Source organism: Diadema antillarum, unplaced genomic scaffold, assembly GCF_040938485.1.
Source record: "Diadema antillarum isolate AM-2024a unplaced genomic scaffold, OU_Dant_1.0 scf00000025, whole genome shotgun sequence".
NCBI lineage: Eukaryota > Metazoa > Echinodermata > Echinoidea > Diadematoida > Diadematidae > Diadema > Diadema antillarum.
Genome location: NW_027270914.1, coordinates 385065 through 457153, shown reverse-complemented (window position 1 = coordinate 457153; position 72089 = coordinate 385065). Strand labels below are relative to the sequence as shown.

The following is a 72089-nucleotide window of genomic DNA, read 5'->3' as shown; positions in this document are numbered from 1 at the left end:
AAAATAAGGAAAAAACCCTCACAACAGTATTTCATGGATTTGGAAGTTTTACTTTTTTTAATAAAGTAAGAATATAACTCATGAACAACAACAAAATAAAAATAACAAAAATAAGCTTAGAGCAGAATTTCTTAAGAGATGAATTATTGTCTGTCGGGAGACAATGGGAGAAAGGTGAATAAGGAAGAAATGAGGGAAGGAGGGAGAGAGAGAGAGAGACGAAAATAAAAACAAAGAAAACAGCAATGAAGGTAGAGAAAAATGAGATATAATAGCGAAGAGAAGAGAGAGAGAAAGGAAAAATGGAAAGAGAGAGAGAGAGAGAGGGAGAAAGGGAGAGAGAGGACAGAGGGAGAAGAAGAAAAAGAGATCAAGATCTCAACATCTACGAAGCAGGCCAAGTGTACTGTCATTATGCCCGAGGCCGAGAGAAAATTTGTGATAAATCTAATCATTAATTGCGATAAACGCCTGGAGGTGGAAGACTATCGGCCCTCAACGACGTCACATCGCGCGCTATCAGAGATGAAAACATATCGCTCTTTGAATACATTTTTGTTATTTTCATCCAACCGTCTTTCTCACATTTATCAGGAGAACGGATCAAGGCAGCATAAGAGAGAGTGTAAGAGTGTGTGTGGAAGAGAGAGAGAGAGAGAGAGAGAGAGGGAGAGAGGGGGGGAGGGGGCGGGAACGACTAAAAGAATGCATGCACAATGATGGCTGCTAGGAATAGATATTGTCTCTGATAAAAATCAACAAAAATAGAATGTTGTATTGATTGTGTAGCCGACAGAAAAGCAATTCAAAGAGTTCCACTGTCTGATCCGTGTTCAGTATCATGAGAAACTATGGGAGCAGTGTCTGATAGACTAGCGACCTGAGATTTATGACAGATAAAGGCAGAATTAAAGGTTCCTGTTCACCTTTGGAAGCAGTGATTTTAAAAATGTTCAAGATATCACATTTTATGCATAATCATGTGTAGGTCAGTTGTATCACAAAACATCCTACCATGTAAACATTTTGGGATAAAGCCTAAGATATAAGGAGATGTCACTATCTTTCTCAATAAACAAAAACTGTAGACGGTTTAATCTGGAAACATTTTTATTATAACTATTGTTCATTTTGTATATTTGATAATATTCAATATCAATTATACTTATTCAATTATTACATTGGTTTTTTCTATCAATAATTCATATTCTAGAATAATTTTGGAGCACTAATTCTTGGTTTTTGTTTCATCTGCAAATGGTAAATTATGTCTTTAATGGCAACCGAAGAGTATCATTTTATACCTAAGTGTCTCAAGCAAACTGATACAGCAGATGTCTTCTGATAATGTATTCATTTCGTCCGTGCATTGATCAGGCTTTATGTTGTATGTCAAAGTTTTGCCACTTTGTATTTCACCTTGTCTCGTCTTCTCTCCCTCTATGTCCAGTTTCTTTATATCTCCTCACTTTTCGCTCTTTCAATCATAATTACATAATGACTTAAATTCATTTTGGGGACATGCGCAGTACAAGCACAGTTTGGTTGATTATCATTGTCATTTAAATCATTGTTGTTGTTATCAACAACAATTTTCTTAACTCCCTCTTTTTATCCGAAATGCTGACAGTGTTGATAAGTTTAAATCGTTGCTGAAAACTTATCTATTTACTAAATCCTAATTTTGTTGTTGTTATTATATTATATGCACATAATGCCGTATTATAATTCAATATTTTTTCCGTGTTATTGCCCTTAGAAACGTCAGTATGTAGCGCTATATAAGTGTTATTTGTTATTATTATTATTATTATTATTATTATTATTATTATTATTATTATTATCATCATCATCATCATGATTGTCATTGTTGTAAAAAATCAACATTTTCTACACAAAACTAACGAAAATGATAATCATCAAGAAAGGAAACTTGTATAAAGAATTCGAAATCTGTGACTTGGCAGCGCCTTGCTACCTTATTGTGTAAGCCAAGCAAGCAGTGAATTTGTATTAACTACTGTACCAGAAACCATTCTTTCCTAACTCTATAAGACTTTGGAACTCTCTGCCAGAAGCCCTCATCAAATGTACCTCTATTGACAGTTTCAGGCAGGAGGTACAGAAACTCCAGCTCCGATAGAAGGGGAATGCTGTTTTTGAGCCGCACTTAGTTTATCATGATAGTTATTATATATGGCACTGTCCATAAACCACATCAGACCCGCCAGAGAGTGCGAAAATACATCAAATGGTGGACTGCACTTACTCGGAAGAAGAAGAAGAAGAAAAAGAAGAAGAAGAAGAAGGAGGAGAAGGAGAAGAAGTTGAAGAAGAACAAGAACAAGAACAAGAACAAGAACAAGAAAAAGAACAAGAAGAAGAACAACAAGAAGAAGAAGAAGAACTAAGTACTTATTTTGTACAGGTGGAATTTTGTGACCTGTATTTTATCTACAGGTGTTAAACCTACATCATGACATTTTTCGCATCTTGAAGGACAGAATTTCCGCGGGTGGGACAGCATTTGAGAAAACATGTCTTGCTGATATCAGAGTTCGATTTAACCATCCTGATCAAATTTTCTGCATTTTTCTTTCTCCTTGTCTTTCAAATCAATGAGATAAACAACGGCTTGTGTAGTTTATTATCAATAACCTGTAATCACTTTTATCTTTGAATTTTACAACAAAGCAAAAAAAAAATATCTCTAACTTGGTTTGATTAAAAGACAAAATTAGGGTGTTGACTGTCATTATAAAGACATGTTCACATGAAAGGATTGAGTGGCGTCTTATTTCACAGACACGGGCATTACCTTTCTCTTTCGTGATATTTCAAGACTATTCTTTCGCCTCCCTCACTCTTTTTAAGAACTTAAACGTAGCCTTTTGAATCCGCCTTTTTTTATAATGAGCTCTTCCATGACGCAGCAAACTGGCTGAGAGCCGGTGCCTTAATACCCACCTCCTACCGCTCGCTGTGCCGTGGCTTCCCGTCTCGCCCCAGACACAACACACGAGCAGCTACAGCCACGGGCAAGCCAGGCGGACGGCCCGGGCGAGCCAGCCCCAGCTCACAGCCGCCTCGCTGACTCGTTCACGCTTCTCTGCATCTACATACACAGAGCGACCATTAGGCCATTCCGCTCCCCGAGCATCACCGCTGGGGAAAAACCGGCCCTCCAGCTACTGACGCCGACATTTTCAGACGAAAACTGTGCTAACGGACAAAGATCAAAGCTAAAAAAGAAGGGAAGACACAAAGAATAGAAAAAGCGAAGGAGAGAATGAAAAAAAGAAGCGTGCTCAGTCATCATCAGGCAGTGCAGATGAAATATATTGAGAGTAGAGGGAAAAAATGCGAAGGATTGTGCTATTTCATAAAAATTTCTAGTCACTGTTAAAAGTTTAGAAATCGACGAGGGAGCCGGCGGCAAAAAGAGGCGAAAAACAGAGCGTTATTTGGACAGCAAACACAACGGTGGCAAATTGAATAGGCTTCACCGGAGGCGTTTGATCCAATGTTGTTAGGCATTGACACGACCGCTTGTAAATTCCTGGATTTTCAAGATTTCTCGCTTTTGTTTTTGTCTGGGTCGTTCTTGTTTTAATCGAGATGATGAGGTGATGTGAACCTTCGATTAATTAACAATGACATGTGATGTGATTCAGACAATGGGACATACACTCATTTCTCTTCGACAAGTTTCAAAGAATTTATCACACAAAATGACTTAAACTGGAAATCCCAACACTTAATTAACACTAAAATATTATCATTGACACTCAATCATCACCACAATTATCATCATCGTTATCAAGTTTTACTTTTGTGTAATTATCACCATTGACATTATTGGCTTAATCATGCTTGCTTTGAATGGTGTAACATCACTATACCAAATGTTTTCACAGCCTTGGAATATCATCATTATCATTAAATTTTGAAGAAAAAAAAGAACACATTTGGCATATATTGATGAGTTTGATTGCAAAACCCGATAGGTCCATATTTGCCAAATGAAGATATTTGCGATTAAAGGTCAAGAAAAATAAAGAGAATAATAAGAAAATGTTTTGGTTCTTTTGACCATAACTTTAAAAATATACCTTTATATGTAGTGACTAATATATCATTTAAAAGGTATTATTTTGTACTTTATGACAGAGACCTTACTTCAAAATCTTCAAAAATGGACTTATCGGTTTTTGCGAACAAACTCTTCATATGAACACATTAAGCATACACGTTAAATACGCCCTTATCAGTGTGGTCATTGTTTCCTTGGAAAAAGCCATTAACCAACTCTGTGCTGGGGTCTTCAAACAGTGTGTACAATGCTGTGGGGTTTTCTGTGTCAATCAGTACTCAGAGCACTCATTGGGTTAATAAGTCTCCGTCATTTAGAAAGCCCGTAAAAGCAGCAAAGAGTGGCTGACATTGTAGGCTTTTTAAAGCCGTTTTTGTCTTCTTTGTCATATTCCATTGTAATTTGAAAAAGTAATAATGTCTCTGTTGTTTTGTGTAAGTACAAAATCATGTTGAATACTACATGTGAACCACAAATTGATTGAGATGAAATAGTTTAGCTGGTAATATCTTTTTTCTGGTATTATGATATCGTCAAGTAGTACTGGGATGTTCGAAATGAATGGACCCTTTACTAATTTGAGAGAAAGCCATTGATGTTAAACTATTTACATACAACAACAATAAACACCGTGGAATATTTCGAACGGATAAGTACGTGACGAATTTACCCGCGGAAGAAAATGTCTTAACAAAAAGCAATAACAGAGCATGAAAAGGAAAATAAAAGAAAAATAGACTAGGAAACTAGATTCTGCATTCTGAGACAACCAAAAATTTGCCCGCACTGAAATACCACTTCAGTCATTATTTTGAGACTCGGCTAATTAAGTTCGACTGTGAAAGGATGTTGATGGTCCCTGCAGCTAATGTCGTCATTTACACGATTATGCAAAGAGATGTCTTCACATAGTAGTTTTTAATTTTCTTTGTGTTGTTTATCATTTTTTTCTAATGGATCTGAATTAAAGGGTGTGTAGGAAAAACCGTATTGGCAAAACAATGCTACCATCAACAACTAATTTGGCACGTTAATAGAACTTTACCATATACACTACAGCCTATCATTTCCTTTGTTGATGTGTTTCTACATTGACAGATCTATCTTTTTTGTAAAAGCAGTGAACTGGAATTAGTCTTATTTAATTAATTTCAAATTAAGAGATTTTTCTAAAAGAGCAATTACATTATCATGGTAAGAGGCTACATGACGGATTATTCTACAGTTCTCGAACACTTCATGGTGGATAAAACATCTATGAGTTTAGACTCGCGACCTACGAACTTGATATGAAGAGTTTAATAAACTATGACACAGTCCTACACTTAGCAAAAATGAAATGGCTACAATTCATATAAATCGATAAATAGCCATATCAACGAGTGAATAAATATTTGATAAATACACATCGTATTGTACTACATGGCATTATATTATGTTATTATATTATTATATCATATCAATTATAATAATATCATAATGTTATTTGATATCATATCAAGTTGTTTCATTTGATTATATTATTTCATAATCATTTCGTATCATACCATGCTTCATTAGTAAATACTATGATAGGGAGAGGGAGAACCGAAAGAGAGAGAGAGAGTGTTCATGATATCATTAAACTTATGAACGCATAGGTACAATCAGAAGAATCATACACACACGAATACTGCGTTCATACGCATGATATTCGTCTGATTAAAGTTTTTGAGAACGGCAAGAGAAAAATTATGATTTTTATTACGTAATGTCGATGACGTTGGCACAACTGTTTTAGTCATGATTATTATCCTTCTTATAAGGAATTACAATATTATGAAATGTAATGTTGTGCTTATAGTTACTCTTATTTACATTATTCAATAGTAAGTGTTGGATATTTTCTTTGATTCTTAAAGGAAATATCCAGTTCAAATATCAGTTAGTCTGATAAAACAGACTACAACCTTAAAAAAATCTTTAAAATTTACCAGGAATCGCATGAAAAATAAGGAAGTTATGGCATTTTGAAGTTTTGCTAATTTTTGCAAAATGCTTCTTGTACAGTGGATATGAATATGCAAAATTTTACCGATCAAATTTTCACCGTTGAACTCTCAATATTTCGCTCTTTCTTATCAGACAAACTTAAATTTGGACTGGATTTCCCCTATAAGGCTTGGTGTGGACGAGAGATAAGATGTGATGACGTCACTTATCATATGTGCGTAGTGCATCTTGTGAGTCTAAGAACAGTTTTCATATTTTTCTCTGTCAGAATAACAGGCGAGTCGAGAAGTTGCAAACATTTCGAGAGAGGACTCATGCTAATAGAATGCAGACTTGTAAACCAGTGTATGGTACTTAATCCTGGCGAAATCCTATACAGTGGAAACCAAGAGTAGTCAGTGGCAGTGGTATAATTCATGCAGTCATGTAATTCCTTTCTTCGAGTTGACCACACTACCACAGAGACTGAATAAGGGCGTAAGATCAACGGAGAAAAACAACTTCTGTTTTGTTGTCTTTTCATTTCTATCCCCCTGATCTATGTGCAGTGACGCTGCTTAACATTCCGATAGCATTTGTCATCCAGCCAAGAAGACAGATTTTGGAGCAAAATGACGATTCACGGGGATTTCCTCGTTTTCTCTTAAAGCAAGTGTCATCGACTTTTGATTCATGACCACACTGTAGAAGGAGGAGGTCTGGAGGTCGGGAGAAGAAATGATGTTGATGAAGATAAAGAAAAAGATGAAGAGGAGGAAGAGAAAGAAATAGTAATAGAAAGAACGAAAAATAAGAAGTTTGTCCTGAAACAAAATACGCAAAAGACTGTGCAGAAGCGCAAAAAGATGAAGAACAAGGAAAGCATCAAGGAAACAGACAAGAAAAATCAGATACAAGGAGATATAAGAAGTAAAGATGAATAAAGCAAAATTTCGTCTTAAAAAACAATGCTGCTTCTTGGGTTTTACAGCGCTGAGTGACGAAAAACGGGTAATCTTCAGGAACCTGAATAACACCCGCTGATAACAATATATACCTTCCTCCTTTTCGTTTTCTTTCGCTCTCTCTATCTCTCCATGTATGCATATGTGTCCAGAAATATAAAGATATAAGTATGTGTATATTCATACATTTGTAGATATATGAAATATATTTCATAAAACCCTTTAACTTAATAAATTGTTATAATGAAAATCGGTTTATTTAACAAATTAGTGATTCATTAGTCTTCGCGCTTTCCTTTTGTTTTCCTTTTCGCTTCTTTCAGGGTTAGCAATATGACGGATTGTGTTTAGGTCTGTTCAGTTTGGTGATCATTCTTGTTTTAGCTGTTAAGTTTTGATATATCAATGGATGTTTTGCATCTGTTTGCACTTGTGTAGTTGCGAAAATCTCGTGAGTGTGGTGCTATAATGAAATCATTTACATCACTTAGCGATTTTCTTGTTTAATTACAAAATCACACTAATGGTGAGCGTGGGCATAACATTTCTGTGTATACTTCTTCCCTCACTTTTATATTTGATCCTTTATCTTTTGCGATGTGCAATGATGCATATGTGTCCCCACTGTTCCAAATTTATTGATTGACGCGGACCAACGGAGTGTGAAAAGTGAAGACAAGTGTGTATCTGTGTTTGTGTTTAGTTGTTGCGAGCACGCCATTGTATGTTGAAGTATCACCAGATGATTATATTACAAAACTACTTTTTTTTAAGGGATTGTACAGTTATGGTTGAGACCTAATTTTAGGTTTCTAACATTTTTTGGTGAGATAATGAGAAACCTCTTATGAAATATGAAAGAGCATGTAATTCTATGAGGAATTCAACTTTTATTTGATGAGAATTTGTTTTGAAATGGCTGAGATATCCAAAAAAGAGCGATTCTAATAAAGTGTGGGACCCACACTTTATTACGATTGCTTTGTTTTACTTTGTTTTTTGATGTTTCAGTCATTCCAAACCCGATTTTCATCAAATAAACTTTGAATTCCTCTTAAAATGGTATGCTCTGTATTATATCATAAGTGTTTTCTTGGTATCTCGCAAAAAGTTTAAAGCCCAATTCTCATATCCACCAATACTGTACTATCCCTTTAAAACACATAATTATGTTCACATAATTCAAGTGAAATATGAGTGACGTCTATATATTTGGTTTTGTGTGTGGTGTGTTTTCACACAAGTCAGTGAATGATATCCCATACGTGGAGGACGTAGTGGGATAAGTAAAGATTACACTAAGGTGTGTGAGTGGGTATGTGCGTGCGTGTGTGTGTGTGTGTGTGTGTGTGTGTGTGTGTGTGTGTGTTTGTATTTGTGTCATGGGTTGATCCTCTGATGTTCGTAAAACGATTATGAGGGGTTGTAATTGCCCCCTTATGACGAGAGAGGGTAACACTCACCCCCATCCGGTTACCCTCCCATGGTTCTTAAGCTCCAAACATGGCTCCATTTACCCAACAAAGTTCCTGCATTCAATACATGATGTTCTTACCCGCCAAAACAAGAAGGACGTACCCCCCCCCCCCCACCACCACTACCAACACTATACCACTTCTTCTATTCTTCCCTGAAAAGGTTAAAAGAAAAAGTAGCAAGTTAAGGGGAGATGAACTCATCCTAAGTCGGACGGAAAATGACAAAACAAATTTCTTGGGTTAACCTCCGTCTTTCTTCCAATCACTCCCCTGGCTTCCATTTCGGGATTAGCTGGATTAGGAACGTCGGAGCTTGGCCGGAACAAAAGGCGGACGAAACCGCGAGAACAATGACGACGAAAATGGGCGAAACGATGAACGCCTAACCTAACATGAAATACCTTGTACAACGTAATCAAGGGAAACACGAATTCTATGCCCTTCAACTCTAGAGAAGGGTCTTCTTTCTCACTCTTTCTACCCCCCCCCCCCCCCCTCTCTCTCTCTCTCTCTTAAAGAAAGTGCTAAATTACTCTTTGTTGCAGGGGTGAAATCGCTTATTTCGTTCCCAAGAAAGTTTTATAGAGAGACTTACAAGGCAGATTAAGGGATTACTCTTCAAGAGGACAAGGGTCCGATCACCGTGGAAGAAACCCTTACCTGGTCCCTTGTTGATCCACCTGTCCGCCATTATTGGCCCCTACCCAATTACAGAGTCTTGAAAGTAACTTTTCTTCTATTTACATTTTACTACCTAATCTACAACGCTCAGTGGGTGAGATACAATATCCAGATCATCCATCCGCAGTTCTTTCTCAAGTTTTCAGAGTTTGATACTTCGCAACCCCCCCCCCCCCCCAAAAAAAAAAATGTATTTGGATGTCATTTGGCCTATAATAGTGTCTTGTTGTCATTACATTCTTTGAGAGTAGTCCTGTTCTGTCCACAGACATAGAATATCTTCGAGGATTTTTATAATGTCGGCTTTCTTTAATTGTTAATGTATAACGCCTTCGTAAAACTTGACAGCTTTGTGTTGTTGTTTCATGTAAGTGGGACTCTTAATCTTTTTTTTTCATCTCACTTTCAAATAAAATCGAAACATTTGTAATCATCTTCAAATAACAAAATGAGGTAAAATTTCTCCCTCGTAAATTCTCCTTAATTCTCACATAGATTTTAATATAAAAAAACCCGGAAGCGGTGAATCATGATTGAAAGCTTGTGTTACTTATTTCCTAAAATCTTTTTGATAGTGATCAAGCAAAAATGTATACATCATAACTTAGAAGGAGAAATGTTTGGACATAATTATCAGACATGCTATCAGTGTTTCCATGGTTTTAAGCTCAACAAAATGGAACCAATCCCTCTTTTGTTTTTGTGAGTTACATAATTCATTAATTCTACTCTCCCATATAGTTGCTGTCAAGTGAAAAGAGTAATAAAATAGTTTTCATGCTATTTCAATTCATTTGTTGTTGTTGTTGTTTGTTGTGACTGTGTTCATCAGACTTTTACTTGTCAACCGATCTGCCAGCAATTGTAGCCAGTTCTACAGGACATGCACCGATTGATTTCAACGCTGGAGAACTTTAAGTTTTACCCAAAAAGATGAAAATGAAAATCCAAGTGAGGCAATGAGTGCCCTTTTTTTGAAGACGTTGCCGAAAGAGCAGGTGACCCATAAAGAGGAGTTATAGGACCCGGGGTGTTTCATAAAACTGTTCTTAAAGTTACGAACGATTTAAGAATAACTGGTGATCAGTTCTGATGTGCTATACTAATCAGGATTTCAATAATTCAACACACGAACTGATCACCAGTTATTCTTACAATGTCTTAAGTCGTCCGTAACTTTAAGAACAGCTTTATGAAACACCCCCAGATCTTGTAGCAGCAACGTGCTTTCTAAATATATTCTGGGGGCGTGGCTGATGAATAGTCAGTGTTCCTCATAATCACGTTAATATGACTGCATTGCCTTGACATTGTTAATGTTTTAACGTGCATAGAGCATCTGACAATATTGAATTTCAGCAGATCGATGATTGTCCATCAATACATACCGGTTCACCGTTATGGATTGATCTCCAATACTGCTACTCCAATACTGCATCCAACAGAAGCCGAAATACAAAATCCAAACATTATCAGAAGGCTCATTATGTTTCAACTTTAAATCAACTCTCGACTCCCGATTTTCTGTGAATTTGTTTTGAAATTAAGAAGGTTTTTGCCGACACCATTTCTGACAAGGCAAAGAAAGGCCTGGTTGTGTATATATATGCATGTGAACGGAAATGTAGGCTTAAGTGTGTAAAACAGATCGAAGCTTAAGTCACCTAATCCAAAACAAGTTTGGAAGCCTAGCAGGTATCGATCGCATTGCCCAGTTACATCGATTTTCAGGGGGCTCAAAGTCATTACCGATCGAGCGATCGATGCTCGAGTTCGCAAGCTGCTTACCTATCGTCTGTCAATGGTAACATTTGGCCAACACGTATTGTAATCCTCCGGCTGATGGATTTAAAGTGACTGGCTTCGCTTGTTTACCAGTCTGCTAACGCATTTCGCAAAATGGAATTACAAGTAGTTTTTCTCCTTCATATATCCGTGGGAACAAGCCAGCACTCTTCTCCTCCTTGTCCTGGGGAGAGAAAGAGAGAATATACTTTGTTCTTATACTGTACTATAATGTACTTTTTAAGAGAGAAAGAGAGAATAATACTCAGTTCTTGTACTGTACTATAATGTACTTTGTATAATAGAAAAAGGGAATAATGCTTTGTACTTGTTCTAAGCTATAATTTACTTTGTAAAAGAGAAAAAGAGGATATACTTTTGCACTTGTACTGTACTATAATGTACTTTTTAAGAAAGAAAGAGAGAATATATTCTGTACTTGTACTGTACTATGATGTACTTTGAAAGAGAGGAGAGAATACTTTGTACTTGTACATTGTAAAAGAGAAAAGAGGGAATATACTTTGTACTTGTACTGTGAATGTATAATGTACTTTGTAAGAGAGAAAGAGAGAAGATGCTTTGTACTTGTTCTGTACTATGATGTACTTTGTAAGAGAGAAAAGAGGGAATATATTCTGTACTTGTATTGTACTATAATGTACTCTGAAAGAGATGCGTTTCATTTCTACCTATAGATGCTTAATAATCTTCTACAGCAATACAGAAGATAAAGAAATAAGGGTATATAAACTATAACGATCAATGAAACGATATCTTGTTAAAGAGCCGTTCTCATTTCCCGTATTCATAGACACAATAGAATTGTCACTCTCAAACAGAACAAAATAAATATGCGATTCAATCATAGCTATACAGACAGAAAATATTGGACATGCAGACTTCATTGCTTACTTACTTGGCGCATTTACGAAGGCTTTGGCGAGAAGGAGTGCTCGTAAACACCCCCCCCCCCCCCCCAAAAAAAAAAATGAAAAGAATAAAAGTGGGGACAAAAAACCCGAAGCCTGGCCATGATCACGTGACTGCTCGCCATGAACCACTGGCGGAAAACTTCAGGTCCATTACGGACTTCCGAGAGGTACTACTACCACGGGTGAAACATAATAGTGCAGGCTTTACGCAGTCTCTCTTCCTCTCTCTCTCTCTCTCTCTCTCTCTCTCTCTCTCTCCCTCTCTCTCCATCTCTTCCCCTCTCGTCCTCACTCCTCTTTATCTCCCCCTCTCTTTCTATCTCTCTCTCTCTATATATATATATATTTGCTATCCCTTAATTCATTCTCTTCCTCCTTTTCTGCGCATCCATTGTGGATTTGCGGTATGTTGTATCTGATCGACATAGAACATAAAGAGTTTTATTGCAAAATGAGCTAAGCGCCATTTTTAAGCATTTCAAAGTAAGTCCATCATCAGATAAAGCCAAAGTAAACCTTTCCATTAATGCCTCCTTTGTGACATAACAAGGAAAATTCTAGAAGTTATGACTAAAAATATCCTGTATTTTTTCATTATTTTCTTTGTTGCTTTTATCACAAATATCTCAACTTAACGAAGAAAAAACAACATAACGGTAATATTCTCAGAGAAAGAGTTCGAATTACCTTTGACATTACAAAAATGTGCAAGCAGTCTAAATCAAGGTATTTACAATCCTTAATACAAACAAGGTATTTTACTGTAAACATCTCTAAATAAATTCGGGCGAATGTATCCAACTTCCTTTCTGTATAAATGCATATATTGTGCAGTCAAGCAAATGAAATACGATGTAGAATGACAATTACGGTCACACTGACAATAATTTTGTGGGTCACAAGCTGAAATGTTGTTTCCAGATCACGAATATTGACGGCAAAACTTGTTTATCGTTTATCAAAAGAAAAAGTGTGCGTTTGAATGACAACAACGAGATGACATTCAAACTTTCCTACTCTTCCACCTCTTAATACTCTTACTACTACTACTATTAATATTACTACTAGGCCTACTACTGCTACTATTGTATATATGAAGAGCTTGCTTCCAAAAGGCGCTAAATCCATTGAAAAATGATGGATTAAGCGCCTTTTGGAAGCAAACTCTTCATTTCAAGTTCAAGTTTGTATAACATTTATTTTCCATCTTTTTTCATGTAGGAAATCACATGCATGAAATTATTGTACAGGAAGGCAGAACCTCAAAAAAGCAAGGCTTGTGGTGAGCTGCCTTACAAAATACATTACATCACAAACACAAACACAAAAAACAAACAAACAACGAAAACATGATAATAGTTCCCATGACAACATTGAAATGAAATATTCCTCAAAGGGAGTAGTACAGAGAGGCAACAATGAGTATGAAAATACATTGTATGTGACAAGCTACAGGCTATGGCACATAGCTGTATACTACTACTATTACTATACTTCTACTATTACTACTACCATTAATGTTACTATTACTACTTCAACCATTACTATTATGATTTTGTTTTACGTTGAAAATGGCTTATAATACAGTTGTAAAGATGGGTTTTGATTATTAATTGGTGATTGTCGGGGGGGTATAGGGGCAAAGAGTTAAATGAAGATTTAAGTTGTTGAAAATGTGATGGGATGATGATGACGATGATTAGAAGGCTTATATTATGTGTTCGTATCATTTCATCATTTCTTTTTATCATAATCATTGTATTAATATAGTGGAAGATAATTATACCACTGTTGTTATTGTAACGCAGTAATATTATTGATATTTGAAACTGTTTGTGTGTGACATGGTATATATGTTTGTTGCGGTAATGTAACCTTCAATAGTTTTTCTTTTGTACCCCACGTGACTTAACCTGCCATTCGTTTTGAATGAAACGGTGGACCTGTTTTATGTATACATTCTAACACTGCTTTGAACTTGAATAAAGTTATGATTAAAAAAAGAGAACATTACCACTACTACTATACAACACTGTTGTTGAACTATACAAAAAAAAACACTCATTAAAACAGAAATAAACCCTTTGCAACTGATTGACAAATTGCCCTACATCGACGTAAATAAGCACTGAATTGATCAGTGTTTTAGTAGTAGCCATGATAAAAAATCATGGGCGTACATACTCGAGCAGGATTCGAACCTACGACCTCCTGAGCACTGGGTTTCGAAACCCGTTTCGAAAACAAATGACCAGCTAAAACGTTGTCAAGTTAACAAGGTGTGTTATGAAAATCAAATAATACTGCCGTTACATGCAGAAGAAGTGATATTTGGCAAACAGACATAAAGAACTAATTCATAGACGTTAGAGACACACACAAAACACCAGCACACATATATTTTGTCAAAACCTACCATATTCTTTATCTTTACAAACATCACGGCTCGATCGTTACAGTGTATTATGAGATTTCCATATTGATAATGATATCACTGTTGTTGGTGTTTTCGCCATTATTGCTATCATTCTTCTTCATCAGAGTCAATGCAATATATCATAATACACTGTACGATAAATGCAAACAATCAATTAAAAGTAACATTAATTTCCTCGTCTGAACCAATAAAGATACTTTACATTAACCACCCGTTATCAATGATCTTTCTCAGTCGTCAATGCAAGATATGGTAATTATTGACTTTTGACAGTTTAAGGATAAAACGAAGACACAAACTCACATTTTACACACAGACTCACGTGACTGACGGGAAGGCTATGAAAAACACAAAACATTAGCACAACGTACACATCACTCTCGATCTTTTTCTGAATCTTTTTCTGAAAAAGGGACGTGCATATTACTTGCAGAGGAACTAATTGTACAAAACATGACAGTAAACTGAAAATGATAGGGATGATGATTTCAATAATTACTGACATTTATATAACCATGTCATTAACGCTGTCGCTAACCGATTTCTTTTTTTTTCTCTGTAGTTTATCAATGATGACGTCGTTCCTTAGAGTATAAATGAGGTATTGAAATGAATGATGAAGTATGTGACGTTACAAAAACGGTACACTTTGCTTCTCAAATGCAACTCTCTAGGCCCTATTTGAAATTATGATTAAGTACTTGTTTCTGGAAACATGATTTTGTTGAACTATGTGTGCTGATTTGCCCTTTAATGGTAGAGTATAAATATATCACCGATACCTCAACACAAACAGCTTAACTCACATAATATTTTTTTTATTCAAGATACAAATTTACCGATGCTATCTATGTAAGAATGATTCATACCACCTTGCACATCCTATAATGCATACTTGAATTAACAGATAAAATGGGTTAAATTTACTTGCCAATTATGCTTCCATAAATAAGCCAGAGATAACTTAAAAACCATACGCAAAGAGCTAAGTAAGATATTTATAAATTTGTTGTGTATTTTACATTTAAGACAGCTTTTAGTCAATGTTCTTGTTTTTCAGGAAGAATTTGCTTGTGTGAAGCGACTGGCGCGAATTTAATTTTTGCTCGACGTTGCTAACGTTGGTTTCTTTTCTTTTCTCTTTTTGTAACATGAACATCGGTGATAATTAGTGCAAAGAAGCGAGAAACACAATATCCCCCAAGTAATCCCCTGATCCAGTTTGTTCTGTAGAAACAACCAAACGAAACCATGCACCGAAACGACGAAAGAATAATGGTACACCTTTTGTGTGGTTACATGTATATACGCCGAGCATTACAATAGAGAGTGTAGTACGAACAGGTAGGGGGGTGATAACTGCGCATGCGTGATGAGCACAATTAGTGCTTCCCTGTACGGCCGAGTGCACAACGGGTGTATGGGATTTTTGCGCGTCGCGCTACTATGGGCTTTCATGCGGTTTGTTTGTTAATGCTATTGAAAGAAAGGGATGATGAAAAACAGTGAAAGAAGAGAGAGAGAGAAGAAGAGGAAGAGATAGACAGAGAATGAGCTGGGGTAGGTTATTATGCGAAACTCCGGGTTCCGTGTTCAACTGATCGGTCTCGCCTGAGTACGGTCTCGTTATTGTTTTTTTTCTTCAATTCGTCAGTGCAGGTTTGAGCGGAGGACGGGTTAGGACCGAGTCTTTTCTACGGCTTTTCGCGAGGCTTTCCACAGCTGTATAAATAACACAGGAGAGCTCCGGCGAGGCAAGCCCGCTCCGATCGCCTCGCTTTTAGCTTACGCCTCGTTAATTCACTGTCTCCAGATTCTCATCACCATTCTCCCCCACTCTCCACGGCGAGGCAATATTCACATCTCTGTTTTAGCCGCCTTTTTTTCTCCACTTCTTGTCATCATTTCGAAGTTCTCTCTGAGTCATCTTGAGAAAAATTACGTCAACGAACAAGGAGAGGATTTGGCATACAATAGCGTGGAGGAGTATCTACACGCACCATTTGTTTTCTACTGTACATCTTTCTTATTGTTGACGAGTTGGGAAGTTGGCTCATCTTTTTTGGCTAGTCTTCGTTTGGGCCTACACTGAATCAACGTCGCGCCAGCAGGCGAGGGGAATTCTCGTTTCGTCGACCTGCTAGTCGCTAGGAATAGATTTGCCGCGAAGACGTATTCACCGCTATCGTCTGCTAAGTGGATTGGGTGCTACACACTCACTGTACACACAACTCATCCACACATACGCACACACTTTCGCTTTCTTGGGCGCGTACGTGCGTGCGTGGAGAAAGGCCATGAACTTGGCGTGAGACGCCGCATTATCATTTTCTCATCAAAGATTATTATCATTTTTCTTCGGGTTGTGTCGTAGCGGCTCGCGCGCACGCGATCGCTACAGCCTGCCAGGGCGATCTTTCCCCAAATGCTTTCCAGCGAGTTAGTCGGACTGGAGACCAGCGGTGTGCTTGGAGACAGCGCTACTGCTGCGACCCTCCATACTCTTCCCGAGTCATCGTCTTCTGCGTCCATCGTGCCGGGGCTCAACCCCGGCGACTTTCTATCCACCACGGATTTCGCCGTCAGTCGCCACTCCCGGCCGGGGAGTTTCACCGGCTTCGGGGGTATGCTGGAGCCGGACTTTCGTGGGGCGGCCGCTGCCGACTATAGCATGGGGTCGGCTCTAGGTATGAACAGCTTCCAAGGAGGGTCCAGTATAAATGGTATTAATTCCATGACGTCGGGAAGTTATACCACATTAACGCCCCTTCAGTCGTTACCCCCGATCAACACCGTGGCAGATAAGTTAAGGCATGATACGAACGTTGGAAGTGGGTTTTCATTGATGAATAGTTCAAACTTAGCAATGAATAACCCCTATGACAAGCTAGGCGGTATGAACATGGGTGTCGGTGGATCGATGGCGGCGAACTCCATGCTGAACGGCTACGGACATCACCAGCCTATGGGGGGATACGGCAGCCCCCACCACGGCACCTGTTCGCCGAGCGAACCCAGGTACGCTGCGTCCATGAATGGTTACGACCAGTTTACACACAGTGCACAACACATGAGAGGACTCCAACACCATCATCCACAAAGAACTGGTCTAGCAAATCCCATGGTCATCAACGGACTCGCGGGTCACGCTCACCACGCACCGTCACCGTCGACGCCGGGAAGCCGAGGCGGCGACAGGGGGTCAGTGTCCGCCAGAGATGCCGGACAACCGGGAGAGGAAATAAACACGAAAGAAATCGCCGCGCGAGTGACCAGCGAACTGAAGAGATATAGTATACCCCAAGCTGTGTTTGCCCAAAGAGTTCTGTGTAGAAGCCAGGGGACACTTTCAGACCTGCTCCGCAACCCGAAACCCTGGAGCAAGCTAAAGAGTGGAAGGGAAACTTTCAGGAGAATGTGGAAATGGCTCCAAGAACCCGAGTTCCAAAGAATGTCCGCCCTCAGACTAGCCGGTAAGTTCTATCAACCGTCCCTACCAATAACACTTAAAAAAAAAAAAAGATCTTGTTGTTGTCTACGAGTAAAAGTGTTGATTACATATTGTGATAATCAAGTCTTCCCTTCGCGCCCATTGTGTCTATATTTCAAACATCTTGAATTTAATGTCATCATTTGTTTCTCATGTTGATGTAATAATCTCAAAAGAAAATACATGTTATACTAATGATACTATTTGTAATGCCTCTATTAATAAAATAATGGGCAGAATGAAGTACTCTTGTAGTCCTTTAGTCCATTATTAGCTAATCAAGTAGAAGCTTAACTTAAGAATAACTACAAAATAATTATGTGATAATTCTATAAACAAGCTAAAGGAAGAAAAGTTTAAAAAGAATATGAAGAAATGAGTGCAATAATGTTCTATTCTGCTGCATTATCAGATGTCTTGGTCTTTTTGAAAGACACTGCATTCTAGGGCAAATGTTTCGAAAGTTCCTATCAAATCAGAGAAAAAAAGAAAACAAAGGCAGTGATCGATGAAATGTTATTCTTTGGTGAGATTGATCGTTCAACATTGCCTCAACTCTCACCGTGACTCGAGAGCTTTGATTTTTCTTCTTTAGATCGAGGGGAGTGCTTCTCGGAGGATATTTCCCCTCCGAATCGATTTGATTTTGACGCGAATCCGAAATCAATGTTACCACTCACAGGCGCTATTTGCTATCACAGCGAGGCGTGTTGGAAAACTTCCGAAACTTCGTACACACATCTCAGCTCAGTCGATCCCCTTACGACAAGTTCCTACAAATCTATATCACCTTGTTTACTTTTTTTTCACCTCCTTAGATCCCGAGTCTTTTGCATTCTCTTATAACTTCTCGTGAAAATAATAGTGCAAGCCTTTACGCTCGCTCTTCATGAATCAAACGCCGCTGAGTGCGATTGAATTTTCTGTCGGTGAAGTGTAATTAGGAACTGTTTTTCTTTAATCGTGTAAATTTTATTATTGCTGGAAGGCAAAATTCGGTTCGCACACGTGCGTGGCTAACTGTCGGCCGACGGAGAGTTTATCGCGGCTTTCACCCTCCCGCGTTTCTATGGGTTCTTCGCCTCGCTTCACGCTTCGGATTATTACCACTCCAACCCCCCCCCCCCCCTTTTCCCCTCTCTTTTTCCGAAGTCTTCCCCCGTTTTTCGAGGAACAACTTCAATTATTTATCTTTCGCCGTGCAATATTTGCCTTTCGGTAATTAATGCAAACGCGGAAGAAATTAGTGATGGACATTGTAAATAATCATGGCGGTATTCTTGCATTTTACCTGCGTTGTACTTGATTAAAAAAAGATGTGTTTTATTGCCAGCAATTCAAATCAAGGTTAATGTAGATACTGAGATATTGAGCGCTACGTGTAGGAAAGATGGACAGTTTGTGATAATTGTGCCGTTTCTGCAGAGAAAAGAATCGCAAGTTACGCAAAATGTTATCTCGTATTCTGCTCAAACTCTTAAAACCAATGGAAAACAACGTGATGTTTGAAGAACACAAGGGTATATCTGACGATGGTTTTGTACTTGAATTATTTCCTCTACATTTTGTGCAATTAAAGTAAAGAGACAGGAGTTGTGGAACTATTGAAGCGAGAAAATTGGCAGTCCTTGTCTACACAGCGCCCTCAGTACACCTAGCGGTAAGTCGGCATCGCACCCCGCTAGCTATGGCGTCGCGATTCGCCTCTACTCGCTCAGCGTACACCTCACATCTCCGCCATTCTCCGCTGTTCGCCCGTCGCCTGCCCATAGCGGTCGGTCAGGGACCGTGTGCGTGTAACGCAAGCGATATTGCGCAGCGGACAGCGATGGCCCTAATTTGTCTATTCATACGTTAATTATGTGTGGGACATTGTTGGTATTGTCAATGGAGATTACGCAAGCGAGTCAACAGGGGACACGTCTTTATTACGTCTTCCATCACTTTCTCCCTCGCTCAAACAGGGTTATATGGAGTACCACGTAAATCACCCCTTTGTTGCTTCACACTTCATGGCTATAGCTTCCTGGTGTACCTGTAGTAAAGGCGATTCAGAACCAATTGCTCGTTAATATACAGTCAGAAACTGCAGTTTTTTCTCTTCCACTTAATGTCAGACAATTATGAAAGACTAGAACATAACAATTTTCTTTGTTTTTTGTTGCTATGAATGTTGGATAAGAAGGATGAGTTTGTAAAAATGATGAAATAATTCATGCAATATAATGTTTTAAAAATATAGGCATTATTGATCAAAGTACATTCATTATGTATACAACTTGTCAGCTTGAGCCTTCTTACAAAGATCTAGTAAGCTTTTATCCATATCTGGTTTTGCTTTTCTATAGGTTTCACATTTTCCTATATCAGTTTCCTTCCTTTATGTTGATATTCTAGAAGAGGTAGATAATGAATATAGTTATAGTATCAGGTTAGTGAGATTAGAATGACCATTTGACCATTAGATTACTGACTTAAAAGGGAGATGTTTGTGATATTGTTATCAAGAAGATAACAAGTAGCACTTAAGTTTCTGCTCTGAAGTTGCCAGTGAATCTGCAGGAGTGAATGTTGCATTGATGTTTAGTTGTTATAATATGTGGGATAAAAAGTAGACAATTCATACTCATGAAAGAATGTTGTTTTGAACTTTGGCAAAGGGACTTTTCCAAAATGCTCGAGGGTTATATTTCAATATAAGTTTTTTTCAATTATCATGTTTCAGTGATTTTCACCAATGACATGAGAACAGACATTGTTCATAACATACTCCTTTTATTAGCTTGTAAGAAAAAAGAAAATGAATCTTACTCAAGATTATCCATAGCTAGCGTGAGATTGATTTTAAGGCAATCAAAAAGACTTGCAGGTATATTTGTATAAGTTGATGGATTGTTTTGACTTTGTGCCTGATTGAAATGATTAGAAATCTTGATAATTACCAGCATTGTGCTCTCTTCAACATTTATTTGAAAGATAATTCTATGTTTAAAGAGTGCAAAAAAAGATGTGCTCATTGCACTCCAGATTAAATATTATAATGGCAAGTCATTTCCTTTAATTTCTAACCCGTAGATAAGGTCAAATTGAGAAAATGTCAGAAGCACTTTACTAGGCCCCATATCTTACACCGTGAGAAAGTCTTATTTAGAGGAGTGAATTGTTGTTGTGTTCATTTCATGAACTTTTGTCCCTTGCCATGTATCCCAAGAATGTGATGAGGAGGTTGGACCAAAAACAGGTGCGCCACACCTGGCAAACAACAAAGAGAAAGTGTGTGTGTGTGTGTGGGGGGGGGGGGGGGTGACTTAATCACAGCATGTTTTCTTTAGGTGCTCATTCAAAAAATTAACTTGATAAAAATTTTGGTGACAGTTATTTTTAGCAGGGGTTTTGTTTCAATCTTTTCCTTTATTTTTTGAAAATTCCATCTCTGCTGTATAAGGAGCCTTTGCATAGGTGTAATCTTTGATATTAGTGCTTGTCGGTCCTACTTACATGTATTAGGCTTGGCTTTGTCGACTAAATGAAATCATGAGATATGCAAATCCTGTTACCATGTGCAGCAATTCAACGCAATATGCACTTATATGTAATTTGCATCATCAGAAAACACTAGATTGTTCTTCTTTGAAATATCTGACAGTATAAGGTGTTTTCCATATGTAAATATGAGGAAGAGGTTTAAGTAAATTGTCTCGTAATGAAAGATGAACATATCTATTTTTCCTGACCAATCAATGTTATGGCTTTTGGTGTTATATAAGTGATGTCCACTCTCACTGAAGGATATAATAAAATAAGGCCCCATCCTTTGCATAGCTGTTTGAATGAATTAAATCACAGCAAGTAAATTAAAGCATGATATGACAAAGTTTGAGTATGATGTTGATAAGCTTTATACTTGTGAGACATTGTTCCACGGAAATCTTCAGAAGATATCAACTTAATGCAATCTTTCAGGTGCTGTTTTGACAACAATCTTGTCATTGTTGAAAGGGCTGCAAGATTATCTTTCAGATATCAACTGCTATCAGTGCCAGGGACTTTGGACAGTGTGTAGAACTACTTGGTTCTCATACAAAGCACCCAAAGGGCTAAATAACCCCAGTCCTAATATTTTGGTTAGCCTACATAATGAGTTAATGCTGACTCCCTGCTGATGGATAGAATAGTATGATAAAATTTGCCATGCCAGCTTAATGTGAGAATTAGGTGCAACTTATTGAGCTCTTTCCTCCCAGTATTTGAATTTATGGTACAACTTCCATCCATTTTTTTTTATACAAGGTAGCTTACAGCTAACATCCCACAACTGTCTACCCAGCACTTAACTTGCATTTATACGTGCAGCCATGAATAACATTTTAGCTTTTCAACGTCCATGGCTATTTATGAAGATGAAAAACGATGATTTTGGGAGTGTTGTGGTACAGCTGATGAGGTTCTGGTTTCTTCTACTAGAGATTCTGCATTCTTGTCCCTGTGCATCCCTAGAATAAAGATAATGATAATTATAGTAACATATGAAGAGTTTGCTTGCAAAAACCGATAAGTCCATTATTGAAGATTTTTAAGTACGGTCTCTGTCATAAAGTACAAAATAATACCTTTTAAATGATATATTGGTCACTGCATATAAAGGTACATTTTTAAAGTTATGGTCAAAAGAAGCGAACATTTTCTTATTATTCTCTTTATTTTTCTTGACATTTAATCGCAATTATCTCCATTTGACAAATATGGACTTATCGGTTTTTGCAAACAAACTCTTCATATACAACCTTGGAAGCATAAAACTTAAATGTACATTCGTTTACACTGCCAGAGCTTCTTTTAAGCTGGAACATGCAGCAGTGAGCAGAAGACATGTTTTAGCCATGCCTCTGTTTGCCCTATAGTATGAATGGATGATGGGGGAAGTAACAATGGTAGAGTGCACAGAGAGAATAGTATTACCATTGGAGATGCCACCCTTACTAAATTAGACCATATCATTAATTATAGTAATAGTATATATAATACTATTATACTTACTACCTTACAGCAACTTTTAGACGAGTAGTTATTTACCTGAAGTTAATGACACTTATATCATTATTAGTAGTAGTATTGTATACTTATTTACAGTGATTTACAGAAAAGTAGACCAAATGAAAAAAACTACAATACATTTATATACATATGTATAATGTATGAATATAAGATTATATAAACATACAACAAAGTAATAGAGGTATATGAATACATATAATATATATATATATATATATATATATATATATAGAACAGAGAGAGAGAGAGAGAGAGAAAGAAAGAGAGTGAGAGGGTGAAGAGAGAAAGAGAGAAAATATGAGTGATTTAATACTATTGCCCACTGTTGTACGTACTAAAGGATCCCAGTGTGTTCCTACCAAGATGTAAATCATTTCCCCTATCCCGACTACCATCAGAGCCACAGTCGACAGTCTACATGTGCGTACAATGATTGGCTATACCCCGCCACAGAGAGGGCATCAAATAATTGTGTTTCTAGACTAGCTCGTTATTAAATTCGGCGTGGCGGTGCGACGGACAAGTGCAATATTTGCCTATTTAATTAACGGGCCTGAATACTGCCGTGGTAGTCCCACACATACCGGCACAAGTAAGTGTGCGCCGGCATTGTGCGGCACACATAGATAAGAATGCACTGGTATTAAGGGGCGTGATCAGAAAAATCAGTTCGCTGAGAAATGATGAAGTGGTTATGCTAAAAACTTGCTGTTTTACATCAATCATTGGTTTTGTTGGAGAAACAAACACCATTAGAGCTTAACTTCAGTTATTGCTTATTCTTCTTTCTGGGTATGGCCACTGTCCTAAAGGACACCTTGTTTAAAAATTAGATACATAAGAATAAAACAATTAAAAAAAGTTCAAGACCAAAAGAAAAATCTGATAGAATAACTGAGGCCATAAGAAGATGAATTAAATCCTACAAACTTTTGGTCTTTGAATTGATTTTAGCTCTCTCTAACTCTTCATCAGGTAAAAATATTGGTAGAATTATAATGTGAAATAATGTTTCCAATGGCCGTATTCCCACATCAGTACATTTGTGTGCTGTATTAGTTGTGGTGCCTGCTGTGCCTTCAAATTTTTCCATAGTGGCACACTTGTTCAGCTGTCTATTCTATCAATGCAGCTCATTCTTGAATACCCAAAATCCAGAATTCTTTTTATTCAGAATTGGGCAATGAACTGGATATCACATTTTGCATCACAAATTGTACGTACTCGATTACCTTGTTCTCGCTACTACGCACACAAAGTCAGAGTCTTGCTTGTAAGTTTTCTTTGATCTGGTAGGCAGACTTACCATACCTGGTTTAGCCTTGTTCTGTCGATGGGAGTATAACAGGGCAGTGTGGGTGTAGTGTGTGGAGAGAAAATGTCACGGAAATCTCAGAAATTTCTTTGGTCTTTGAATCTTTCCGAGAAGGAGCGAGAGCAAAAAACAGGCATCCAACCCCCGACTCTTTCACAAAATGTAAAAGGATGCCATTGACGGTGTAGAAAAGTACAGCGGTGTGTGGCATTTGTCTAAATTTAGACTGATATGTACCGAGATGTAGAAAGGTTCTATTCTATCTAAGATCATTCATCTTTTATGCACAGGATTTGAATGGAGACGAATGAGATATATTGCAGGGCAGATATAGCAGGAGATACATGGATATATTGGCTTGGCTGACCATAATGTGTGTAGGCTAAAAACCTTTTAAATTCAACTCAACCTGCTTACCATATTGCTGCGTGTATGAGAATTGGCATTCATACCTAAGTGTACATGTGTGTATTTCTACATCAAATACCCAATAATGGCAATATTCATGCATCAAGTAGCATTTTCTGCTACGTGATGTTGTACTTTCCCCATTGGAAATAGCTGCTACCTCTACACCTACAAAATGTAATGCTACTTCTACTACTACTACTACTACTACTGCTACTATTGCTACTAGTACTACAAGTCTACCACCATCATACCCAATACTACTTATGTTATGGTTGTTAATGAAATAAGAGCTGCCCCCCCCCAAAAAAAAAAATACATCCATATTTAACATTTTTACAAGTAAATATTCAATGAAATTCCTGTGGTACATTATATTAAATTTAATCTAAGCTTTCTGTTGTGTGTAGTATGTGTGTGTGTCAGTGTATTATGTGTGTTTGAAATAATAAACACAATCCTAATATTTACTACCACACACTTTCCAAATCTGTGTTATTATCTTTCAAACTGCTCATATTTAGAAATTCATGTGTGTGCGTGTGTGCATAGGCCCTATACTTTTATTCATTTCATGTAGGTGAATGTGTATAGTAATTTCGCCCTCTCAAAATTTGTTCTGATGATTCATGCAAAAAGTCTAATCAATCAGAACAAATTAAATCATTTTTTGGTTTTGTTTTAAAGAACTCTCTTATTGATGTACATTATTGGTGCATAAACACTTTTAGAAGAGAAGTGATGAACTATCATTTCTGGACAAAAGTTGGTATTGTATCAAAATACAATTATTGTACATTATTGGTGCATAAACACTTTTAGAAGAGAAGTGATGAACTATCATTTCTGGACAAAAGTTGGTAATCTGTATCAAAATACAATTATTTTATGTTGCTTTCTATGAGACGGACAGACAGACGGAGTCCAGTGAACTGTGTACTGTGTTCTAGTCATGGCTTTTGTGCATGCATCTTTAAGATGGGCATGACTGCATTAGAGTGGGAAAAAGTGGGGAGGGAGAAAGACGGGATACACACACACACACACACACACACACACCTTCACTCCTGCGGAAACGTCGCCAACCGGCGGCATGTGTGCGCCGTCGGGCGAGGGAGCCCCGCGGGAAATGCCCAGAGCGTATCTCGGAGCCTTCGCCCTAAAGCATTGGGCTTGTTTAATCACATCAATTAGACCGAATGGTTGCGGTAATTCAATCAACTCAGCGGCGCAAACGCACACCATATTGTTTCCCCTCTTCTGCCACTGTGGTCGTCGCGGAGTTAAACGCCAGCACAAATCTAGTCTTGCAATCCAGTCACTCCATTTACATCCTCTGTACCATATCAGCAATAATGGGCAGAAGTCTAATTGTATATTTGCAATATCATTTTAATTAACAATGTTGTAAGCCTAATATTGATGACTATCAAAAATAACCAATATCAGTTAAGACAAAGGTTTGTAACAAAAATCAAATCCAAAGGTGTAGAACATCAACACCTTTTTTCATTCTCTTGTGGCAGTTTATCCAAAGAATTAGGCCTATCCCCTACTGCTGACTGCTACTGGTACTTCCACTTCTACCAAATGCATGTTCAGAAAATATAAATTACTGATGCTTAGCTTCTTGGCAAATGCATGGTTTTATACTAAGTTGAAGATTATGCTACATTGATATGCCATATATTCTCCTTAGTGGAAATACAAAAAAGGCAGAGATTTTCATCATGTACTGTTGATGTTGTTGTTGTTGTATTGTCAGGTTTGTGCTGCATAGTCAAAAACAAGATGTGCAACCTACATGTATTTGCTGATACTGTTGTGCACTTTTTTTTTTGTCCACCATATATTATTCTATACTGTAACCATGAATGAAGCAGTTAAAGGGTTATAGCATGATAGTCTCTGGTTACCAGCTTACTGTTTAGAATGACAAATGACCAAGTGCCTTCACGATAGGTAGTTGAGGGGAGGGTTTTGACTGGAAGACTATCATCTCGTCATGGTAACGATGCGAGAGAAAGAGACGGAGTGTTCGGACAGCATGGCACTTCTGACTAGTAGTGGACGCATAGATGCCTGCTTATTTATTGGGGGCCTTCTTGAGAGATTGGGATGCAGGGATTTGAAGGAGAAAAAAATTAGGAGGAGGACGGAGAGAGAAACTTGTACCTTTTTTTCGGGAATGTTTCTCCATTTTTAAAACCCTCCATAGATGTCGAGCCAACGTATATTGTGGTAAACCAAAAGGAAAATAAAAAAAGAAAATATACTTCTTAAATTTTGATTTCTGTGTCACAGGACAAAGAAAGTCATGTCTACATCAGTATATCTATCGTCATTTTTTAGCTTAGTTTTTTTAATTCCTAGTTGATGATTTGGCCTCCTTTTGCTACGTGGTATTTGTTTTCTTGTTGCTTGACAACGACATTTATCTGCATTAATGTGTGTGTGCTGTTGTCGTTGTTGACACATGTTGTTAAAATGGACCTGATATTGAATAAAATTCAAATAAAGAATAGCATAAAACCAAAAAAGTGTGTGAACACGACTCCTATTTGATTATTTGGCCCCTCTGTGGTACATCACAATACATGCAGGAGCTTTGCATTTGACCATCTAGAAATAAATTCAAAACTATTTACACCATATGATGTTACAGAGAAATATTTTCTTTATAAATGGGGATCGGTTGCAGAAGATTCCAACTCATTATGGTAGAAAATTTTTATACTTGCAGTGAGTCTATTCATTTTCTTTTTTTTTCCCAAAAAGTTTTTATGTTGATGATAGTTTATGTTTTACGGTTGACCGTAATAACCCCAGGTTATAGGACGATCCTACTCAATAGGGGTTTAATCTGGTAAGATATGCCTTTCTATTAAAACTATTGAAGTGTCAGCTGTTAATGTCTTTATCTTTCATCATTCCCTGCAATAGTTGACACAATTCATTCGTCTTGGAGATATATTCTTTGTCCACCTCTCTGACATTCATCTAAATATTATTCCTTCACACATAAAATGGACGTGGGATTATTGTTATCTAAAGTTTACTTAATATAGGACAAGCCCCGAGGGCATTGATGCCCAATTAGGTCACAAACATTTTTTTTTTTCCAAAGGTGATTCAGACTAAAGGATTCTCTTGCAAGAATTCTCATCTGCTTTAGAATAGCTCAGGTTTGGTGAGATATCCCCTCAGCCACAATACGTCAATTTTTGAGTAAATATCTTTGGTAAGAGGAATCAGTGCCTTTTTGCCATGTTTTGGGACGCCCTGGAAGGACCAGATCCCCAACAATTGACCGCGATCCATTACAGCTTGTTGCATGATTGTCCTGCGCTGTCATTGTGTCGGCGTGTAAACGCTCGCTAAATGATTTATTTGTGTCAGGCGGGTGCCTTCAATGCGGAGAATGGTAACCTATTGATGGTCGCCCTGAAGCTATTTTGATTTTATCACTCTACTGATTTTTTCCCCCCCTGCGCCATGTTCCAGCAATTGCTTCTGATTGATTGTGGATATGTGGGATTAGAGAAATCAACAACTTCTTCAGAGTACTTTTTTTTTTTTTGCTTCTTTGAGAGGGAGAAAAAAGAGCAAAATAAACAGCCAAGAGTTCATGCATTTTTATTTTTGAATTCTAAGTTTTGCTTTCATAATTTTTCCTTTGAATTTGATAAATGTTCAGTGATGTCTAGTAAGACTTTTGCTTCAACCCTTTACCTCTGATGATTGCAATGGCTCCTGGATGTCACCACCATCTCAGAATCTTTGTTGACTTCATCCTAAATGTTTGTATCTCTGTTTTTAGGCTTTGAACTTTTCACTCTTTCAGTTGGAATTCAGAGTCAGCTGATTTTCCAGGTCTGCCATGATGCAACTGCTTGGAAAATAAAAATTAAAGAAACTTCACATGGTGATGACCTTTATAATTATGTATGTTTGTAAAAGCAATGGTGAAATGCCCATCAGAATAACCAAAATGCCCGATCTCTTGAAGAAAAATGGATTCACATTTTCTTTAATAAATGAAATCCATTGAAAAAAATCTTCATTCTGGGCATTTTATCATACACATGGAAAGTTGAATTACAATGAACGAGTGTGTGTGTGTGTGTGTGTGTGTGTGTGTGTGTTTTATTTGTGTGTTTCTGTAGGTGTGTGTGACTTGTTATGTAGTGTAGGCTGGTAGAAGGTACTGTATAATTTGTACGTCTGTTACTGCAAGGCAGTTGTAGGGCAGTTCAATAGGTTACACATTGTATCCCTCATGTGATTTGCATAAAGCATAGCTAATGACAGGTCAGGTGCTAAAAGGTAAAGCGACAATACTTTAGAATGGGAAATTTATGTTACTCTTATCTTTTGAAATGAATGTCTTATATCATCCCCTAGAACAATGTAACATCCTTTTATCTGGTTTGAGAGTGATTGAATGGTGTTACCTTTGAATTGTATGGAATGGAACATTTAGTACCTGTCACTTCTGATTTCCCTCAAAGCCTTTTCCCCTCTTAACAGTCCTTCACTTTGACCTTCTCTATCCTCCACATTGCCTTCTCTGAGCAACACCCCCCACCCCCCCCCCCCCCACGCACAAATCCGAACCTGGAAGTGTGTATTAAGAAAATGCTGCTTATTCTGCCCCCCCCCCCCTTCTACCTCTGCTTTGCCTTCATTCATCAAATTAGCCCAATTTCAAGAAGAGTAGGAGGAGAAGGAGAAGGAGGAGCATAAATTTGATGACGGGGCAATACCAGGAGACGGGATGCGATCCTTAGTGGTATCATGAAGATGGTAGCATCCTCCCAGACACATGACACCAAATTGTCTCTTGTATCATACCACTCTATTTCACTCTCTCTCTCTCTTTATCTCTCTCCCTCTATCTCTCTTCCCCACCCTCTCTCTCTCTCTATCTCTCCTTATCTCTCTCTATCTCTCCCTATCTCTCCCTATCTCTATCTCTCTCTCTCTCTCCCTATCTCTCTATCTCTCTATCTCTATATGCTATTTCTCTCTATATCTTCTTATCTCTCCCTATCTCTTTCTATTTCTCCCTATCTCTCTCTATCTCTATATGCTATTTCTCTATATATCTCCTTATCTCTCCCTATCTCTCCCTATCTCTCTCTATGTATCCCTATCTGTCCGTATCTGTCTCTATTTCTCTCTATTTCTCCCTATCTCTCTCTCTCTCCTGTCTCTTTATGTTTCTCTATCTCCTTTCTCTCTCAATCTCTCATCTCCATCTCTCTCTTTCCACCTCCTTCTCCTTCTCTCTTTCTCTCTCGGCTGACCAAATCTACCTGCTCCCGTCTGCAGTGAATGACATGCTCAAATTAGGCAGATAATTAATTACCTATCCAATGAAATTCTGTGGAATTGATACAGTGATTGCCTCGTTAGGCAGTGGGTGATAGTTCCTGACTGGGGGAGAAGTAAGGGGCATTGTTGGAATCAAAGTGCTGTAAAGTGGAAGGGCCTGGCACTAGGCTTTCATTTCTGCCAAATACTGAAATGAGAAATGTCAAACCTATTTTAATATTGTTATGTGTCAGTATGTGCTGTTGAAAGAACTTCAATCATAGTCTTGCTTCCAGACTTACTTGGATAAGTACATGACGCCTTCATCTGTGCTCTCACACAGATGCAAATTGTATGTGATAGTTTGCATCAAAGTTCTTCTGTTCAAGGTGTCTCAACTTTTCCTCAATTTTCTCTGAAAGTGTACATCATTAGTTTCCTTCAAAAGAAAGTGGTTGGCTTAGAGAGGTGCTAGAGTTTAGGGTTGCTGCCCAGCTAAAGTCACCTTTATGTTGTCAAAATATTAATACACATTTTGTCTCTGAGTTCCTCAAAGGACAGCACTATCTATCTTAAATTCAAGCAAACAAGAATAATAGAGACGGTGTCTTCAGCATTATACTGATTCAGTCCAAACAACTCTTCCTGTCTAGATTAGTGAAAAGTACAGTTGACGAAATGTATCTTATAAATAAAAACCTGATATCTTGTATCTAAGAACTCTAAGCAGTTGAAGTAAATTGTGTAGGTATCTAGACTGGTGCATTGATTAATTTTCAACAGCTTTTCATTTCTAGGTCAGAGCCTAATGAAAATTGCAGTTGAAGCAATGTATGGCTTCGTAGAGTAACATTAGTAATGAACGTATTTCATGTAATGCATAACATTTCTAGAGTCATTAAAATGATGTTGGTTTAACTCACTTCCTTTTATACTAATTGAAATTTATGATTTAACTGTCTAGCAGACTGTGAGTTTACATAGAACAGTCTCACATTTCTTATTAGCTGCTAAAAGATAACAGCATAAAAATAAAAATGATTAAATCTGTGTAGCCAAACAGTTTGGATGTGGTACAAGGACTATTTTCAATGATATTGTGATATGACTGATGTCACTGTAGCCAGTAATATTTCTTCAATTCATTCTCTTGAGTGGGACATATGCATGGTGTGTGCCGTGCTGTGGCCAGCAAAAAAATATTCATCCCATGCCTTTACTGCTGCTACGCAAACACCGGCACACCGCTTGTTTTCATTTCAAATTTAGCGGGTGGAATAACTCGATTAGGCCATATTCCCCCGTCAGATGATTGGGTGGGATTGGGTAATTTTTAATGAGATTTCTGGGAATGAAAGACAGAGGGGAAGAGACAATATTATGGGTCCTATCTGCAGAAACCTGACTTTTAGATGTTCACTGAAAATTGTCAAATATATCTTGCCAAATCATAATTGCATTTTTGAGTTTTCAGCCTTTATATCTAAGTTTTCTCCAGATTGTAGGTTTGTCCTTCTAACATATAAGTTATATTTGGCAAAGTTCACGAAATTATGCGATCTGAGTTGGCAGTTTAGCCAATGGCCAGAACACAATTAGAGGAGCAATAATTGATGGTCCATTTCAGGAATAGCTCTCGAGAATACACTTTTCCTGGAGTGTTCCCACTTCTTATGTCACAATGCTCCTATTCATGAATAATATTCAATAACAAATTCCATCTCTAGAGACATATGAAGCAGTACTGAAGAAAGATGGGTACATGTCAGTATCTCATCAGATATACAGGGTAATGGTAACACCTGGAGTCATGTGACTTTTGTATCACATGACTTTTGAGTCACCTAACTTTTGTATCATCTGACTTCACAGCTTTGTCCCTCTACTGGACACAATCAGTTCAGAATATCTTGTTTGTTTGGGGTCTTTTTTTCATTAGATTTGAAGAAGAGTAATTTGCTTTGGATCATCAGAAAGTGGTGATCCCAAATTTTCATACTCTGCACTGAAGAAATGTTTGCTTGACTATGTATGAATTTTTGTTCTTACACTTGATACCAAGATGATGAAACTTCTTCTCAGTCACTTTACTTCTAAAGGAAGGTTCCTTGAACCAGTTTTTGTTTATAGTCTGAAGGGTCTTGCTGTCTTTGTTTTTTTTTTGCTTATTATTCTTCAGTCTTTATAAATTATATGTAATGTGCTATGCATATTATTTTCAATTAATTTCAGTGTTCTTAGTATTGCTATGTTTCTCTGTATTTCAATGTTATAATTATTATCATCATTATTATTATAATTTTATTACTATGATTATTATTGTTATTATTATTATTATTGTTATCATTGTTATTATTATTATCATTATTATTGTTATTATTATTGTTATCATTATTATTATTGTTATTATTATGATCATTATGATTATATAAAAGACATGAAATAAGAAGAAAGTATTCTTCTGGCCTTTTCTCTATACAGAAGAATAGAAAGGATTTGTGATGTGTAATGTTTTCAGTGGACTCAAGACCCCCCCCCCCCCCCTTTCCACCACTCCACCAACTGATTGGTAGGGCAATTTTGTGGTTTCCACAGAAAATCATCAAAAAGCTGTAAAATCAAGGCTTCCCAATTATTGTGGCAGTAACAAGCATTACATGCATGGTAGACCATGTAATATGCTGCATTTTTAAAAAACAGGACTGCGCAATTAGGGGTACACTTTTTTTTTGTCATGCTCTTCCAGCCTCACAATCAGGCATATACCTCTCTCTCTCTCTCCTTCTTTCTCTCTCTTCTTTTTCTCTTTATTTGTATAGATCTCCATATATCTCTATCTCTCTTTCTCTTGCTCTCTATCTTTGTTTTATCCCTATCTATTTCCCTACTATATCTGTATCTGTATCTCTCTATGTTGCTATGTATATCACTATCATTTTGTATTTCTCCTTCAATCTATCTTTCCCTATCTCTCTCTCTCTTTGTCTCTTTCTGTCTTACTATATATATCCCAATCATATATCTATCTCCTTCCTATCTCTCACTCTCTCTCTGCCTCACTATCTTACTATCAATATCTATATCATCTATCTATCTATCTATCCCTCCATATATATATATATATATATATATATATATATATATATATATACATATATATATATATATATCTGTATTCCTTTAATATGTGAGGAAAGTTTGGAAGATGATGAAGCAGGCCCAAATGATGCGGCGCACATCCATCCAGTCTCACTCCAAACCCACATCCATGTACCCCCACCCCCAACAAAACCCTCGTCACTCTAAGGTATTTGATTTTTACACCTCGGTGCACCTTACATGCGGATGCTACTGGAGAGACGAGCGCTCTTTCATGACCCAGCGCCTTGTGCCATGCTTGGCTGAGGTGAAGCAGGGGGGTGTCCGTCCATCCATTGCCCACAAAACACACACACACAGACACACACACATGGGTTGTCTCAACAAATCCCATTTTTGCATATTTTCTCTTCCTCTCCATTTTATTTCATTCCAGGGGTGATTCCACGAACCATTAATTCACAAGAGAGGAAGACAATTGAGATGTAAAGCATTATCAGATCTAAAGAGTATTGGCAACGAGATAACGTGTGTGAAGATTTCTGAGCCTGGATGCCAGATTTGTGTCTGGATTCTTCCGAAATCTCTCCCTTTAAAGGGCTCGTGGAAATCAATTCATTTACTGGCGGTGGTTTTGGCTTGCTGCCCTTACAGCCAATTTCAGGTGGAAAAAAAAATGTAGGAGAAGACGAAAAAAAGAAAAGACTCCTGTGTAAATTTGCTTTAGTTTTAGAATCATGCCGGATAGTCTGAATTTTCAGACCCATCTCAAGTAAACTTCTATCATCCATGCAGAGCGTACTATCTTCATCACTCATACACATTAGTAGATAATAAAAATCAAAGACCAAAATCATAAAATGTCCAGGAAAATAACATTGATATTTTCACTAAAACATTTTGGATTGAAATTGTTGGAGTTCACTGTTTGATTTTCAGTTTTCTTTTCCCCGAAGCCCAATAAAATAATATATAAAGTCCAATTTTGGGGAATATGAAAGTTATAACAGTCCAAATTGAAGTACTTGATATCCCACCCATGACCTGATAAAATAAACAGTAGCTTAAAGGGTGTGTACAGTTCTGGTTGAGGTGAGGATTTATCTTTTAACATTTTGCGAGATATTCAGAAACCACTCTATGAGATGTCAAAGAGCATGCAATTCTAAGGGGTATCAAAAGTTTATTTGATGAAAATCGGTTTTGAAATGGCTGAGATATCCAAAAACAAGGTGAAACAAAGAGATCCTAATAAAAGACGTGGCCTGTCGCCTTGTATTATTATCACTTTTTTTTATATCTCAGCCATTTGAAAACCAATTTTCATCAAATAAAAGTTGAATCCTTCTTAAAATTACATGCTCTTCCATATTTCATAAGAGGTTTCTCATTATCTCACTTAGGAATGTTCAAAACATGAATCCCCACCTCTACCAGTACTGCACAGTCCCTTTAATGTTGTAAAATTCCTTTTCTGTGTGTCCACTCTCATTAGAGATCTCTGCGGCAAATCTCTGAAAATATCATTACAGTCCTGGTATCATTTTGAAGACTTGTCTTGAGTAAACTCAGGGAAATGTGTGTTATGGTAAAATCTTTTCATTTTCAACGTTTTAGGGTGAGAAATTCCAGTAGAAATATTTTGGATTTTTGTTTGCTTGCTACTAAACATACGTACTATGTAGTAATCTATCCAAATTTCATAGCGAAGAACACAAAATGTGTAATCATGTACTAGCTTGTAATAAAATATCTTAAAGATAATTGTGATTTTAATTATGTTTTGCAGCTTGCAAACAAGCAAGGTCTGTGTTGCTTAGACTATGACCAAATACCTGCGTGTGACTATAGTCAATTCTCCAGCCGTAGTTTGCCCAACGCAAATTCGTCTCGCGTTCGCTCCAGCCGCACGGCCATGTGTGCCAAGCCGAGATGTGTCCCAAAAACATGTCTGTACATCTGTGCAGTGATGTTTTGGAAATATGTATTGTGGACCGTCGTTTATTGTAATGGCACTGCTGATCGAACACTCGGCCAAACAGCAGCTGACTACAACTACAATGAATTTTATCTATATCCTAGTCAGATTGTAGTTCATCGCATACTTCAGAATTTGCTATGTCAGACTAGCCTACACAAAACAGCTATAGTCTCAAGTATTTAGAGTGACAGTGATTTAAATTCACACATTAGTTGAATGATAGTCAGTTTTTATGACTTAAATTCTATAGGTATAAATATTAATGTCTGTCGTGCATTATAAAATTGATTATTTGTCACTCTTTTCTTTCTTATCAAAAAAAAAAATTGTTATCTTCTCACTATGATATTCAACATAATATCTTCCACAGTGATGTGCAATGAATTATGTGTGTTAATATATGTCAGATTTCACTGCTGCATGAAATTATCTGGTTTGAGGAATTTTTTTATTACAGGCTTTGGGAAGAATAAGGAAAATGTGCACTGTTGAGAGTTCATTTCAACTGTGGAGCTCGGAAAGAGAATTTCAGTCTTTTCACGCAACCTACCTCGCTTACTGTTGATCTCGATTTGCTGAGCCTCAGAAAGCCCCCGACGGTGTCGGTAAATGCGATGGAACCCGTCCGGCGGTTTGGCTTGATCGCCAGGCGACGAGTGAGCCGCCATATTTAAACTGTCCGCAGGTCGCGAGGTTATATAGCGATGAGTAGAAGACAAGAGTTTGGGCGCAGGAAAAAGGGGACACTCACACACCGTCCGGCCCTTGGTTAGATGGGAAGGACTTCTGGACTAGTTTGTGTGCCACTTTGTCACAATTACATTATTCATCGAGTAAAATTTCATATGATATCTATTAGTAATACTGATTATATTTCATACATGTATTCTAGCTGTAGGTATATATATTGGTATTTATGTGTGTGTGTGTGTGTGTGTGTGTGTGTGTGTGTGTGTGTGTGTGTGATGTTAGTTAATGTATAATATGCGATATGATTGTGTAATTTGTTACATACTATGCAATGTGAAGAGACTAATGGTTATACAATGCATTATTGTGATGGATTCTTCAATCAATATTTTTACTCTAAAGTGTTGAACAACTTGCTGTTCACTCAAAGTATCCAAGTAGTAGAGATGTTGAAAAGCCACTTGGAATAGCCACTAGCTGCCAGAATATATTCCAAGTGGTAGAAGAAAATATGTTGATAGACGCTAGAAGAGGAAGCAGCGTTTCATGGATGAATGGCTACAATGTACTTGTACACAGTCAAGCAAACTGAGCAAATGCACACAGGTGCATGACACGCCCTGAACATAACACGCGGTTTACATTTACAGACATACCCGGACACATTCACAGAAAAGAAAAAAATCAACGACATGTAACAGACAGACTGGTACATGAGTACATCACACAAATATAAGTTATCATGATATGCTTATAGGTTCTGTATAGGCTCGTCTTGCTGAAATCTTCTGCTTTTTACCATTTTTGTGCTCCAATATTTGTGTGTTTGTGTGTATATGTGTGTGTGTGTGTGCGAACGACGTTAAGATAAAGATTGCATCGCATCGAGACAAAGTGATTTAGAATAGTCTGGAGGCAGATGGAATTTGTAGAATAGAATGTCTTGTTTACAGTTTTCTACCCCAAAGATGATCTAGAATGATATTTCTTTCAGCTGGCCTAGCAAATAATTCTAGATGGTTTTTGACTGGCATCAATGGTACGTCATTTGTTATGCAATGTTGCATTCATAGCAATATTATGTTGACCTGCTGTTATGGGTGGATACCGGTGCAATGCCTTTACAGATGATGTACACAGAGATTTAACTGATAAGAGAGAGACTCAACCTTGACAAATGAGTGAACAAATATCGTGAGAATTCATGGTCCATGTGTCTCTTTGCTGATATGAGGAGAGAAATGCCCCCAGGGAAACATTTTTATACAAAACTGCAGAAAAGAATTAAAAGAAAGAAAAAAAGAAAACTCCTCCTGCAATAAGCAAACATTCATACAACACTCACTGGATGATTGCAAGTGAAAGAAGTCAGAGTAAACAGGATCCGAAGAATGAAAGTTCATTCCAGATCACATTTCTTGCTACAGATTTTGCCATTCATGGACAAATAGTAGGATAAATTGTATGAAAGGTGCTGTCCTAGATGTCATGAAAGTGGTTCAAGAATGAGCAGCATAAAGGACAAAACAATATTAAATCACCATTATATATCATTTAATGCTTATGGCAAACAAGTGAATATATTTGATCCATCTCTCTGATAGCCATTTGATGATGTCATGTTTATAGCATGACTGGTATAGAATCAGAAAGAAAAAGGTACTAAACTATTAGAAAATGCATTTTTTTTCTCCATTTTCCCCCTTCTATTCTTGGCTGGACAAACCTCACTTACCACCTTGTTCTCCCACATAGGATCAACCATGCCAGGAACACAGTCCCATCCAATCAAGAGTGAGTAAGACAGACACTGTCGTCAAGTCATTTCTTTTTTTCACAAATACTCTACCATACATTCTCTTTTCTATCTTTCTTCACTCTCTCTCTCTCTCTTTTTACCCCATCTTTTATGAAGCATGCCCTAATTCATTTTGATCTCATTTCATAAACTCCATCAACAAAATATGTATTGTAAGTGTTGTATATCATGCAAGGGAATTTGTGGTTGAATTAACAACAAAGCTAGCTGATGTCATAAATTGTATGAGAAATTTTAAAGAAATGAGGAAAAATAAAATGGAACAACTATTTATGTCAATGATGATGAGGAAGGTTAGATTACAAACTGATTCAAAACACTGTATTATTTTGACTCTCACCAAATGGAAATAATTTGCACCAGTAAAGTCCACTTTTCTAAGATACCTTCATTGCATTCCATCTATCATATGTCTACAAAGTAAAGTATCAAGTGATATGGCAGTTATCTTAAAAAGAATAAAGAATATGTTTGGGCAGTTGGGTTGCCAGGTGAACTAACAAAGAGAATGTCGATGACCATCTTCTGTGCATGGCCTACTAACACCTACAGCTGTATCACCGTCATTTTTGCTGCATTGCCTCATATCATCTTAAATGCAACATTAATTTGTAACTTGCCCATTTAGTCTATCAGGTAAATATCATTTCACAGGGATGATAACTTGTACATCACAGCAGTGCAGACATTTTACAATCTGCAGGATTTATAGCAAGCCCTTTTTTCTTGCTTTTTGCTGAAAGCCTTTGGTGTATCTTCACAATTACCTTTATTTAATCAGACTATGTGGGACATACTGTCTTTATGGTTCTAATCATTTTTGTTTTTGCCTGTACATTAATTATGAAAAAAGATAAGACAAATCTATGAAATTGTATACATTTTTTTTTTTTTGTTCTTGAAAGTACTAGTCTCCTTTGGTGTTTCACACTCAAAACTATTTATGTTAAAGAAAATATCTCATAGCAAGTGTTTGGAATCCTAGATGTAGTCACAGCCCTGAAAATCTAAGAGACAAGCTTGACAATGCTGTCAGTTATAACCATAAATCTATTAAACATATTCTTGTGAAAACATGATTTATCAAAAGTAATAGGTTCAGAGGAGCAAATTTATGCCCAATCTTCAAGTTTCAATGAGGGCTCCAGATATAGTCCCTTCCTGTGCCGTGAATCAGTGCATTCATGAACACATTGCCTACTTGTGCTCTTGGAGAGTAATAGAATAACTATAGGAGGCCAGGTATACATGCACACAAGGCGGTGCACTATTTACGTGGAGTGCATCCGATCGTCACGGCAACCCACGACAGCCTCCTCTTTTCTGTCAGTTGCGCTGGCGGAACTTGAATGACGCGGAAGGAAATCGGAACACTTATTCATCGTGTGCCCATTGCGTCTTGTGATTTTCCCAAATCTTTGTCTGTCATCCGGCAATCTGGGGTTATTAGATGGGTTGCTTGAAGAGATGGGCAAGGTGCATTCTTTTGCCTCTCAGCGGTGTGCATGCAGCGGGAACAAGACATTAGTAGTTATAGGGGAGAGAGGAATGAAGGGATGAAATAAGATACATACATTACAGTAGTAGTGGGTTTACAGAGAGGGGGGGGGGTTGGAAGGGGGTCTCTATTACTAGATGAAAAAGATCTAGGGAAACAAATTGTTTGCCAGCTAAAATATGTTTGAATGCTTAATCAGGTCTATCTAGATTGATGTAGATAGATTGAAACCTGGAGGTACGCTTATATTGAATTACATTCTGAGATGTATGTTTTGTTCAAGAAATTTGGTTACATTTTTATTAAAGAGTCACAACTTGGCAAAAGTTTTGCTCCTGACAGCAAAATCTCATTGATATGGCTTAATTTTCCTCTCTCTTAATGTTTTTGTTTTAAATACACATACCATCTTCACTTGTAGATGTCCCCTTTTCCCTAAAACAAGGCCTCCTCGGTGAGAGCAGGCAAACAGAATGCTGTATAAGATGTTGCAAAAAATACAATACAAAAGAAGACAATTAATAAACCATAAGCACTGACAAAATGGGTTTTTTACCCCTCCCCCTCAAAAAAAATATAATAATAATGCAATGATGTACTGAATCTGAATGTAGGAAATGTCGAAATTGCCAACATTGGAAAAAAATAAAAGAAGTAAATGGATCACAAATTTTAAAAAAATGTGAAAGGAAAGAACATGTGCAGAAATATGCAGACTAGGAGTGGGAAAAGCAGAGTGAACATTAAAAAGTGATGAAGACGTATGTGGCTTTCTATTGTTGAAAACAAAGTGTGACCAAATTCAACCATTTTTCCCCCCCAGATTGTGAAAGAAACACACTCTTCATCTAACCCAGATGAAAAATGCACAGCCAGTACGCATGGAGCAATCTTCTCATCGCTTCAGCGACATGAATTGTGTCAGCGTAGAGGTCAATGCTATTAATAATCAATAAATATTTTCATTTGTCTTGGGAATCAATTAAGCAATCAATCAATGGTAGCATCACGCACCAGAATTTGATTTTTTTTTTTTTGGCCTAAAAAAGAGAAATCTTCCTGCCAGTGTTACTAGAAGCCTCTCCCCCAACCAGCAGCTATTAATGACAAAAATGACACTGAATTGGCAGTGTTGCATATTTGATGACCGTGTAATTGTCTTGCCCTGTCTGCCATCCCCTGACCTCACTCCATTGTTGGCCGCCATTCTCCCAGTTTGGACAAAGAATGGACGGTATCGCCGGGCTGTAATTAGTGGGGGGAAATTCTCCCGTGTTACGCCAAACGCTCCCTCCATAATTGATGGATCATTTCATTCATTCCTCCTGGCTTATGGGCCTGCCACTTTTTTTTTCAATGTTTAACGAGACTTCCTTAACTAAGCATTACCAATCACGGATATTGTTTTTTAATTGTACCCGCCAATCCCTTCTCCCAAGCAGGGTTATTTTTCTCCCCTCCCCCTCCATCAAAATGTCACATCTTTACACAAGTCTTCTTGATACCAATGTAGTGAAGAACTACCAAAGTCAGTTGCATCCTAGCCAAGCCTTCAGAGCTTGAGAGGTTATAGCCAGTTTCTGCTGAAACCCAAACCAGTTTCTTCTAGTAATCTTCCATAGCTATCTAAATGAGTGCCAGATAGGATGACATAGTGCTATAACATGTTCTATAATCCTCAGTTTGTTCAATGCAAAATTCATATAGTGATTACTGTCTGTGTAGAATGTTTGTTTTGATATTACTTAGCAATATTAACAGAGCTGTTTGGCCTTTAGACTTAATCATTCAAACAGTCTTTTTTTTTTCATTCTAACACTGCATAGTATCTTCCCATTGCTATATCTCTGTTCGTCTGTGAATAGTGATATTGATTTTCATTCTGCTCGTTTTGAAAAGCTATTTTTGTCAGTTTGGCTAAAAGTGGTAGATATAGGCCAGATAGCTTGGTGTGCAGATTTGAAGCATTCATGCACTACTCCATGACTGGTTGTATCTTTTCTTTCATATGCATGGTTTGTTGAAACTGGTGCTTGGGTTTGTTGTTGGGGCTATTCGTATCATTCTTAGTCCTAGATAAAATGAGATTGGATTGTTGATTTCAGCTCCCCTCTGTCTAACAATACTCAAAGAATTGTTGACTCTGACCTAAAGTTGTTATCTTGTTGGATCTAGTTAAGCTGAAAAATTGATGATCACCTTTATAATGATAGGAAACAGTAAGTAATGCAGGAGTTTATGTCCCTATATAGTGTACATATTCACTTTCAAAATTTGTTTTGAGCCATCTGTTTGAAGATGTTTTTAATACACTATACAAGAAAAAGCTTCACAACAAAATGCTTTAACTAAGAATTTGCCGATAGCTTCAAGGCTGAAAGGACAACCTGACTGCATATCATACCAAATTGATAATGTTTACACACAATTTCACTTATAAAGACGATGTTTGGGGACTTTCTCTATTTTTTTTCTAACTGATGCATCTTAGAATTATCCTAATGGAATAATGAGAATGTATGCTTGATTAAATGTAGACTTCACAATTCAAGAAACATAACAGATCAATAGTTTTGTGATGTACTTTTAACATGGTAATTTGAAGATAATTGGCCAAAAAAAAGGGGATAGTTTCTTTGAATAAACTTATCCTAGTGGGATATATTTCATGTGGTCACAAAGGAAGTGATAGATGTGACCAGTAAACAAGTGGTTGAATTGATAGATTCGACCATTAGACCAGTGATCCATTGATAGATTTCCCCATAGAACCAATGGCTCTAGATCTCCTTTAAAGAACTAGGGAATGAAGAAAGGTGTGTGGATGATAATGAATATGATGAGAAAGGTATGATCGCCAGATCTCAGAAAACACCATGTTTGTTCACCTTCTGCCATTGATGCGGTCACAACACGTTTACTAGTCATCAGGTTCTTCCTGCTGCCAATTCCACCAAACTCGAAAGATCCATTCTCTCACTGTAATCATAGAAAAGAGATTTCTCCTAAGAGTATATATTCCCCCTAAATGCACATCAATGAAGTTAGACCTGTTTACACCAGTATGTTGACAAATTATAGATGCTGTCATGCACAGACCGTATAGAGTAAAGTGCGGGCATAGTGTTGTTGAACTAAATTCATATCTTCTCCCTTAGACTGGTATAATACCACACACTCTCTTTTCATCTCTGCATTCATTCAACCATCCTTCTATCTGTCTCTCTTTCTGTCTACTGGTTTCTCTGTCTCTTTCTAACTCTCTTTCTATCTCTCTTACATTCCCCTTGTCATCATTATACTCAGTAATATAGAGAACATATTGAGATGAAACATATCATAAGAGTGCACTATAAGCCTGCCTCCATCACTGCTAGTTTGTGGATGCAAATCTTTTCTTGCCTTCTAAATTCCCAGGAAGTTGTCTCTCAGAAGCCTAGCAAAGTCCTAAGCTCCTGACATAAAACCTTCCCCCTTTTCTTGTAGTCTTGACAGGGGAGAAAAAGAAGGAAAAAGAGAGAGAAAGCAGAAGAGATAAAGAGAGAGAGATAGAGAAAGTGAGAAATATATATAGGGAGGAGAGGGAGAGAGTAGGGAGAGATTGTAGTAAGAGAGGGAGAGGAAAAGAGAAGGAGAGATTGAGAAGAGAGAAATAACAAATGTAAGAGAGAGTGGGAGGGAGAGAGATGGGGATGGAACATATAAGGGGGGAAAAGAGAGAGCAGAAGCAATAGAGATAGAGGGAGAAAAAGAGAGAAAAAATTGAGAGAAGTATAGGGAGGGAGAGATATAGAAAGTGAGAGAGAGAGAGGGCGAGGGAGAGATGGAAGCAGACAAGAAAACTCTCCTATTGTTCATAAGATAATACAAATGCACCTGCGAGGCTCGATAAACCCAGCTGAAAAGCCTGTGTGTGGGACTATATACACCCCCGTTTACACAAAGCCAGGGCTTCTTTAATTAAACAGGCCCCGTCTCTGCCATAGACAGACAATTAACATTCACTTAAAGTTCTGATGCTGGCTTGTATGAGGCTGTATATGATCTGTATCATACCAATGGACATGTTAGCATGCTGGGGGTGGGTAGATCGTGGGAGGGGAGGGGGAGGGGGAGGAATATATTACCAATATCTTTTGAAAATATGCTTCAGCGGAGAATCATAATGATTCACTCATGATCTAGATGTTTGTTTGGTATCTGGCTGGGATTATATCAAGCAATGTAGTCATTATTGCTACCACGTACTCCTGGGTGTTAAACATTCAACTATGATGCCTACCCTACTATGCTATGAATGTTACCCAATGCATAATAGTCTTCTAAAATGTAGATTTGTGACTTTTCGACAGTGGGCATTTGAAGTAAGAATCTAAATAGAAATAAAATGTCAACCTCATACATACATACAACAACATGTACATTACATGCATGTAAACATACATACTGTATCTATATATTTTCCCCAGTAAGTGAATATGGCATTTATGCCTGTGAATGACTAATCTAGCATTCATATCAATGTGGGGTGAAAATGTCAGTTCTGGCACTGTCAACAACACTGGTTCAGAATTCATGTCAACAAACTGTTTACTCTTCTGCTTTGCATTTAACTAACACACACATTCAGACACACATATCATTAAGTTTTGGTTTGCATTTCCACAAAACCTTGCTTCACTGTGAAAATCATGTACAATATGGGATAGATATGAAATACCTAATATTTTGTGAGAAATGAATATGAAGTATACTTGAACATTCACTCTCATATAATGGCATTCCGTGGAAATGAACTGGGATTACAGTGTGTTAACATGTTACTTATGAAATCTTTCAGTTGTCCATAGACTTAATTCATACTTGCTTCCAGATAGCAAAAGATATTACAATGCCTATAATGTGTACTCAAAAATGCAATGGAGTGAACATAAAGAAATATGGCCTTTTCTTTTGCATCATACATGCTGATTTCTTGCTTGATTTTCATTACTGTTTATCAGAAAGATATTGTTTTTAAACCTTGTTTGATACATGTTTGCTTTAGTTTCTCTTACAAACATTCTCTATGAGAATAGAGCCATTACCATGTTATATATCATTCCATTCAAGAAAAGAGGTACACTGTAGTGGGCATTGATCGGCTCTACACTGTTCCTATATAAGATGAGAAATAATGAATGTTCAATGGTTGACTGTTGCTCTGACCTGTTTTCACAAACACTGTATGTAGAAATCACATACATACAGAATTTGCATTTGTATCATTGCATGCTGGAATAAATGTGGACTTTTTAGCAATGTAATACAACAGAGTATTTTAAATCCAACCCATTATTCTGTTCAAAATGAGAGGTTCAAATCTGTAGAAGATGTCACTTTTGAATAACAACCAGCTAATTTAAGAGGATCTAAAAATACCCCATAGAGAAGTGGAGCATTATGACTTATGCTTTTTAAAACCATCTTTTAGCAGTTTCAACAATTAACCTGGGATTCTATATATAGCTAATTGATTTCAGAGGTGCAGACATCAGAAAATATTGACCATGCAGTAGAACAAATCAGAGTGTAACCAAACAGGCTACACATACAAACAAATAAGAAGGGATTTGTCCGTAAGTGACTGAGTTATTGACAAATAAAATGGTTTTATATTATCCATTATGGCCCACCCTTTGCAAGATAGAATAGTGTAGATGATGTAAACACAAATGTATAACTTTGGAATCTTGACCACACAGCTGACCACAGTGCACCACCTGTTAGTAGTGTTCACCTTTGAGTAGTGGTCACTCAAGTCAGTCAGTTTCATGAAAGGTTTGTGGTAGGCAGACTGTTTAACAGCTAATGTTATATTGAATGACAATATATTGATATGTACGTGGCTATACTGTTGGTGTATGTGATTGCTTTGTATAAAATGGTGCATTCCAATGGTGTAATTTGATTTCTGAGATAATGTAGGCAAATTCCATACTCAGGCATACACACACAGCCACTGTATATATATGACATGTTGAATTTGATATATGATTTTGTATTAGGATATCAACAAAAAAGTGATCTCTTGTTTTTTTTCCTTGACATTCTTTTTCACAGTGCTTAGAAATGTGTTGTGAAGGGCATTATAACTTACAGTATGGTAACTATAATAGTAATCACATATATAAAAAGACAGAAGTACAACTAAATACACACTTTTGGGGTATTATTTGTCTTTCTGTATATCAATTTTATCGCTTTGTTGTACTCAGCAATAATTTCAATCCTGTGAGGTCCATTGTATACCACAGAGCGGTGCAGGGCATCATTTCCTTAGATCCTTGAAAGTAACAAGCTATGTGAATGGCCTCAGAAGGCCTATATAGACTGTGGATCTCCCGCATGGTTCCTGGGGCATAGCCGAGTCTTAGATGTTCCTGTCTATGGGACACGCAGAGTGAATAGACGTGTACGGGGGAGGGAAGTCTCAGGCAGGGAGAGAAGCCCGTTCTTGATATAATACGGTAGAATGTCTCTAACGCTTGGTCGAGCAAATAGAATTAAACCACTCTCTTGCATATAGTTGCGGAAAACACTGCATGTACTAAGGTGAATACAAGCAAGAGGAAGGGAGAGAGAAAGAGAGAGAGAGAAAGAGAGGGAGGGAGAGGACAAGAAAGTCCCCTGCATTTCAACGTGCTGAATAAACGAGAAACTTGTGAGTCAATATTGAGCGGCCGTCGCTGCGAAAGCCTTCAGTCGTCCCGTGCAAACATATGCCACGTGCCACGAGATTTTTTTCTTCCCCCATTCCCCCCCCCCCTTCTTTCTCACACTCGCAGTTGCCGAGCCTCCGTCTTCTTTCTGTCCGTCGGGCTGTGGCATGGTCGCCGGGGTTTGTTGCCAAGCGGAGGGGAGAAAGGAGGGATTGGAAAAGCCGAGGGGATGATCGGTACGAAGAATTAGCCTGGCTTGGGGTAGTGGCAGCATTTTGGGAGAGGGTCGGTCCGACTGGCAAAGGAAATCTGTGAGAATCCATAGAATCAGTCTTCATCGCTGTTGTATATATCATGCACAAATGCATCTTGTGCTGTTACTTGTGACAGGGACAGTAAGGTCAACTGTGAACAAACTCCTTATGATCAGTGGGGGTATACCCGTCCTAAAGCCCAAGCTTTACATTTTTCCTTGCTGTGTGGTAAATAATGTACAGAATAGCTGCATGTGAATTGATGGTATGACTAGTGCTGCAACTTTATTTCACAATTTGCAGAATATATATTGCTATTGATAATAATCATCAATATTGAACATACTAAAAAAGAAAGTTATCTGTAAGGCAAATGATCTTTATTAATAATTCCTGTAATATGCAGACAAACATATCATTCTCTTTATCTTTGCAAAGAAATCTTAAAATGATGTCATTAGATCCTGTGAGGAATCCAGTATTACAGCAATCCACTATATGGGTAATATTGGTCTGTGCAGTGTTCTAGAGAATGGAACAACGCGTGAAGGACGCTTTGTTATTGTATTTTTTTCTTTGTTCTTCACTCTGAGCTTGAAATATCACCATGTCTGATATTTCCTGACTGATTAGATAAGTACAAAAATGGCTGAGAGATGTGGCTAAACATGACTTTACCGCTGGGAGCTAGGGTTTCTGTGGACACAACATTTGGTATTTGCTTTGTCTTGCCAAACTCATTTACATTCCCAATCAGCCTGTCCTTTTCTCACCCAGCGGGCCGAGTCAATGGTCCTCACGTTTCAGGGCACAGGTGTCTGCCCAGAGCTTCTCTCTCTAGCAACTCTATTTCTTCATTCATTCTTTTCTTGAAAGTAATAGCAAAAGCAGAAGAAAAGGGAAATAATAGCCCTTCAACAACAATGAGAAAAACAAACACATAAAAATGAAGAAGTATGCAATCACATGTATTTTCCCTCATTGGTACTGTACGGCTTTATTATTCCAATTTCCCTCAATAAAATGATAAAACAGCATTAAGGTCAGAAGATATGAAACTATGTTAAAACTGTGGCATTGCTGACCTCAAATACAAAAAGCTTTAAGCTTTTGAGTTGATTGTTGTCGTGTTTTGGTGTGTATGGGATTATGGCTGTTGCTTTTAATAGAAATTTGACATTTCAAATCTCTTTCATTGACAGCATTTTTGTATACAAAAGAAACAAAATTGAGAGTTTTGAATGTAGCCTATACAGAAGGTAAACCAAAAAATAATTTTTTGTAAATTTCTAAATACATGTTAGGATGTATTCTTTAAATAGCTAGTGAAACAATTTGATTTTGTTGACAAGCTTTATGCTTAAAATGTTTGTTTTAAAATCATGTAGTAGCTGTAGCCAATTTCATTTATCCATCGGGCATCTAGTATTATTCAGAAGAAAAGAGGAATATTGTAGGATTTTAGGAGGGAAAAAAGAGAAATCCTTCCCCCAAAAAAAGAAGAGATATAGGAATGAAGAGAGGGGAAAAAAAAAATGTCGGGATGAATTCAGTTTTCTTGTATGACATATGAATGAGATTAAGTGACATGTCTTTGGATGTGGGTGAGATTAAGTACCATCCGGTCGGTATCGGGCAAATAATTACCCCCACGTGTAGCTAATATTCGCATCGCTTCCAGCAGAATCTGGCTCCGCCGTGCCCAAATAGCCGCTCCTCTGAATTTTGAACACCGCGATTATTCCCGCTCGCGAGCAGGTGTTCCCCGCGAGAGCCCGCGGCCCGAATACGAAATGAGTGACAGCTATCTCGATCTAACCCCCCCCCCCCCACATCAAAATCGTCAACGGAATCCCTCTCTCTTTCTTCTATCTCTTCTCTCTCTCTCTATCTCTCTCTCTCTCGCTATCTCTCTCTCTCTCTCTCGTTTAATTTGCCATCACAGATCAGACCTTAATAGATAGTGTAGGATGTCGGGTGTGAGCGACTGTTTTTATTAGATTTTTTACCCCTCTCCTCTGCCCAGCCTAATTTGGCTAATCAAATAACGGAGAGATGATGTCGTGATTGAGAGAGAGGAGAGAGACAGATTGTATGAAAGAGAAGATGTACAGATTGAGTGAAGATCACAAAGTCACTTACATAGATAAATGCAAAGAGCACTTTTGAATACATATATATATAATATATATATATATATATTATAAGTATATACATATTTGTATATATTCACGTTGAGTAATTCGTAGCCCACATATTGGTACAATGATATCAAAAATAGAACAGGACTCAAGAAATGTACCATGCTGTCTATACCAATAGTTTATTTGAAGAACATTCGAAAATTTGTTTGTTCACAAGAGAAAACAAGAACTTACCAGGTGATATTTGTAAATTTGAAGTCATATTATTAAAGCACACATTCATGGTTTTAAAACAATTTACTCCCACCGTCCAAACTGGAGATTCCTCATCCACTAAAAGTAAGAGGTAATGTGTTCCATAGGAACTTTGTTATCTTCCTTCAGTAGGCCCTATGTACATCATTGTGTCCTAAAACACATATGAAGAGTTTGTTTGCAAAAACCAGTAAGTCCGTTTTTGAAGATTTTGAAGTACGGTCTCTGTCATAAAGTACAAAATAATACCTTTTAAATGATATATTGGTCACTACATATAAAGGTACATTTTTTAAAGTTATGGTCAAAAGATTCAAAAAATTTCTTAATATTCTCTTTATTTTTCTTGACCTTTAATCGCAAATATCTCTATTTGGCAAATATGGACTTATCGGTTTTTGCGAACAAACACTTCATATGATTTCATGTTGTCAAGTAGCAAATAGTTTATTATCTGGCATGTAGGAGATATTGGTTGAAATTGATAGTTTGGTGCAGGAAATCATTGGTTCTAGCTGTGGTCAGGATCCATTACAATGAGAGACACTAATGTCGAATGGTTCAGAATGAGGATGCATTTAGGACTCTATACCGTCTGATTGCCTTGTGCTGATTTCTGTTCCTAGAGAATCCTCAGAAAGTCTTTTTCTGTGTCTATATGTGCTTAAAGGGTTCATACAGTTTGGTTGAGACCTAATTTCAGGTTTCTAAAATTTTTTGGTGAGATAATGAGAAACCTCTTATAAGATATGAAAGAGCATGTAATTCTATGAGGAATTCAATGTTTATTTGATGAAAATTGGTTTTGAAATGACTGAGATATTAAAAAAGAGCGATTCTAATAAGTGTGGGACCTACACTTTATTACGATCGCTTTGTTTTACTTTGTTTTTTGATGTTTCAGTCATTCCAAACTCGATTTTCATCAAATAAACTTTGAATTCCTCTTAAAAATGCTCTGTACTATATCATAAGTGTATTCTTGGTATCTCACAAAAAGTTAAAAACCCAATTCTTATCTCCACCAATAATGTACCATCCCTTTAACCCAATGAGGACGAGTTCTGAGTATACTCAGGCAGGTGTCTATGGGTTAAAAAAAACCTCAAACCATCCTCAACGGGCTAAAATAGCAATGAAGAGAATGGCATGGGAAATTGATTAAAAATCTATTAAAGATTTTATCATTAGTAGTAAGAATTTGATGATGAATTATAAACTGTAGTACATTTGAACTTATCTGAGGATCAGTTATAGTTCAAGGGAGCATGTATACCATGTGTATGTGTGTGTGTGTGTGCATCATTTGTGACATACAGGGGAAGTGATTTTAACCCTTTGAGGATGGACTGATTTCGCTATAACACGCATTTCCCATAGACACCTGCCCAAGTATTCTGGGGGGACTCGTCTTCAATGGGGTAAGGCACTATTTCCCTAAGCACAAACTCACTGAGTCATCAGGTGTAAGCACTCCACATTAATGTTTACCCCAGGATATGGGGGGGGGGGGGCAGTCTCGCACCCCTGGGGTGACCCCCTTAGAATACACAAAGTGTCCATCAAGTGTCACTTGTCAAAATCACTTTGGTGGAATTCTGCTGTTATTGCAAAAGACCTGATAGATGCAAATAAAGTTGCACAAATTCAAACCTTTCGACATGTTTCTCTTCTTTACCATAGAACTGTTAATTTTTTTTAACCATAATCAGTTCATCCTGAATACATCATTCCATGGTTTCATACTGACATATATTTAAGTGAAGTTATTTGTTGCCCCCATTAAAGCATCCACACTTGTTGCCAAAGGAAGTCTTGAAAAATATTAGCTAGAGTTGTCCCCCCAATAAAAGACTGAAGGGCTTATTTGTGTCTGCATCACACATTTACAATAAACAGAAAACATTCCTTAAAAATAACTTACTTGGCTATTCCTGTCTACACAATGTTTGTACTAAAGATGGATTTTGCTGACAGTCATCAAAAGAAATAAGGAGAGGTCTGCAAGCTATAGTTGTTATTGTTATCTATCTTAATTTATCAGATTTATTTGGTATATATCTGTCAAAGATTTCAGATAATAAGTTTAAAAGCTCCATGAATAGACATAAGTGGCAGGCACTTTATATTGGAAGTCCTTATTTAATCACAAAACACCATATTTGTTATATCCTACAGGTTAGATTACATTTTCATTGATTTTTTTTCTTTTCAGCATCAAATATAAAATAGATATCTCCAGCCAGCTCTACAGCAGGGGCGTGGGATAAGGGACTATTGATTGTCGTTGAGAGGTTGACAGACGACGTGTCGAACGGGTTGCCGATCTTAGCAGGCTAAACGTACGGGCAGGCGGAGGGGGATTCCCCCACTCTTCATAGATCAATCAATGTTGGTTTACAAACATCGATCCACACACGTCCAACTAGATTAACATTGATTTATCAATGAACCCAAGAAATCTGCCTTACTACAAGACCTCTGCCTCAGAAGAACGACTCATGGAGAGAAAGAGAGAGAGAAAGGGAGAGAGAGAAAGAAAGACAGAGAATTGTAGAGTAGTGATAATAGCCAAGAATAGAATATTTTGCAGGCAGGGCATTCAATAGATGGAATGGTATTCAGAATGTAATGGCCTTTAGAATGTAAAAAACTTGAAAAGAGCTGAAAAATAAGATCCAGTATGAATCAGTTAAAGGGAGCGTATAGTTTTGGTTGAGATCTAACTGCAGGTTTCTAATATTTTTTGGTGAGATAATGAGAGACCTTTCATAAAATATGAAAGAGCATGTAATTCCAAGAGGGATTCAGCATTTATTTGATGAAAATTGGTTTTGAAATGGCTGAGATATCTAAAAAAGAGCATTCCCAATAAAAATGCGGGACCCATCTTTTATTACATCACTTCGTTTTACTTTGTTTTTCGATGTCTTAATGATTCCAAAACCGATTTTTCATCTAATAAACTTTGAATTCGTCTTAAAATGGTATGCTCTGTAATTCTTCAGAAGTGGTTTCTTGGTATCTCACAAAAAGTTAAAAGCCCAATTCTCATCTCCACCAATACTATACAATTAGTAAAGGCTGATGAATTGATTAATGAGAATCAATCAAGAATGTCTGCAAAGAAGTTCCCCAAGTGACTTTTTATTGAAATTTCTTATCCTGTCATTCTCTGTCACACTAAGTGCATCTACTTTAAGCAGATAGAGTAGATTAAAAAAAACACAACCCAATGTTCATGTAGATTGATTAGTTCAAAGTATTAGAATAGGTAGAAAACAGTGTTCATGTAGATTGATTAGTTGAAAGATACATACATGCTTCTACATCTGCAAAGGATTGGAAAGTGAAAATTTGCATTACTAGTGTCTGACAAATTGCAACATTTTTGTTATGGTATTTTGCCTGAGAAATTGATAGGAGAGCTGTACATGATATGCAGTGTGGTTTTTGTCCGTCTGAAAAAAAAGGGTCATGCTATTGAGCGTTACCGTGGCAACAATGGAAATAGTGTCATCCGCTTTAGGGGATTCCCCCAAGAAAGAGCATGTTAAGGGGGCTATCAGTGTGTGTTAGTCGCATTGATTCAGATGCCACTAACGAGATCAGCATTGATTCATCAATACTGCCATCACAGAGGGGGAAAAAAGCAAGACAGGAGAAGAAAGATGATAGTCTCTGATGCCAGGCTTTTCTTTTTGATACTTCGAGAAGTCCATACACACTTCTTGGCATCTGAGGGTAAAAGTGACTGTTCATTAAGTTCATATACTTTGGTCTATTTTTTTCTTATCCAGTCATTGCAACTGCTCTTACTGTTGCTGCTAATACTGCTCCTCCTCCTACTATTACTACTGCTAGAAAGAAATTTCCCTGTATCCCATCTTTTTCTTGTTATATATGCTCTCCCCTACATTTTCATCTTATATTTTTTCTTTGAAATTTAAGTAGTATTTCTTTTTGTCCTCTCAGGATTTTGATGCTTAACCTTCTTTACCCCAGTCTTTCCTATGAGTGGTGATTTGCACATTTCGCTGCTTCCCTTTCTACCAGATATCTATTAACCTGTTGGAGACTAGTCCCAGCACAAGTATGGTGACACTTGAGTTAGGTGTCTAAGGAAATGTGTAAAGGCAAAATCAGGTTTACCTCAACAAGTTATGGTTTATGACAATAAGGTTCAACGAGTTAAGGTTTATGACAATAAGGCTCATCTTGCCTTCAAGGTATTTTCTAATAAAGCCGATGAAGGTATTTAGATAGTTTTGCTGTATTTTTGTTTGTTCAGGAGAGATATTAAATCAGGAACTAACCAAATGTTTTGACTTGAAATGAAATCAGAGCACAGCAAACCTCAGTGGAATCTTTGTATTGGTTGCTCAAAGGCATTTGTTTACTGTGCAATTTAAACAATGCACTTATCTTAAAATGGTCTGTTCTGATGTGACATCCTGTTTTGTCAAATTATGTTAATTTATATACATTTCTGGATTGTTGTAAAAGAAATAAATTCCTTCTTTTGTACTTTAATTAACTCATAGTCTGCAAATAAAGCTTGAAGTTTGAAAATGAGGGAAACTCTGATCTACCAGAGGATTTAGATTTTTGTGTTCTGATTTTTGGGCAGCAGGAATTACCACTGTAGGGGGTGAAGTGACCCAATATCTCCTTGGTATTTCCCATGATGCTTTGAGGGTGAGAATTGCCCAGAAGTAGATATCAGAATCTTGAATAGTTGGAGAAAGCTTTTTTTTTTTATCTCAGCCTCCATCACTATGTCTGTTGCTACCTACACCAGTCCTTAAAATCGATTGCAGAACTTGTGTAAGACCGGAGGAGCTTAGAAATATGAACTAGCTCAGTTACCGGATGGACCAAGATTTTTATTGAGGATGGTAACGGGAAGGAGAGAGAAAGTTTTCCATCCTTGTAGGGGAAGGAAAAGCAGGCAGAATACCGTACCCGATGGCTCCAATCGACAAACAAGATGTCGACTGGAGTAAATTAAGCAAAATTGAGGTTTGGGTGTAGAACGCTGGGGAAAAAGAGTTGAGGTTTTGTTTTGGAGTTAGTTAGGAGTAACGGAGCCAGGAAAACGGCCCTAATAAGGTTAGTACCCTAAACGGGAAGAGTTTGGACAGTGAGAGAAGCTGGAAACGAGAGACTGGACGTTCCCTGAGGGGGTTTAATTGAAACGAACAAACACAGGCGTCATCATTATCCGTAGCAGTCGCAAATTTTGAGGTATGTTGACGGAAAATGAAGGTATTCGGTTCGCCGTGTGGCTGTAATGGGAGCAGGCGCAATCAATGATGATGCCGAACCCCCCCCCCCCCCCATCCTCTTCTTCTCACATCCGATGTTTGGTATTTAGTGCTGCTTGGAAACACAAAGACTGATTTGATTAAGATGACAGTACCCACAAGAACCAAGTATCTGTTGTTTCTTTTTTCTCTCTTTGCAGCTATTTGCTACTTCCTCACTCTTTTCTCAGTGAAACATAAACTCTTTCCTGTTTAGAAAACATTCAGTTTTACAAGTCAACGTGGTGATGATTTGTTACCTCATTGGTTTGATTTTCGAGTGCATTCCTTATTCCCAAAACAGAGAAAAGCTGACTTTTTTGTTTCGAAGTGGAAGTGGCAAGAGAAATGATAATCCCTGTCAATGGAAGTTCCTTGTTTTTATAGCTAAATACAGAAGATCCAAAAAGATATCATACAAGTAACTCTCTTCCTTCCTAGCTCATTATACATATATCTTGTATAAAGATGCTTCTTCTTCTTCTTCTTCTTCTTCTTCTTCTTCTTCTTCTCCATCTTCCAGTTCTTCGTCTTTCTCTTGTCTTCTTCCTTATGTTTTGTGGAATTTCCTACTTTTCTCTTGCAGTCCCGAAGATTATTATAGATGTGAATGAGTGAACATAAATGAGCTTCGTTGGATTTGATGAAGATTACGTGATGCATCCATCAAGGTGTAATTTTGCACTAGGAGGCATTTTTTTCTCCACATGGGATTCTGGGTAACCTCTTTTTGTTTTGGAGATGGAATGAAGCAAGAAAGAAAGAGAGAGAGAGAGAGAGAGAGAGAGAGAGGGAGAAGAGAGTGCATTGTATAGTTCTCTACCCCATTATATAGTCCTCTGTGCCCTAGGAGATAGTGTCTGGCAGGTTGACACACCACTGCAGTGAAGGAGGGGCATTAGGTATGCACTTCTCACTGTACCGTGATGCTGGGAGGAGCGCTCTCCTCCCGTTGCTACGCCGACGTTGTGCATGAGACCGATGCATGAGGGTCCTCCACACGGCCAACGGCTTCCGAGAGGAGGACGGGGTTTTGCTTCCACAAGATGTTTGACGATGCGGGCGATGCGCCCTCCCTGGGGTGGGGACATATTCTGATGCGGTGAGATGAGAGGACAGAAGTCTTTTAGAGAGATAGGACCGTAGAGAGCTGGGAGGAGTTGGTGGATAGATTGCTGTAATCGCTATACAGGTGTTAGGGAATGGAGGGAACATTATTATTCTTTGATTGTAGAAGATTGGAGAAGATGACACACTTTAATAAAAAGAATGAAACTGATGTTTTTAGAGGAATATGGCCTACAAGACTAAATTAAGTGATTAGTCATCATAATATTTCAAAATATGAATCAAATATCACACATTTAGTCCAAATAATATCATAGAGAAAGGATTGACATCTGAATTTTTCTGAGCTGTATATTGGTAGAAGTACTCTTCCAATATAGGCCTATTGCATGTATGTCTTGTTCCCACTTTCTGAATTTCTGTTCCCCCCCCCCCCCCACACTTTCAGTTCACCTGCATTATCATATGGAATACCATTTTTCAGTGGAGACCACATTTTCATGAGCCACTTCACTTTCTCCTTCATTCAACTTTACTTTGCATTCCCTTATCTCAGTCTTTATCCATTCTCCACCCACTCCCCTCCCCCCCCCCCCCCATCACTAAGCACAGTCACATACCGTCAGCTTTTTTTTTTGGGGGGGGGGGAGGTCCCTACCGCTGTGTCATATCGAGTTCTTGTGTCCGTTTCCTGGCCGCGCTCGACAATATTTGCGATGAAACGCTCAGAGGAGAGATCCATTAGCCGTCTCAAGTCTTGCCGCATCCATGTCCGTTTGATGGGTGAGTCTTTTCCTCCCGTATCCTTGGATCCTCTCCCTCTTCCTCGTCTCACTCAGGATGCGATCCGCACCTCCGTCCAGATTGAATTCCTCCCCCATTTACATTTGGTCAACTCTTCTCCCTTGCCCCTGTTTTGCCATTCTTTCCCCCTTTTCTCAGTCAACTAACCCCCGAGCCCCAAACCCCACCCCATCCCTCCCCCACCCCATCCCTCCCCCCTCCACTCACCCTCCTACCTTTACCCCCATCCCAACCTCCTTCCCCTCATTCATACTGCCTTTCTCCAATCTCTCAAGAAAACACCATTACCTCATTCATACATCAGGGACAGATCGTTGGCTTACAACCAGATTAGGGCATTATCACAATTTTTGGGAGGTATTTAATTTTGGGTATATATTACCTTGTAGAGCTTAACATCCATCACATTGATAGTGTCAATTTCATATATTATTTTCATTTTCAGTAAAATGTTAAATATCAAACCCACAAGGCCAATATTCAACTGACACTATTTGGGTAAAATTTTGGGTATGTATATATACTCAAGTCTTGGAATGTAATAGCGTCCTTTTGGCTCTCAGCTGATTAGTTATTGTAGTAGTGAAATCAAGTCTTCTATGCACTCACATGACCACTGTGTAAGGCAACCAGAGTCTGCTACCAGAGAAACAGACGGGGCTTGTCCAGGATTTAAAAAAAAATGGTACTTATGAAAGACATTTGACTGGACTCATCTTAGGGTTCCCATGACAGGTTGTTTGACAATCAAGACAAAAGCAAAGCAAAAAAAAAAGAAGAAAAAAAGTCAATTGTGTTTGACGAAAGGGAGAGAGCTGCGTCATTAACATTACAGATCTGCTCATGAAAAGGTAATGAGCTGAATGCGATGCATAGAAATTGATTGCAACTTGCACTTTCTATTTGGTGACAAAATCTAAGACTCTGTTTTTTCAGGAACTTAAGAGTATGAAGCAGCCAACAAAGATTGAAAACAATATTATAGTCATTCTAAGTAACTGTTGTAGTACATTCATAATCTTCTCACAGAATTATCATAGAATTATTACAGGCTCATGTGAGCACTTCAGTCTGATGAAGAAGAATTGTTGAGATGCTGGATTCCACCCATCTTACCTTTAAGATAAATTATTCCCCAAAGTGGGAGAGATGGCAAGCACTCCTGTGTAGGAGTTTTTCCTCTTCCTCCATTCTACCCCCCCCCCCCCCCACTTTTCTCTCCATACCTTTTTCCCCTTCAATTTTAGTGAAAATTCTGTCATCCTTCTTTTGAGACTGGCATCGTTGTCTGTCGTCTCCTTGCGTGTGTGACAAAGCGCTTTCAAGAGTAGATCGCCTTACAGGCGGGGGAAAACTGTGGGCCACTTGGTTGTCAAACGTCTGAAGTCCGTCATTAATCGATCGGCTTCAAGAGTGCCCAGAAGACGAGCCGACCTCCCATTACATTATTCATTGCATCTCTCTGGGTTTCTCCCTTTTTTTTTTTTTTTTTTGGTTCGTACTGATTGGTCCGTCGAGATGTTTTGGTGGTGTATTTGTGTGCGTGTTTGTGTGTGTATGTGTGGGTGAGTGTGACATTATAGCAAGCTGTCTTTTTTTTTGAAATTTTTAAATCCTATTCTATATGGTATTTTGTGATGAAATAGTCTAAGATGTGGATCTTACAGAGGCTGTGAATTCTTAGAGCATATTCAGCTATTTTTCAATATTGGAATCATATTTAGATGCTAATCAGTGCAGCTAACATGGGAAGATAGGGAAATGTGAAGGGCAGATTTCTAATTGCTTAGAGCAAGGGGAAAAGTGTCTAAACATAGGCCTCATTGATGTTATTAATTGGTCATTGTTGATGACTTGAAAGTGTTCATTGAATTGAAAGAAATCTTGCATAGATTTGTGAAAAAGTTTCAACCGTAGGGAGATAACAGAATTGTGTTCTGTATATGAGTGTTTAACCCGTTGAGGACGGAACCCGAGTATACTTGGGAAGGTGTCCATGGGAAATGCGTGTTGTAGCAAAATCATACCATCCTTAACGGGTTAAATGTACCTTGAGAGGAAATGTTTGTGCATACCCTTCCAATGTTTTCTGTGATTTCATTACTAGGAATGTTGCTGCCACTAGAGGGCAGGCTCTTGTCAGCCATCACTTTTAACTAAAATATTATGGATGCAAATTCTGATGAATGCATTTTTGATGTGGCTTGCCCCTTTCATATCTTGTCAAAGCACGATCATCCCTTCATCTTTTTCTTTCTCTTTTTTTTTTTCCACCCTGGCCTTTCGCCCACAAATATGATTGATTTTTGAAATCACTGCACCTTCCCCAGTGATGGAGTAGTCTCCGGTCCCATGAACACTTTTGCAAACATGCATAATTTATTACACTGGTTTCCCCACGGGATTAAGCGGCCATATGTCGAACAATGCCTGGGAGGGCAAGCCTAATTGTGCGTTAATTGATTATGCAAACATTGGTCTGGATCAGTGGGGAATACAGCCAGTGATGAAGGAGTGGGGTGGTGCTTGGGAGGAGAGAAACGGAGGAGTAGGGGTGGTAGAATGGTGGGGGGGGGGGGGAGGGGAGGGAGAAGGGGGGATTGTTGGAATTAGGAGATGGTGGAAGGGGGATGAGGAGGGGGAGAGAGGGGGTAATGAGAGGTACTGGAGGGGTACGTGTATGAGAGATTTTAATCTTCTAAAGATGTGGATACAGTAGGAGGAGGGTGAATTAGAGCCAGGACTGTGGGAGATGAGTTTATCATAAAGAAAAGAAAAAGAAATAGATATGCAGTGATACATAGAAAGGTAAAAAAGAAAAAAGATACAGGTAGAAAAATGGAAGGACAATTGAGTGATGTATGTGAAACAGAAGGTTTTAACAAGCTGAAAATATCTACTAATGCTGTGAAGATATGAAACAATCATGCAAAAAAAAAAGGAACATTGAAGTGAGTGTGTCAATGCAGAGCAATGCGGTATAAAAGTGATGAGAAAACCCAGCATGATGGTAGTGGAAAGAATGTATGCTGTAAAGTGAATAGAAAGATGAGGAGAAAATACAAGAAGAGCAAAGGTCCTCAACCTCTTAGACACTACATCAAATTTATCCTCTTCTGACGTGAATGACTCGTGTCACAAAGAGCAACCTTTTCCATTCTGCAGTTGAGATTAAAATATGGGTTGCATCACCATGCATTTTGTGCCAGGGTATCTCTCACACTTGTTTACCTGCTGGTTATGTCAAAATTCTCTGTAGTACACATGAGAATGTCAGTAAAAGATTTCATTGTCAGTCAGTATTCTGTAGCAGCAGAGTTAGAAAGCTGACTCAGAGGTGGAAGACCTTAACCCTTTGAGGACTAATCTTGAGTATGATACAGTTTTGGCAGGTATCTGTGGGAAATAGTACTAGAGCTCCATCCCCAAAGGGTTTAGGATACTAGAGACAGAATCCAGAATACTGGTCTTCAGTGACTAGGGATGGGGAGGGGTGAAGCAGCATCATCGCTTAAAATAGGCTTACCAAGGGAGAGTCCTGGAGGACATTATACTTCATAAGGCTATGACAAGTAAGAGGGTTATATTCTCCCCCTCTCCCCTCTCACCTCCCCCCTCACCCCCCCCCCCCCCCCCCCCCCTCACCCCCATACACCCCTAGCCAACCTCAAACCAATTCAATTATACAGCATTAGACCTTGGTCGCCTGGAATGAAAGGGCAGCGTGTTATCAGAAACCTATAAGCAGCGCACTCTGCAGATCTTGCTGCTGATGTTATAACCTGATGGTTATTGTTGGTATGCAAGTTTTGGCTTGCAACCTCTTTTGTTGTAAAATATGATATTCCAACTCTTCACATAATAGTAAGACTGGTAATTTAGGCTCCATTAAACCACTTATCATGAAACAGGTTGTTTTTTTCTTTTTTCTGTTCTGTTTCTTTCAAGTAGTTTCTTCCATCAATGAACAGAGAAATGAAGGAAATGTTAAATATTACTGACGACAAAAGACTTGAGGGGAAGATATTTGATTATTGTTTTCTATTAAATGAACACAAAAGAAAAGTGCAAGATACTAGGAAAAAGGCAAAACATGCTATGAGTGAAGACAAGTGACGAGTAGTAAGTGAAACCTTGTGAAATGAAGAATATAGAAAGAAGAAGCTATGTTTGAAGTAAAACAGACAAGATAAAAATAAAGAAATAAAAGAACCAAGGGATAGAATGTGAAGATGAATAATTATATATATATATATATATATATATATATACACACAGATGGAGGTGTGAGAGAGAAACAAATGAATGTGTGAAGAGATGAATAGAGAGAGAAGTTGGAGAGAGAGATAGACAGATAGAAAGACAGTGTGAAACAGGATAAAAGGTAGAAGTATTGAAAACAATTGCAATGAGATTTAAAAGGAGACTGTAAAAGGGAGAGTAAGAACAAATCAAAGCGAGGGAAAAACACTCCCTATGCAAGAAACGAAATTCAGTGAGTAACAGTTTCTCTCCACTCTGCCCTCACGCCGAAACGATACCGGCGTTGTATTTCCTCCTCGGGCGTAATACCCATTCACTAAATTTGTTTTCTGCTTAACGAGTTTAAATTGAAGACCAGTTGAATAGAATCCATCGTCGTGTAAGGAGGAATCACTCACCCTCCATCCCTGAGGCTGAGAAACGGAGACAGGACGGACAAGGAAGAGGGTGAGGGAAAAAAGCCAAAACAAAGTGGCTGAGAAAAAGCAGAAAGACCAAAAAAAAGGCAGACAGGACTAGAGTAAAGAAGTAAAGGAAGGAAGCAGAATTACAGGTAGAGGGTATTGGCATACTGAACACTTAACTCTTTTCATGCCTAGGACTTTGGTCAGTGTGTACAATGCTATGGGATTTTTGTGTCGATTGACACTTAAAAGTACCCAAATGGTTAAATGCTGGACAGTAATGGAGAAACAAAAATGTGATGTTGGATGAGGAGATGAAGAAGATGAAGATGAAAATGAAGAGGGAATTATAGGTGAGAGATTATAGTTGATGGAGAACAATCATCATTGTACTAATTCTTTGAGGATGAGAAAATTGGAGATTCTGATTTGCAGTGTGTGCATTTTGGAAACATACTGCACACACTGGAGAAGGGGATGGTAAACTATTTTATACTTTTTGTATAGACTTGCACCCTATAGTCACTGATTAGATGCATGCAGTAAGATCAGGATCCTGTTTAGTGAAGAGTTATAATTGATTAGATAGTTGATTTCTGTCATAAGTCTATGGCAGCCTGTGTGGTAAGGGGATTTACAATCGATTATATCTTTTGATAAAACAGGGCTTGGTTTGTGGTATCAAGGTTATATCAAACTTTGATAACTGCCCAAAGTGTTGCTATGGAAATGAAGGAGCATCTTCCAACAAGAAGATGCCTGCAACATCCTTGTATAGTGAATGGAGAAGAGGAATACCCTCTTTTACGACAACTTCCTTCTCTCAGAGTTTTTCAATTCTTCTCCATCGTCCTCCATGCACTCCAGATGAGGGGGACGAGGATGTGCATATTTGTCGTGAAATCTCGGATTACGTTTAGAACCCCGAGGGCGCTCTATCTAGTCTTACCTATTAGCAAAGCAAAAAGGAGTTGATTTGGCTCCCATAAAGGTATCCGACGACTAATTATTAATCAGGTCCCAGGATGAGGTTTCATATCTATTGGGCAGCAAGTGTTTCTGTTTTATCTTTTTTCCTCGCTTACCTTAAAGCTATCCAATTCAACCATTGTAGTCTTTGATCCAGTCTATTTTGAGATTTAATTCAGACCTCTCTTTATGGTTTCAAGTTACAAAACTGAGCAAAACACATCTGTGGATTTCTCAGCCCACTGCTTTCCAAATAAGGCCATTAGTCATAGTTTTCACACTTCCGGCACCCTGCTCCTGTGGACATAATATTGCAAAGTTTTCTTTGCCAACTTGGTGCAGGGCATAGTGCTTATACTTCTTAATAGTTTTATATCTCCTAATCACTGACCTTATCCACTTGCCATGAATTATTAATGCTTTGTGCTGATGTGCTTTCATTACAAGAAGCTTTTAAGAATTATTGACAAATAAGACTTGTCAGTGACTGATCTGAATGTTCTCTCAACTGATTATTATGATGGGGAATGTCACTTTACATCATTGGCAGTTGGCCTTTGTGCTGCTGAGTCCCAACATATTTGTACCTTGCATAGCACCCCACTCACAAGCCTTGCTTCTTTCGGGGTCCTAAAAACCATACAAATTTTTGTATCAGCGACTTGTGTTATCTTGTTATTTATGTTTGGTTTTTGAATAAATTGACATTCATTCATTCATTCATTCACATATATCAATATCAGTTCATTGTACAGTTGAACCTCTCGTATCCGGACAAGTCGGGACCGGGGCTCATCCGGATAAGGGATTTGGCCGGATACGGGAGACTCAATGCTTTATACATGTACATATACATACACATGTACTGATGTAGCCCATTGTAGTACCACATGTAGTAATGTGTATACTGCAACCTTTTCATTGTTACACTCAGTAACAGACCCCAAAATAGAGGTTCGTGTTTGCAAGAATGAAATCATTTTCTTTTATAAATTCTTGGGATGATTTACCTAAATAATTATTAAGAAATGTATCAAGTATATGTAATTCATGTGTGTTTGTGTAGGAGTTCTCAAGGAGTTGGGAATCCCCCTTTCCTCCCGTAATTATTAAAAAAAGATTAAAAAATCACGGTGAGATTGCGTCCGGATAATAGAGAGATCGGGATAAAGGGAGGCCGGATAATAGAGGTTCAACTGTATCTTGCAACTTTTGAGATGAAAACAATGAAAGAAAGAATATAGCAAAAATTAGTGCCTTTTTGCAACTCATGGATTTGTGTGTGTATGCGATTTTATGATTTTGCAGAATAGTATGATGTATCTTCAAATATGTGTACATGCATATATGTTTACATGTACATGTATGCATATATGATATGTCTGTGTAGGTTTGTGTATGAATGTATGTTGGTGTTTGTATACAAACACACAGCAGTATACTAGTATGCAGGTACAAGAACCAAATACTATACCTACTTTCTACTAGTTTGTGTCGTAGAAACTGTGCAGGAAGGCAAGAAAAGTTAGCTGAAGTCTACTTAATTTACTTTGGTTCCCCTGTCTCCGGAAAGAATGCTCGTCATTTCGCCCCTGACCCCATGGATGTTGCCAAAATTGTCATTATGTCGAGCATCTCACATTTTAATTAGATTATGCCTTCAGCCCAATGTGGAGAAAATGAGAGATAGAGGGAGAAAAGGGGGCATTTTAATTAGACAGAAACAATATTGCTTTTTCCCAATCGATAATTTGGCATGCCCGGTGGCCTTACATGCATATCCATACAAAGATATGAGCACTACAGAAATTACGATGTAAATTCCAATATTTTCACCCCCAGTGGAATGCGATGCGGGGTGGATTTGCGCCGAGAAACCTACACAGATGGTGTGCACGCTGGCCGTTCTCATAACCCTTGTCACTCACGGGAGACTTATTTTCGGCTGTCAATAATTTGAGGAGTATCGGAAGATATATATGCACGATTATGAAAGAAAGCGAGAAATGTATCTGTGTAGCTGGTGACATGTTAAGCAGAGAGGAAGTTTCTATGGGAGTATCAGGGGATACACTGTGGGATCAAGAAATGGAATATCATAAAACAATATTCTTTCCTAAACTGTGTGTGTGCATTCATCTTGCTTGCTTTTCTCACAATAAGAGAAAAGAGTAGTTTTATGGCATTTTTAGGGGTGGTTTACCTAAAACTACTTCGGTGCTTTGAGACAGAAATTTAGAAGAGATAGAGAAGCCATTCTCACAGAAATCAACAGACGATGTCATTTGTTCTCTATGAGGCAATAGATACATCATTATTAAATTATGAGAATTTTTTGATATTTCATCAGTTTTTCACCAGAATGAAAGTATGATAATGGAGGTTTTTAGTTCTGCTTTCACATCCTAAACAATGAGACAAACACAGTGATCTGTTCTCCCAAATTCCCAATGTCCAATTTCTCACGGTCTGAGCGAGGGAACCAAGTTGCCCCATTCAGAGAACAGAGGTTGCCCCCTCAAAAAAAGGCAAAAGTTTACAGCGTTCCCATGGCAAAAAACTACGCCAGGAAACGGGCATCCAGAGATCAAGTCGCCTTGACTGAAACTGGTGAAGAATTGCGATTGTTCCTGCAAGATAAATATCAGCTGAAACACAATGATTGAATGCCTGTGGAATAAACGGAGAGTCAATTGTGTTTCTTTCGCATTCTTTGCAATGATACATAGTGTCTTTGTGAGGGAGATGTGTGAATAGTGTCTTCTCAACCATCATGACAATATCCGCTAAAATCCATTCATCTCTCTTTGAATGGGTCATCCCCCAACCTCTCCCCGACCCCCTCCCCCCAAAGAGAGAAAAGACTTACTACCCCTCTTCTTTTGAGTCCCACTTTGATCTTCCCTCCAGAGGCGGTTCACCTTGTCCTTACTCACCCTCCTGCCTTGGGGGAGGGGGGGGGGGAGGGGGGTGGGGGAGTGGGAAAGAAGGGTCACTCATATTTTATTCTTCTCACGCTCACCACTCTATGTACCATCCATTGTTTCTTTCCGCATGCGTGTGTGACTGTGTCTGTGTGTCTGTGTGAATGTTAGCATGTGTGTATATTGTTCATGTTTGAATACATAGTGTACATGTGTGTGTGTGTTTGTATACTGCTCAGCTGGGCCAGTTCCCACTGTGTCTTTTCAGTGATTTAGTCTTGCCCCTCATTTCTTTTTTTCCCATAGTGTGAATGACACAAAACCTTATATCCCACCCTTCATGCTTACATCAGATTCTCTCACAGTGGGAGAGAGACAGAGAAATGTGAGAGAAAATAAGATATATTATATGTGTGTATAGATATAGAAATATAAAAAGAGAGAGGAGAGATAGATAGACAGATAGAGAGAGAAAGAGAGAGAGAGAGAAGGGATATAGTTAGAGATAGATAGAAATATATATAAATAGATAGAGAATGAGAAAGAGAGAGAGGGAGAGAGGGGATATAGTTAGAGATAGATAGAAATATATATAAATAGATAGAGAATGAGACAGAGAGAGGGAGAGATAGCTGCTGAAAAAGATGTAGAAAAACTGCAACAGAGATGGAGGGAAAAAAGAGACTAAAGAACTAGAAAATTGTGCAAAGACAAATATAGAGAGATAGAGAAAGAGGTCCAACAGTTGTATATTCTCTTGAGCAAAAGAAAGAATTGAGGGGGTCGGTGCAATATAGTGCTTACCCACACAGTAGTCATTTTGAGATAATCGCTGTTGAATGTTTGGAAAGTCCATACATTGTACATTAAGAAAACATGAATGCATGCATTTTTTTTACCATCTTATTGGTTGAATTCAAATATGATATTTTCACGGAGGTTAGAGTGAAGGATAAGGATTATGAAAATGCATGTAACTCAATTTTGACAAAAGTGTGGGTTAGCACTATATTGCACTGACCCCCTCAATTGTTGAACACTTGAAATGAATGAAAACTATTGTTGTTCCTTTTTCCTTAGTGATGATAAAACCAATAGCATTCTCCTGCTCTTCTGTTCCCAGTTTGAGATCATAAAAGTTGTTTAGAACTTTGGCATCGATGTAGAAGATATCAGATCCTAGAGATTGGTATGTCCCCCGTCAGAGGACCATTATTACTGGTTTCTGGGTCAAAACTCTTGGTGGATACCACCTTGAGAAAATCTCTTGATTTCTTGTGATGTGATGTGAATGAAAATTCTGATTTCACGAGGGGGCGTGATTTCATTGAGATGGAGGATTCTACTCTTCCATTGAAGAGATTGTGATATTAGATAAAACAAATGGATGGAGTTAAGACTATATCATCTGAATCATATTGTCGCAGTGAAGCAGAAATAACTGCCAGACATCACATTTGATTTTTGTGCAGACATAATCAAAGATACATTGTATACTCTAAAATGACCTCTATTGCAGGGCTGCACATTAACCCATTTTTTTTTTCTACTGGTCTGACCTGTCTGTCTGATCAGCAGGTACCCAGTTTTTCCATCTTTTACTAGTCTATTCAGACTGAAACGGTTACTGGTCTGACAGTGATTTTTACTGGTCCTGGACTGTTGACCAGTGCCAGTGTGCAGCATTGTCTATTTACACTCAGTGTTGACACACTACCAACTTTGCCTCACAACATGTGATTCAGTGGTATCCTGATGATATTATTTAGATTGCAATCCACTGCATACAGACTTACACAATTCTCATCTTGACTCAGATTTTCATTGCATTAACACTCTGAGTTTTAACAGGAGTGAGTAGAAATGTCAGTAACCATTTGATGTGGAAATTTCTTACAATCTACGGATATGTCGAGAAGGAGCTCTGGTATGTCATTTACCTTTTCTTTCATTTCATTTCATGTATTTGTCAATCATGAAAATGTATCGAAAATCAACCTACACTGGCTGAAAATAACCTGAATACCTACGATAGATGACAAACATGGACATGCCAGAAATGTGATACCCTCCAACAATGTCATATCTGTAACACCTATTCTCTTTTTCAAATTCTCGTTTCTCCAGCTTGCAAGAAGAAAGAGGATGATGCGAAGAGCCCGTCACAGAGCAACCACATCAAGAAGCCACGCCTAGTCTTCACTGACCTCCAGCGGAGGACACTCCACGCTATCTTCAAGGAGAACAAGCGGCCGTCCAAAGAGATGCAGATGACGATAGCCCAGCAACTAGGTCTCGAGCTCAGCACTGTCAGCAATTTCTTCATGAACGCCAGGAGGCGGAGCCAGGACAAGTGGCAAGACGAGATGGGCGGGGCCGGTGGGAACGTGGGCGGAGTCGGAGGCGGGCCAGGAGCAGGGCATCCAAATCAGGGCTCCATCACACCAAAGGCAGAGTACAAGGCCTAGCTGGGAGCTCCTTGAAGGAGACCACTGGACTACCAAAAAAGAGAGGGGTGTGACACACCCAGTGGGGGTCATTCTACCGGTCCTTGGAGGTGGAGGATCAAAGAGTGGACTTGAAGAAGCATCGCCCATGGGGGTTTGAAGTGTAACAAGTGCACTCAATCTTAAGGGGTGTGATGCACGAATGTCAGGCTATAACCTCCTCATTCCACTGACATCACTGTGTCAGGGCGTGGCAAAGCACCAAGGCTGAAGACGTTAATGGACGAGTTAAAATGGTGGAGGTATCTGGTTGCTATGGTTACTGACCCCACCCCTCTGCTCCACAACACTAAATGGACAAATTACACCATCAAATACAAAATGTATGCATCTACTGCTTCTTTTTCAGGAATCTCGAAGGAGCCATGTCAGGGCAAAGTTGTATTGATGCCCAAGAGTTCATCAGAGTCTCAAAGAGAGCTGCTACCAAAATAATGTATAAAACCAATATCCAAGATTCCATCCATTTCCCTTGCCTACTACGGACTCACAAATAATGCCAGTATTCGCCCGTAAGTGGGCAATACCGTCAAATTTGCCATAATGTATTTCTAGAAGTTTGTCTGTATTTCAAACTGTGCTGCTTATTTGGACAACCATTAAGAAATTTCAGTGTGCAACGTCAATTTTATTTAAAAGCCTTATCTATACCCTTACAGAGTTTTGTTGTCTTCTTTTTGGCTGAAAGTACAATCAGGTTTCCAGTACTGTGTGAAATATCCGGAAGAGGCTGAATGTTTAAACAGTGGTAATGTGTAACTTATTAAGGTTTAAAAGCGCCATAATAATATTCATTGGAATAGAAAACAAGAAAAAAAGAATAGGGCATGAATCTTTTATATGAATTGACCAAATGTATTATCACCACACAGGTAGCTATTGAATATTAAGGTTATCTGTGTGCCAAACGACTGTATTGTGCTACTATCATCAGAACTTCATTATGTTTTGTTTATGTACTGCTTGCCTGTTTCAAATGTTCATGAAATTGCATCCATTATTACAAAACTACTATATTACATTTGACGGAGTAACCGGCCCAAGTACTAGGAGGTTTCTATGACCTGTGCAAACAGTGATTATACTGACTCTTGTCAATAGAGGGAGACATTTAAGATTGATGGTGCAGGGGGACAGCGTGGAATGGGAAACGGGTCTGACTCTTAGGAATGACAGAAAAAGAAAATTGCAATAAATGTCTCGTTTTATCTAATTATTTCTTGTCTACCTCTATACACTGTACTGCTAATGAGATGGTAATGTATTCAAAATAGTTACAATGTCTTCAGAGGCTGAAGTAGAATGCTCTTCTTTTTTCTTTTAACTGTTTTTTTGGTTATTCATCCATTTTGTATTAGTGGGCATTCCTTGGCAATGTAGCCACAGAAGAGAAACGTACACAAAAGATGGGGTTTACAATTCAGGTGTGAACACTCCACATCCCTGTGACATTAAAGTCAGTGATGTATGGAGACCCCATTCATACTCCGTATATTGAGAGCATTAGAGCATCTCTGGAAAGTGTGCATTGCCTTCACCCTTTACAAAAAAAAAAGAGTGGGCTGGTTGGTGATTTGCCATGACATGAGATTCAGGGTGTGAAAGTTTCCAGTTGCTGACATGGCTGCTTGGAGCAAAGAGTCCTCAGAGAAGAATTTTCATGCCTCATGACTTTGCTAATTTGATGGCAAATTCTTTCTCTTCATTTCATTCAGTTCATACTTATAAATACATAAGATGGCCCAGTGGAATTTGTGCAGCATCTTGAAGGAGATTGATCCCTTGTAAAAACTAATTGGATGCTTAGCACATTAGAATTTGTGGGTGTGTGAATTTACCTCTTGAAAGCATTTGGAGTTGCAAAAGTTTGATTTAAATCTGAGCTCCAAGCAGGTAGTGGAATCATAGTAAATTATGAAAGCTCTCATATAATATTTTGTTACTTATTAATTTGAATGCTTAAGGCATCGCCCAGTTGCCTTAAGAAAAAAAAAAAAATATAGCACTTCAGTATTCACTGACATTTCATATCTTCACCTCATGTTAGTTATGTTGAAAGCCAGAGTCAACTTATCTCCATTTATGAGAATATCATTTATTGTTAGAAATCACCCAGATTATGTGCCGAAAAAGGTAGAAAAATGTCAATGAAATATGATCACTTGATTTTCTGAATGCATTCTCTGTACTTCACATTCCACATTACTAGATGGGTGTAGAGATTTATCAGTTTTGTAAATAATAATATCATTTTCTCTCTTTTTGCCTGACGAGGAGCCGCCCGTCATTGAAATATTATTTATATGAATCCAACGTACTATTCTTGTGTGCTGTGCAAACTTGTGTTACTGTAACACAAAGCAATGGGCAATCATTATCTTTAGAGAGATGTAGCTTGTGTATAGAATTTGGCCATTTGTTTGTTTTTGTTCTTTTTTTTATGTTACTTCTATGACATTCCAGTCCATGGTATTTCTTGCTGGTTTTTTGCCGTGCGTTTGATTATCTTAATGAATTATTGCCCATTGTGCTCTTTGACAAAATGACACTTTATTCAACGTTTGTTTTTTCCCGAGGTTTTTGTTTTTTTCCACCACCATTCCTGTGTGTAGTTTTATGTCACAGCACATGAAATATACAATGTACATTCGGAATTCTCGGCTTTGCAAAATTAAACCAGGGACGACCGTGTCCTCCCACAAACATAACATTCCAAAATTGAAAACCAAGACATTTGTCGATACAGTAAATCTTGTAAGTTTGCCTCCTCCTTTTGCTGCAAGAAGGCAGTAAGTCCGTTGAGCCAGATTAAGTCAAGAACCAACCTTTTGAGATTTTCAGTAATTTTTCATCTTATCTACATATTTCCAGCAACTTCTTGCCCCATATACCCTTAAGGACTATGGCTTAAAAGAGGGGAAAAAACTACAGCTATGCCATTGTAACGTTTTGCATGCAAATTTTGTAAAATATGTGCAGAGTGTTAACAGAAATGTTATTGTACTCAGTGAAAACAGAGAAATCTTATCACATTTTTTTTCATCCTCCATACTTTATCTTTGATGCTGTTACAAAATTGTTAAGCAGTTGGGAGTTAAGAAGTGTTTGGAATGTGGAGGCTAGCTTGTAAACTCCTTGTCACTAAACTGGTCTGTTTCACTTACCTATTTATTGCACAGCGTTGCTTTTGTTTGTTTTTCATTATTTTGTAGAAATTTATTATTCACAGACATTTTGCCATTGTTAAGAAACACTCTGGCATATCATTTGTAATGATTTGTACACTGTGTTGGAGAGGAGGAGTGTTTTTTGTGATTTTTTATATCATTTTTTTTTTTTGATGGATGCCATCCTCAGTTTCATTGAATTTTTGTGAAACTTCAAATTTTTCTTTAATTTTTTTGTGCTCCTTGTTTCTTCTTCTGAGGGAAAAAGCAGTGAATTATTGTGCCATAGTTGTAGGATTGGGTAGCGAGTGACGAAACTAGAGCACTTTTAGCTGTCAGGTTGAGTAGAATGAGGTGGTCTGTTAGAGTGTGAGGAGGAGAGATGAACACGTTTCCATACTCTGGTCTTTCATTTTTATTTGTTTCATTGAGACTGATCTGTCAATCTTTATTAATCTCTGTTTTTTTCTCTAATAATCATGCAGATGACTGCATGATTTAATACTATGTTCTTGGTATTTCATGTTTCCATAGGGATTGGATTGAGGATTTCTTTGGGGATGTAAAGCGCATCACGCTGCTTTTTTCTTAAATAAACAAAGATTCCTTCTTGCGAAGAGGAAAAGCAGTGACTTTGAAATAAACGTTTGTGTGCTAATGATAGAAGGTAGACTCAAGAAGGGCATACTAGATAGTTTATCTGTATCAGATTTTCTATTTTATTTTGTCGTGCAGTTTGCCAAGAAAAGAGTTACGTTTTCCGTCCCTGCTTAATCCACGTATCGCAGATAAAATGACAACTATTTCTAAATAAAACATCAGCATATCAAATTGTCAGGGTCAGCAAAAAAGTTACTATTAGAAAAAACAAGAGGGATAGGGTCAAAAAAGATTGTTGAAATGAAGCATTGCCCTTCTGAATATATGCGCACTTATATTTATAAAAAGAATACAGAATTTCAAAATTGAGCATTTTCTTGAATTATTTTTCCTGTTAAGGCACATTTTTTTTTTCAAGTCCAGTTTAAACAGGAAATGGGTTTTGTTGATTGTTGAGTTAACTTTCACACTGGCCTATGAATGAAGGCTATGTACCATGCTGAAGTTGGGAATGGTCCCAGGCACTGTAATTTGTGTCAGGACAGCAATTCCCTACCGTTACCGCTCTGTTAACTAATACACAAAAAGGTCAAGACCTACATCATTTTCACCACATTGTGAGTGACTGCAAAGTTCTGGTTGCATACTTGCTGTCCCCTCTTCCCTAAAATGCAGAAAGCAACATTTACAACTTTTGATATTTCTTGAGGGATAATCGTAACATCTGATTTCTGTCCCATTTATCAGAATATACCTGTACTTGGGAATTGCGTCTGTTTCTAGATTTTATTTCGTGCAGTCTTTTAATGCATATTCTGATTATTAGCTTTGTCAAGTGTAAACGTTTCCCCAACAAATCTTGGGCAAAAACTGTGTCTGTGTCTGCCAGAGGAGTTAGTATGGTGGGAAAAAAAAACGAGGAGGAGAATTTGAAGACAAAACATGAAGATGCCATATATTCTTAATCTGATGCAGGGTCAAATGAAAAGATATACGATGTTTTGACAATACAGCTTATCTTTTGATGTTGTCGTTCATTTATAAGATATATTGAGCTTTTAGTAAATTGTAAATAGATGTACAGTGGTTTAATGTGACAGGATTTTGTGTGCATCAATTTCTTTCCTTTATGTTTGTGCAATATTAACTGTGTAAATACACAAAATCAGTGCTTTCCCTTGTCTCATGGACTTGGTGTTGTTTGAATCAAAGTTATGTGGAGTCGCACCCAGGTTTAAATATGTATTTAATTTGCTGTTTTTGAGAGCTTTTGTTTCACGTCATTCTACCCAATGTCTGCTTCTTTATGCTCGCTTTTTTAATCCAGCAGAGCAATGATGCAATGAAAATTTGTCAGGACATTTTTGTTTCCAACCCCCCCCCCCCTTGCTCCCCCCCCCCCCCCCCAGTAATATTCCATGAAACTTTATTTATAAGATTCTAAAGTTAGTGTCAGCAGATCTCAATTTACAGTAAAGGGAATTTATGATTGAATAAACCCAGTGTACGGCTATCAGAACTGTTCTTACTTGATATCCAAATAAGTCACTTTTTTTTTTTTGCGAGTGCAAGTATGTCTGGCATTCTGAACAAGCTAATGATAAAAACATACGGAAAAAAAAACCAGAAAATCACAAGCATTTGCGGTACATTACAAGACTTGGTAGTCTGTATGCACAAGAGGGATATCTTTGAGCCACTGCCGAA

At 38.0% G+C, this 72089-nt stretch overlaps 1 protein-coding gene across 1 annotated transcript; it reads left to right on the top strand.

Annotated features, from left to right (window-relative positions):
• Window positions 1-16770: 16770 nt before the first annotated feature.
• On the top strand, window positions 16771-67338 carry LOC139733386 (one cut domain family member 2-like). Its single transcript, XM_071644218.1, has 3 exons — window positions 16771-17818; window positions 37455-37493; window positions 66236-67338. The coding sequence occupies exons 1-3, from the start codon at window positions 16771-16773 to the stop codon at window positions 66574-66576; spliced, it is 1428 nt and encodes a 475-aa protein (XP_071500319.1). The 3' UTR covers window positions 66577-67338.
• The last annotated feature ends 4751 nt before the right edge of the window (window positions 67339-72089 follow it).

Excerpts from the sequence above, each read along its gene's own strand:
- LOC139733386 (XM_071644218.1), top strand. The coding sequence starts at position 16,771 with ATGCTTTCCAGCGAGTTAGTCGGACTGGAGACCAGCGGTGTGCTTGGA. Across the intron at positions 17,819-37,454 it reads GTCCGCCCTCAGACTAGCCG|GATCAACCATGCCAGGAACA; the intron begins GTAAGTTCTATC and ends TCTCCCACATAG. Across the intron at positions 37,494-66,235 it reads ACAGTCCCATCCAATCAAGA|CTTGCAAGAAGAAAGAGGAT; the intron begins GTGAGTAAGACA and ends TCGTTTCTCCAG.